The sequence below is a fragment of the Maniola jurtina genome, chromosome Z (genome assembly GCF_905333055.1).
Source record: "Maniola jurtina chromosome Z, ilManJurt1.1, whole genome shotgun sequence".
NCBI lineage: Eukaryota > Metazoa > Arthropoda > Insecta > Lepidoptera > Nymphalidae > Maniola > Maniola jurtina.
This window is the reverse complement of record NC_060058.1, coordinates 7,989,672-8,061,760: the sequence shown is the minus strand read 5'-3', so window position 1 is coordinate 8,061,760 and position 72,089 is coordinate 7,989,672. Positions and strand designations below refer to the sequence as shown.

The 72,089-nt window shown below is 35.7% G+C and overlaps 3 protein-coding genes and 1 long non-coding RNA gene across 4 annotated transcripts; 3 read left to right on the top strand and 1 right to left on the bottom strand.

Moving 5' to 3' along the window:
- The first annotated feature begins 3,307 nt into the window (after positions 1-3,307).
- On the top strand, positions 3,308-6,877 carry LOC123880746. The gene is made up of 2 exons (XM_045929046.1): positions 3,308-3,353; positions 4,799-6,877. Exons 1-2 carry the CDS (start codon positions 3,333-3,335, stop codon positions 5,720-5,722), a joined length of 945 nt encoding a protein of 314 aa, XP_045785002.1. The 5' UTR covers positions 3,308-3,332; the 3' UTR covers positions 5,723-6,877.
- Positions 6,878-18,445: 11,568 nt separating this feature from the next.
- On the top strand, positions 18,446-38,086 carry LOC123880480. The gene is made up of 6 exons (XM_045928620.1): positions 18,446-18,458; positions 22,004-22,009; positions 28,374-28,381; positions 34,883-36,244; positions 37,563-37,702; positions 38,081-38,086. Exons 3-6 carry the CDS (start codon positions 28,378-28,380, stop codon positions 38,084-38,086), a joined length of 1,512 nt encoding a protein of 503 aa, XP_045784576.1. The 5' UTR covers positions 18,446-18,458; positions 22,004-22,009; positions 28,374-28,377.
- LOC123880743 (alpha-1,3-mannosyl-glycoprotein 4-beta-N-acetylglucosaminyltransferase A-like) lies at positions 27,080-66,862 on the top strand. Its single transcript, XM_045929042.1, has 12 exons — positions 27,080-27,260; positions 38,081-38,210; positions 43,565-43,677; positions 44,460-44,574; positions 47,630-47,838; positions 50,117-50,229; positions 50,934-51,162; positions 63,285-63,497; positions 63,681-63,788; positions 64,221-64,417; positions 65,265-65,484; positions 66,254-66,862. The coding sequence occupies exons 2-12, from the start codon at positions 38,096-38,098 to the stop codon at positions 66,290-66,292; spliced, it is 1,671 nt and encodes a 556-aa protein (XP_045784998.1). The 5' UTR covers positions 27,080-27,260; positions 38,081-38,095; the 3' UTR covers positions 66,293-66,862.
- LOC123880748 lies at positions 45,766-68,132 on the bottom strand. Its single transcript, XR_006799330.1, has 3 exons — positions 67,935-68,132; positions 49,909-49,911; positions 45,766-45,778 (listed from the first exon to the last, which is right to left on the bottom strand). It is a non-coding gene; the product is annotated as an uncharacterized LOC123880748 (long non-coding RNA).
- Between the last annotated feature and the right edge of the window lie 3,957 nt (positions 68,133-72,089).

The window sequence follows — 72,089 nt, the reverse complement described above, 5'->3', positions numbered from 1 at the left end:
TTCTGATTTATCGTGCAAAATGTTGGAAAAATACCCGAGTACGGAACCCTCAGTGCGCGAGTCTGACTAATAGTATGTGTAAGAAAGCTGGTAAATACTTACTGATTTTTAATATCAGTTTCTCCAAGATTTCTGGAACGATTTTTTTTATAGCCAAAAAGCTCTCAAAATCCTACTAATAATACAGATGCAAAAGTGTGTTTGTCTATTGTTTTGTCCTTCAATTGAGACTTAACATAGATCTGTAGAGTGACACACTTTCTATCCCGAAGAGTTCTATAGAGTATTTAAGAGTTCTATAAGAGTATACAGTTCCAACAGGATTTTTAAAAACCTAAATCCAGGGGTTCTCTAATCATCTCATCTAAATCCAAAAATCAAAATTTTTTTGTTCGAAGTACATATTCACGCTATTCACATTCCACTTCTGTATTTTAGACGAAAAAATAATTAGATTGGGCTCAACCATTATAAAGTGTTCAAGTAGGTATTTGCAAAATACTGCTATGCGTAAAACGTGCGCCTGAAAAATGTAGAGATAACCGTTTGTTTTTTGCGACCGTTGAAATTAGAAATGAGGGGATCCAGAGTGACTGACATAGCTCAATAAGTCACGAAGCCGACCGAGAGACATTGGGGTCTCAAGGTGATTGAATGTTGAGCCCGCACCGAAAAATGCAGGATTGAAAGACTCCTGTTGGGAGCCTCATTAATAGATAGGCGTTTTAATATTATTATAATTATTTATAATAGACCAAGCAGCTTTCGCTGATGCATCTTTTTCAGAAGTGCTTCGAGTTTTCCAAATGTTTGTCCAGTCTATTCTTGAATTGGTTAATATAGCTTGACATAACCACATCCTTGGGCAATTTGTTCCATATATGAATAATTCTGTTGGTCAGAAAGTGTATGACAATTGATATTGTAGCTTCATTTCATGTCCAACTACTATACAATACTATACAATACAATAAATACAATACTAGACTTAGTCTAGTATTGCTCTTTCTCAGAAACATGCTCTCAAAATTTGGGATATTATAATAGGTATTTGTACGTGTATGTTTCAATCAGATCGCCTTAAGCCTATGGGATCTTCTAGACAAGCAGCACAAGACCATATTCTGTGGAAATTCCTGCAAGAGACCTATGACCAGCGGACGTATACGTCGGTACTGTATCGGAAACGATGAACGATGACTACACCTTTCAATAAAGCTATTGTCATTCAGACGAAGTACATGGAGCCCAACTACGAGAGCTCTTGCGAAATTGGATGAACTATGAATCTTAAAGGGATATGTACTGGTATTCAAGGCGGTTCTTCTATTTGACTAACTGAACTTGACCTGTTTGTGTTGACTGTTTGATTTGGTATTGCACAGTGTAGGTAAGTTAAGCCCTACGATTTTTATGTGCCACACGTTTGGTGTCTCATAGTTGGGTTAACAGCTAGAGTAACCTTTCTCATAGACGTATTCAATAAAAGGTTCTCAATTCCAGGAGTATGTTTTTTTTAGCGGTGTTTTTCATAATTCCGTCAAATGTGAATTGATTTCAATAATTATTTTAACTCGATTACGGCAAAGCCAAAAGGAAGGTTTCTTTTATACTAGCTGACCGCCTGAAACTTCGTTCGCTTAGATTTAGGCTGCGGAAAACTTAGTTAATTGGAGTACATACCTAAAGGTATACTGACATGAAGAAAAAGTGAGAATGTTGTGAGTTTGTGTATGTGTGGAGATTAATCATTACCACTTCATCTCTATAGAAAATTCGTTTATATAATATAATAAATATTACTTTGTTGTGTTTTTCAGCCCAGGCAAAGTCGACGCGGACCGCTAGTTTCGTAAATTTGTAAAAGTCAAATAGCTATAGGTAGGTTGTGATTATTTGCATAAAGGATCAGCCTGGCTGTCCTGCACGGAAATCTAGTCAATATTCTTGGCACTATTCCATGCGGGCATGATTTCTACTGTAATTAGATAAGACTAGCTTTAAGTTTTGTAGAAACATTTTTAACCCCCGACCCAAAAAGAGGGATGTTATAAGTTTGTATCTGTCTGTGGCATCGTAGCTCCTAAACTTAATCGATTTTAATTTAGTTTTTTTTCGTTTGAAAGGTGGCTTGATCGAGTGTTCTTAGCTATAATCCAAGAAAATCGGTTCAGCTTTTTGAAAGTTATCAGCTCTTTTCTAGTTACTGTAACCTTCACTTGACGGGGGTGTTATAAATTTTTAATTTACACTTGTCATAAGTTATCTTATCATAAGTAAGGTGACAGCCGAGGCGATTTTTATTAGTATTCATTACAGAACAATTAATTGAATATTAATTACCTACTGGAACTTGGTCACGTTATATAATATTTTAACCCCGATAGCAAATGTGATGCTAACAAAAGCCACATTGTGAAATGTATAGAGTTGTTTAAGTTATGTGATTGCACCAATCCAATCAATTAAATCAATGAGCGTGTATCCACGGCTGGAGGTTCCTCCGGCTTTCTCATCCTACCGCTTCTTGCCTTCTTTTTCAGGTCATCGTTCGAGCTAGCAGAAGGTCATCCGACACTGACGCTTCCAGTTCAGAATACGTCTGCCCCACTGGCCATCAGCTCTGTGACGAACATGACACAACCTCTTTAGCTTGATCCTTTGAGATGTGTTGGGCCTTTTTATTTCTTCCGAGCCTCGAAGAGCACGTTAAGCCTAAAATAGACTTGAGAACCCACCGAGAGAGAGAAAATGCAACTCTACTTTTTTCGATTTGATCTTTAGAGTTATTATCAGATGTTATGACTGGGATCAGGTGTGATTGTGGCCAAGCGCTTGCTTATAGTGAATAAAAAAAGGATCGACGGCTTAAAGTACTCTCCGTAGCACGGACAAAACAGTCTTTGTACCTCCAAAGCTGGTCACCCATTTAGTTACCATTTTAGTCATCCTGTTGCTTAACAATCGAAATAGATTGATAATATGCACACCTCAGCCAGAGTGAAAGCCTGCATCTTAATTATCACAACAAACAATAATCCGTTCGGGGCTGGTTACACGTAATGAGCATTGTCAACATTTTTATTATTTTAATGATTGGATATAAGTTATAACTAACACGATCTAACATGCAACCGGGTGGTATCGATTTCTACCTCATCGGCTCGTTAATAATACCTTTGAACTGTTGGTCCTACCTCTGGTCACGATTGAGAAAACGTCATAAACGATCCTGAGCAAAGGAATACACACATGAGAGAGGGGCTGGTTGATAAATACAATCGCGCGGGCGTTCCGAAGACAGTCGTGGCAGCGTGCACCTCGCTTTCAAAATGAGGACGCTGGCGATCACGGTGGGTGACATACTAGTGCTGTGTTGTTGTTTTGTCTATAAGCTAAAAACAGTGATTTAAAAACAAAAGTATAAACAATCATAGGTTCAATTTTATTAGAAAAGTGAAGTATAAGCTAGGGATAAGCTACACTTATACGTTTTAAAATAATTAATAGTGAATTGATGTTCATCTCTAATTAACACGGAATAATTCATGTTTGAAACACTAGTGAAAGTTTTTGAATCAAAAAGGATCTCAAAAGTTTTGCTGACCAAATAATAGCTTAGATTCAATTAAGAGGGGTCTCTCCGTCACTCGCTCCATGCAAACGTAGTTCCAATTTCATTTGAATATTAAGCAACCAAAGTCCATGAAATTTTGCAGACATACTCTAGAATCTATGCCTGTGGTTTTCCAGATTTCTGTTAAAATATTCGGTTTCAAAGTTACGCGGTCTTAAAAATTCACATACAAATCTTTGAACCCCCTGTAATTTTAAAACTACATATTTTAGAAAAATCTAAAACACCACAGGTACAGATTCAGAGGTTTCTAGAATATGTCTCCAAAATTTCATGGACTTCAGTTGCTTAGTATTCAAATGAAATTGGAACTACGATTGTATGGAGTAAGTGACGGAGAGAGCCCTGTTAAGATATGCTTTAGCCGCAGCTACATTTATTTATACTTGTACTGGAACGCAAAGTGCACTTATACAGTGTAAGCTAAAGCTCCTTAGTAGTAAACATTATAGACGGCTTATACAGGGCTTACAGATATCAAAATTTACCGAAGAAATGTTTATAATACATGTGTAGTTGGTGGATAAGTTTTAATAAAATTAGTAAAGGCCAAATTATAAATATTTTGTTTTAGGAACCTCAACAATTGATTAATTAACAGTTTTGTGAATGAAATGAAATGAAATGATATTTTATTTGCTGAATATCAGTTGAAGTCAAAACTTTAAAATAAAATTGTTCATGTATTCATTTCTATCATAAATGAATATTATTTAAATTAAATGAAAAAAATAGAAGTAAAAAGCGATTATAACACAGTTTTAAATATCTTAATATTTTTATAATCGCAACTACAATAACTAGCAGTGGTCGGTGTAGTTGATACTAAAAAAAAATTAATACGAGCAGTAATAATAATAATTTATAAATATAATTGTATATGAGTTATATCACTTACAACTTTATGGTTAAGTGTGAAAAAAATATAAAACTTAAGCAAATATTGAATTAGGCAGTGTTCAGATAAGTAGGTGTTTTAATACAAAATGAGTAGATATTACGATTATGTGCGAAGAATCGTACTTCCGTTTTAAATGTTAACATTAGTTTCAATCTTTATTATTAATTAGTTACAGTACTTATTTTATCTTAGTTTAATTTCTTTTAGGGAATAGTTTCTGATACAGAACTGTTTTTAATTATTACTTTTTTATTTCTCAGTTATGGTTGGCGCTTGCCGTAGTGGCTTCAATAGCCATTCCACTTAAAGATAATGAAGAAAATGTTGAAGTTTCAAGAGATAAGCGATCACCCACTGACTGGCACTCGCCTCCAGAAGGAGTTTGGGAGAAAAAACTAGTCTGGAAGGAAGAGTACAAAAAAATTTGGGTCAGTAAAAAGCATCTAATTTGGAAGCAGGAGTGGAAAAAAGAAAAAGTTGCGAAATGGGTAACAGAGAAAGTTAAAAAGTGGGAAGAGAAGCAAGTACCAGCATGGAAAATCATCAAAAAGCCTATTTGGAAGGAAATTAAAGTACCTATTTGGAGAGATATCAAGGTTCCCGATGTTAAAAAAGTATACAAGCCAGTTTGGAAGGTCATTCAAGTACCAGTAACGAAAACTATACATGTTCCCGTATGGAATAAAAAATTCGTCCCCGAATGGGTAAAGGAGGGTGTGCCAGGAGAAAAATACCTAGGCAAGGACGAGCATGGGTGGGAGTATACGAGTCACGATCTATGGAGGAAAAAATTGATCTGGAAACCTGTGTGGACGAAATCGTTCAAAACAGAGCATAAACAGGAATGGGTAGATGAGAAAAAGTTAGAATGGAAAGAAGAATGGAAAAAAATATGGCGATGGGAAAAGAAACAAGAATGGGCCATACAAAAAAAAGAGGAATGGGTTGAAGAGAAAGTGCAAATATGGAAAACTGTTAAAACGGAAGTGTGGGTGCCAGTGCAAAAGAAAATTTGGGTTGAAAAATGGCATCAAATAAACGTCCCCGTATGGAAAACTATGCAAGTCCCAGCCTGGAAAAAAGTATACAAGCCAGTATGGGTTTCTGTTCATCATGAACACCATGATCACCATGAACACCACGAACATCACGAAGATCACGAACACCATGGATGGGATAAGTAGTTTACACTCGGGCTATGTTATTTGTACATATAGAGATAATTACAGTATAGTCGTTTGTTACTTAATTGTTACCGGTGAGACCCAAGATATTGATGTTGAGTTTTTGTAAATAATGTTATGGACTGCTTTATCTACTAATAATACTGGTAAGTATTTGCCAAGCAAACACTTTAGGCGTACGCCAACGCGAATGCTCTCTTTTACGGCGATTGCGAGAAATTCCGATTTTAGCTTGCAAATGTTAATTTGGCTTTTGCGTGCGCCTTAGGCGGTTTATTTTTAATGTTGTATTTAAAAAAAAAATGTTTTACACCATTAAAAGTTAACTGTGGCATAAAATGTTACTTACCGATTATTATTTAAATTAATAGTTAAGGATAAAATTTGAAAATGTCGTTCAGTCATAATTCATTTGATTTTTACAAATGATTTATGATTGCACCATATTCAGTCGTTAAGAAGACGTTGGGATAAGTTATTTCCCATTTTTGTCCCACTGGAATGTTACCAGTAATTTTATTACATTTATACCACAAGTGAATGATCATTCAAAAGAAATTTTACCGTGGACGATACGCGATAAGATCTTGCACGCCTCGGATAAATATGGTCAGAAATAAAACAATGATTAAAGTAAATATGAGATATATTATCAAGAATTTAGATGTTAAATTGAAATTTAACTATTCTGGCTAACATCATTAGAAGCTTGAAAATATATCTGAATGATGATTGATGAACGAATTGTTCATTTGATCTAATAAATCTTCCAGATTTGAAAGTAAAGGGTTTCTATTTTGCAGTGTTGCTATAAAATTTCATTTTACTGTAAAATAGAAATAAATGAATATAAATAGAGTTTTACTGCTTTAGAAAATATTTTTAATAGAAGAGGAGTGAACAGTGGACTAACAGTTTCTAATGAAATTGAAGAAACTAAGTATAGACTTTTATTGACATGGTTGGAGGGTACTTAAATAACTTCTCATTGCCACAGTTGTTTTGAACCAAAAATAATTATTTATGTTTTTATTCGCTGTTAGTTCATATCTCCGTTAACGTGATTCATTGGTACCATTATGATATAAAGTACAATGTTGTTTTTATGTTTTCTTAAATATATACAGGTTAGAGAAAATAAAGGAGATGAGTACATACTATGCATTTTTATTTCATGTATAAATATTAAGATATTTATCGTGAATCAATATAGAGCAATCGACCCAGAAATTAACCTATTAGTAGAGATAGTACGTAGCTAGCAATAGGTCTAAAAATATTATTTTTGAAAATACATTGATAGGTACAGATAATCAGCGATGGAATGGGATTGTATATAAAAAAAACCGGCCAAGTACGAGTCAGACTCGCGCACTGAGGGTTTCGTACTCAGGTATTTTTCCGACATTTTGCACGATAAATCAAAAACTATCATGCATATAAATAAATAAAAATCTATTTTTATAGAATGTACAGGTAAAGCCCTTTCATATGATACCCCACTTGGTACAGTTATCTTACTTTGAAAATTGACAATTTAATTTTTACATTTAATTTTTTTTTATGATGTAACCACAAAGTCACGGTTTTCAGATTTTTTCCTTTACTTGTGCTATAAGAGCTACCTACCTGCCAAATTTCATGATTCTATGTCAACGGGAAGTACCCTATAGGTTTTCTTGACAGACACGACGGACGGACGGACAGAAAGACAGACAACAAAGTGATCCTGTAAGGGTTCCGTTTTTCCTTTTGAGGTACGGAACCCAAAAAACTATGAACTAGTGTGGACTTTAAAGGCTACAGATGAACAGGTAGCTGAGTCAAATATATTGAAATTGCAAAAGTAAGATTGTATGTAAACTATGTTCCGACGGCTCACCATTACACAAGATTTCTTTAGAGTCACTTTAATATCCTTATATAAGAATTTGTGATGTAATAAGGATGTAGTCTTATAATTAAACGTGCTGTTATTATTCCGAGATGGTAGAATGCTTTATTTTTATTTGTATTTGATATGGGCACTAAACGAAAGCGGCATAATACGTATATGCCGTTTCGGAGAACAGTCATCGTTCGGTGCCTTATTTCTCTCCGGTCTAATAATAAATAATCAAAAATACATATGTAAAGACCTACAAGTATTTAAAAGAGATAAACCAATAACTTATAATAATTAATAGCAATGCAAATTCTATACGGACGCTTGCGGTTGACCAACCATTTTTATATAATAGCTGACTATTATTATTTAACATGTTTTATTACGCACCAACTTTCCTGTGTGGGCTAACTTTTTAGATATATTTGTAAAAATACGGTATTGGTCAATAGGTATAGTTTGTCCTGTGTAAATAAATAAAATAAAACATAATATTATTGACGCATATTGGGTGGATGTGTGTGTGCGTGTGTGTGCCTCCCTCTCTCTCTCTGTGTGTGTGTGTATTTATTGGCATCAATAATACACATTTCGCGTTTTGATGGTACATGTATAATAATTTATAGCTATGTTACTACTGGACAAAGTAACTTGTACATCGATACAAACAAACCTTTCCTCTTTATAATATTAGTATTTATAAATATAGATATATTATTTGTACTATAGGTAATTGAGGTTGCCTTTGTTCGCGTTGGGTTTTTGAACATCTCGTGGGAACCTTACACTATCCATGCAAAACAAATACGTCGATTCATTGATCCGTTACGGCGCGTTTGAAACAAACAGAACACTCTTTATCATTTATAATATAATATGTAGTTGGATTATATACGAGAGTTTTCTCGTGTTTGTCTGCACGATGTAATTATTAGACGTACACCGAACTCTTTTCAGCACGATAACCATAGAATCGGGAATCAGCTCAGCTTTGACGATAACCAACGTTACTTACGGCTTACAGGACTACTGCAGTCTGCACGCCCATTTATTAACATCTAGAATCTAATACAATGTAACACTTACAACTTTTCATCAATATCACTAAATTCCGAAAACTGGTCCGTTGGCACGTTTCTTGTTTGCTTGAGTTTGTTTATTTGAGTACTCAGTCAACTATTATTATAAACTATTGTTATTAATCTTAAAAAGAACAGTGCCATGAACATTATTTTAATACAGGAAAATAATGGATTCCTATAACTTTAAAATAACCTAAACTATAATATTTTAATACCAACACGGCAAAACTCTTCCTTGATATCTTCGGTTGGACTGTGTGTTTACGTTTGCCATTTCAAAAGATTTCACTTAAACTTATTCCCCAAACAAGTTTCGTAACATGAAATGAGTAGTAGGTAAATGGTCACATGAAGTGAGTGTCTTATGTGAACATAATATTATTACTGATAACGTCAGATAAGCGTAGGCAGAACTACACTTGCTCGTAACGTTACGTTTGGTGTGATGTAATTATGGCGTACGCGTCGTGCAACCGTAAAGGTGCCCACGCACTTGAACTGCACTGCAGCGGAACTGCGCGTCGCGTCAGCGCCCCGCACGATATTCTCTCCAGCCGCGACGCGCGTACGTCACTGCCGCGCGGCGCGGCTGGTGAGAATATCGTGCTAGGCGCTGACGCGACGCGCAGTTCCGCTGCAGTGCAGTTCAAGTGCGTGGGCACCTTAACACACTTGTTCGTGACGTAGATGTAATGCGATCATGGCAGGTGAATAATTATGCTGATCATAGAGATATTATGCTGATGATTTATGTGTGCCGCGAATTCATCATCCTTTTATAAGTTATACGTCATTTGTAGATAGGTGTGCCTACCTGGTGGAGATGCTAGCGCTATATATACATGTATACTAATGTACACCGTGTGCCTGTCTATCTCTAGCTTGTCATGGTCCATTCATTTGACTGATTTTGATGAAAAACTCGTATGCTGGAGATGATCAGCCTTAATATTTTATGTCAAAATTAAAAAGTTTCCACGGAATTTTACTTACAAATATTGCAAATGCAAAACTGTATCTAATCTGTCTGTCTGTCTGCTAGTTTTTCAAATTCCACAAATTATTTTTAAAAACTACCAAAAGATTATTATCAGGAAAACATGGTTTAAGTACCATTATTTTTTAAATATTCATAGATTCATTTTGGAATAATTCATTTCATTATTTATATCTTGATTACTAATTAATTGCTTATTTACAAATTTTTAATCATTTATAGAATGATAGAGCTTGTACCGAATAGGGTCATTATATAAATATTGTAGTCACGTTTAGTGCATCAATAGAAACCTAAACGCATGTACATTAAGTGCCTGAATATAACCCACGCACAAGATTATGTCAGAGTTATTTGCATAACTTTCACTACTCGAATAAAACGAGTATAAATAATTAAACGTAAGTAGTTTTAAGATATTGATCTTATGAGTAGTACCTACTTACCTACTATGGAATGCATGGGTAACCTTTTGAGTAAACATGTTGGTTGTTTAAGAACAAACCTTTCGGTTTTTTCAAATTCGTTACAATTTACATTGTGTGTAATTAATTATTCTTATCTAAATAATGTATCTGAAAAGAACAATGCACAGTTAAGAGACTAATTTGATAGACGGAATTTTAGCAGCAGGTACCTAACTAACTTTTCGGCCAAGGCAAAAATAATCTTGGATCAAAAAGACAGGAAGCCAAAGTAATTTGCATTGTTTCCTCGATTCTGTGTACACGAAATACACACTTATGCATGAATGTGTTAGACTTGAAATCTTGTAACTGAAAGGAGATAAGTGATAAGTTACCTTGAGGCTAGCTCGTCTTGGTATCGAAAATTTTCGCGTCATGGTGTTAGTGCCACCAGTTTTCATTACGGTGTTTTCGAAGATGACAGCCACTGGTGTACGCCTTTTGTTAGCATCAAAGTAGACTTAAACTGCTTTTCCCAGAGAGATATTGTGCTATGAAGCAATGCTGTGAGGATGTCAAAGCAACGCAACTACGGGACAGTTTCTACTAATTTAAACGGTGTAGCGGAGCGGGTATAGATTTAGATTAGATGTGGAGTTAGATGTGCGACTCGATAAGTAAGGCTTCACCACCGTAGCGTAGCGCCCATCAATAGCCCCCATCCGCAGCTCACATCCATAGCACGTATCCCTCAATATAAAAACATAGCTTTGCTGAATCCGTTTCTAGAGCGTTATGTAGAGGAAAATAATTGGTGAATATCACACACATCCAATACTTTTGGTTCCGGAAAATCAAATAGTTTCCACGGGCTTTTTAAAAACCTAAGTCCACGCGGAAGAATCTGCAGAAAACATCTAGTTATGTGATTAATGGAAAGAGGTTATGATTCTCAGCAATGAGGAATATGACGCGGAAAGAGCTAAATAAAACGGTTTAAAAACTTGGAACTTAGTCCGACGGTTAAAACTATTAGCTATACAAAAGTATAGATACACTGTAGAGTTCAAGTAAAAACAAATAGGATTAGTTCAAAATGCCACAAAGGAACAATGGTAGACAACGAGGTCGCTGCTAACGAGTAGATCATGCAAATGGTTGGAGTATTGCGTCAGGTCTTGCTGGATATTTGTATTTTAAGAGATTTTTGCCGAATGCTGGATAGACTACAGGCCCATGTTCAAAATGGATGGGTCATATGAACCACCAGGTGACGTATACAGGACGATATAAGAGCATAAAATAATAAGATTCAGCACTATGCCGTCACTTGTAAGCTGTCCAACAGAGTGCTGGTGAGAATTCAAAAGTGCAGGTAGAGTGAGTACATTTTGGTCATATATTTTTGTACGGCATTTTTACCATCGATAGATCCATGAAAAATAATAAGAAAGCGGGCAGTGCCGTAAAAAAATGGTGCGCCACAAAGTCAGTAAATTTTTTGATTTTCTGACAATTTCCAGGATAAATTTGGTCATTTGACTCTGTACGGCATTAGTTTCATACTGTTTCAATGCAGCCTCTAATCCATTATTCCGCAACGCCGTACAAAAATCATGCGACAAGGGGAAAAAATTGAGGGTAGCAACCCCCTCTCTTTCCGTGGTCCGGGGGGTGATTTAAAAAGTACGGCTTTGGTTCCAAAACATTATCTAGCACTCAAAAGTACTATTAAAACTAATGCCGTCAAAAATTAGTGTTCATTTGAATGTGTATCAATAATTATCTTAATTTCATGGTATACTTGATTTTTAAAGCTGTAAAATCATTTGACTCTGTACGGCACCTTTTTTTTTAACATGATAGTGTAAAATACTATTGTTATATAGTATTGCCGTTCAAAAGAAACTGTTCTAAAAAAAATTATAGAGAAATACAAAAACTGAAATTTTTCAAATTATTGCAAAAGTTTAAATATTCATAGATTAATAAAATATAGCAATTATCTACGCTTTTCCCTTGTTTTAAATAGTATTAAGATACATAAATTAGGAAAAAATTATGCCGTACATTTTAATGCAGACCATATCTTTTAGGCTGATGAAAATGACGCTACCATTTTAAGGGTGTAATACTTTATGGCCATCTGATACTGTACGGCATTAACATATTTTTGAAGAGAACAATTGGTAATATGATAAAATCACTATGCCGTCTAACTGAAGTGAACGGGTGTGTATATAATATCCACATCCCCTACAAACCTTTGGACCAACGAAAATGTACGGCATGTAAAAAAATATTATCTATGCATAAAACACTTTCAAAATAAATTAATTTTATGTTGTTTCAAATCATCCCCCGGACCACGGAAAGAGAGGGGGTTGCTACCCTCAATTTTTTCCCCTTGTCGCATGATTTTTGTACGGCGTTGCGGAATAATGGATTAGAGGCTGTATTGAAACAGTATGAAACTAATGCCGTACAGAATTAAATGACCAAATTTATCCCGAAAATTGTCAGAAAATCAAAAAATTTACTGACTTTGTGGCGTACCATTTTTTTACGGCACTGCGCGCTTTCTTATTATTTTTCATGGATCTATCGATGGTAAAATCGCCGTACAAAAATATATGACCAAAATGTACTCACTCTACCTGCACTTTTGAATTCTCACCAGCACTCTGTTGGACAGCTTACAAGTGACGGCATAGTGCTGAATCTTATTATTTTATGCTCTTATATCGTCCTGTATACGTCACCTGGTGGTTCATATGACCCATCCATTTTTGAACATGGGCCTGTAGTCTAGGACGAATGAGTGATTAGTTGAGATATTGATGTTTGCGAAGGGAATGTAGCTTGTGTTAGCGTTTGATAAGTTGTATATGTTATGTAATGACACACCATAGTATTTATGGGGCGTTAGCACGGTAGTTTTGACCCTCACATTCTTAGTTATCTTATTGTCACTCTTCTTTTGTCTTGTTATTCTTCTTAACGTATCAGCTCCAATTGCATAACAGGCGGTGAAGGTTACGTTACGGCTACGGTTAAACTTTTATTGTCAATAAAAGCAAAATGGGTTGTATCAGTCAGGGATTGTTATCTATAGACCAAAATTTTATTGGAGGTATAATACCGACTTATGCATGTGCTGGCGAGATCCTTTAAGGTGGCAGCGATGGGTCTGCCCGCAAAATTCAAATTTAATTTGGTTTTTCGCAATTTGTAAACTAATACAACAACGTAGGCTTATGGCATTTAGGTTAGGTTTAGGTTTAAAGATATTTATTCTCATAAAGACATAGAAAAGTCATTCACATGAGAACTTAACTCTAAGAATACACTATTCGCCATTTTATTGCATAAATAAATAGTACTCATTCAATGCATTTATCGAAGTAACTTGAATTACTCATAATGTGAGCAGCTAACTCAGTTTTAAATGCATTGAATGAGTGTACATTTTTTATCTGTGCCGGTATTTTATTGTAAAGTTTAGCTCCTTCATAGGTAAGGGTTTTTCTGCCATAATTTGTTCTGGTTTTGGGTAGGACAAGGCTCGACGAGTTTTAGTTTTAATTTTTGTAAATGTGATATTTGTGTGGATTGTTTTATTTATAGTTTTTCTAACAAAAATACATGTGTTGTATATATATAACTGATGAACGTTCATAATTTTGGTGTCAATATAAAGTTTTTTAGTTGATGTTCGAAAGGGATATTGGAAAAGAATTTTTATTAATTTGTTTTGAGCAGTTTGCAGATGAGCTAATCTTGTCTTGGCAGCACTTCCCAAGACTTCAATTAAGTGTGGTTTAATTAGGGTATTATAGATAGTGTAACGAAGCTCACGTGGTATAGATTTTGCTAATTTAATAATTTAAATTGCGACAATAACAGTATCATCCTCACAGGTTTATATAAAAATCTTTACTTGAAAGAGTCCATTTTAAGAAATTAATTCTAGTATCGACTGAGTGATCCTCTAAGGGTTCCGTTTTTCCTTTTGATGTACGGAACCCTAATAAACGCATAGTACGTGTTACAAAGTAGGATCGGGTAATGTGGTTTTCTACTAGTTTACCTATTTATGTAACACCAATAGGCATTATCTAATTCGTTAACGCCTTATGCAGCTTAATAGCTTATCGATATAGACTTGGCGAGATTGTTAGCGCATCCCCTCTCTAGCAATTAACAGGGCTCTATCCGTCACTCGTTTCATACAATCGTAGTTCCAATTTCATTTGAATATTAAGCAACCAAAGTCCATGAAATTTTGCAGACAAATTCTAGAAACAAATATCTGTGTCTGTGGTGTTTTAGATATTTCTAAAAATATGTAATTTTAAAATTACAGGGGCTTAAAGATTTGTATGAAATTTTTTAAGACCGCGTAAAATCTAAAACACCACAGACATAGATATTAGTTTCTAAAATATGTCTGCAAAATTTCATGGACTTTGGTTGCTTAATAGTCAAATGAAATTGGAACTACGGTTGTATGAAACGAGTGACGGAGAGAGCCCTCTTAACTCTTTAATCGGTTACGAGTTATGAGTGATATGTTTTCCGTAATTTCTCTTTTAATTGGCTTCTTTGGTTTTTATTGAAGTGAAAACTTCTTAAAGCGTGTCAGACAATTTGGGGATTGGTAAAATTTTCACGTCAGCGACATGCTCTATCTGTAACTAAAAGTAAGGCGTGCTGCATCTATGATAAGCGCGTGCGATAATATTTAGTTAAATTAATCTGAAATTCCAAAACCACTGCTTCTGTCGATAGTCTGCACTGACAGCCTAATTTTTTAAAATTCTAATTTAATTTACAATAATAATTGAGGTTTTAATTTATAATAACAGGTGATATGTGTTGACGGTTTAGGTAGCTTTTATATCATATTTGAACCTATATTAAAAAAGTAGTTTATATCCACCCATGGGATGTAAGCTATCTCTCTATCAAATTTCATCAAAATTGGTTGAAAGCATGGGCCATGAAAAGTTAGCCGGCAGACAGACAGAAGCACTTATGCATTTATAATATTACTATTATATGGATAATATTAGTATGGATTGTACTGAGGATAATAAATTAGTGTTTTATTTTTTGCCCAGTTAAACAACTCAATAAAAAATCGAGACTGGTCGTGACATCCGGTGCAGGTAAGATGTGAATTTAAAGGCTCGCACTCATAAGAGCGGGCTGCTTCACAATGCACTGCATTTCAAAAATCCTCCTGCATCACTTTCGTATATTTCGTATGAATCATCGCGGCGCAGGCGGGCCGCACCACATAATGTGCTTTGGCGCAATTTTGCAATACGATGTGCTGCGACCTTAAACTGTAGCTTTGAAATGGGAACATGAGTCATTGTAAGGGTTGACTACCATTGCTTTATACCTAATAATACATCTTACGTTATTTTGCTTTATTTTATTATAATCGTCTAAATTATATAAATTAATATTTGTCTGTCCGGCCGATCTTTGCATTAGTTCACGCATTGTTCACCAGATTAAGTTAAAGCACACAATACTCATACTTAAACAATTCTTGATACTTGTGTAAAGATTAATGGTATAGTATCCCTTAAATATAATAAAAACCTATTCTAAGGGCTCAGAGCTAGGCAGCTCACCTCGCTCCTGGTCTATTCAATAATAAAATTAGTTAGTTAACAATTGACACCGTTCAATAACGTGGTACCGTTTCGTTTTTATATTTCGATGTGGTTAAACTATTTTGGCGTATGTCTCATTTCACCATCTAGAAATTATTGCATTATAGACTGAACCTATCCAAATTATAATTTTCTTATATCTTTTACTGCCAGACCGTGTAGAAAATTGATACATAATATGAATGCAATAAATAAACCTACCTACATAAAAATAAATACCCACACATACACATTAAATAAATAGGTACATATTTGTAGCGGGTGGAGGGTTAGGTAAACCGGCATGCGACACTAGGCGACTGGTTTAGAAATCGGAGAACTATCCTAGCTTAGCCTAGCAACATCGCTTTTTGCATCCTGGTTACGAGTGAACTGCCACAGTATCCCAGTTGCTTCAGATGGTGACTGGGGTTAAAACCCTTCCTAGATATGACGAAAGGGGTGGTTTCAGTGGTTTTCACATGTCACATGAGGTAACCTCGTGAGATGAAGATTGAGATTTTTCTCCTTCTCAGCTCTCATCAGGTTCTTGTCGTAAGGAATTATGATTTCGACCAAAAAAGTTGGCAACCCTAGTCATTCTCCAAAACTAAGCCCACTTTCTGTCGATTTATTTTTATGGACTCTTTTCAATTCATGTTAAACAAATGTTATGCAACACAGCCGCATTTAAGAACATGTACGTATTTAAGAAAAAGGTAAGTAATTTAATTCACCTTTTTTTGCAATACCGTGGAAATTGTTATACTTGGGTACATAGTAATTGTACTTACGTCTTACATATTAAGCATATTTTTATCTGAATCTGTTTTATTCGTTCCTCCTTAAAAATAAAAAATAAATAACAAGTGTAAATTAAAAATTTGTAACACCCCCGACAACAAGTGAAGGTTTCAGTAATAACTAGAAAAGAGCTGATAACTTTCAAACGGCTGAACCGATTTTCTTGGATTATAGCTAAGAACACTCTCGATCAAGGCACCTTTCAAACAAAAAAAAGTTTATTAAAATCGGTTCATTAGTTTAGGAGCTACGATGCCACAGACAGATACACAGATACACACGCCAAACTCATAACACCCCTCTTTTTGGGTCGGGGGTTAAAAAACATAATTATGTTAAAAAAAATGGTTATAAAATTGCTTCATTGTAAATATTTTTCTTATTTCAATAAAAAATAATGACCATGTTTTCACTGATTCATTTTCAACTTAAACAAAATATACCTACAATGTTCCTACCTATAGTACGCGACGGGTCGAGTGTGCGGGGCATCAACCCGCCTCATACCCCGATTGCCATTTAAAACTGTGTGTATATATATCTATTTCCGCGACTATAAGCATACAACTTTCCGCGAAGCACGTTGGATTTACACTAATGGGATCGACTCACAGTTACGCAAATCATGGATGTTTTCCGATACTCACACATTGCATCATTATTTGTACAGCCCATGTCGGTAACCAGAAGTTGCACCTAGGTAGTGTTGATCTACATTCTAGGATTATAGAGAAAGATCATGTGAGAGCCAGACCTTCGCTATTTTATAAAAGCTGAAAATTTCTCTGCGTATTTTCCCCAACACAGGGAGGAACGGTCAGCCGCTATGAAGTTTGGATCATCGTGGCTTTGGCAGATAATAACAAAGGCGTGACGAAAGATTTTATACAAAAAAATCTTTGAAAGGAATACTAAAACAAGAACGAAATCCATACGAAAGTACGAATGTGAGACAAAAAGTACGAATGTCGTACATTTCGTACCTTACTCGCAATGCTGCCGCTGGTCTCCATTAGGTCACCAAAAGTGCTTGCTTCATCATTACCAATGGCAAGCCTTCCAGCCATCAATGCGGGTACGCCATAGTAATGGGGATTCTTCTATTCACAACGCGTTCACATAGTTTCACTACGTATACAAATTGCCGTGGCTCAAAAGGGTAATCGGTGCTACTAGTTATTATAATATTTTCAAATAATAATAACTATGTTTCTCACTTCCCGTTTAGTTTATGTAAAAATGTACTTTCACTTACAATGGTTATCATTATTGCTGGCATGGTCTTTTAATTTTTTCTCACTGGAAACGATGGGTAATTAGGTTAAATATTAGATTAAAAATAGCTAATCTGACTGAAATATTGTATAGCAGTGCCTGCGAGGAATGGCAAGAAACAAGCTGCATTTTTTGTATTCAATGACAAGTTAGTCCTTGGCTGAGATATCACCGAAGCAATAACTAATGAAGTCTAGAGTCTAGTCTATTTAGATAAACAATAACAATTTCCTGCATCTACGAATGTAAGTACTTAGTAGTTAAACAAGTGTAAATTAAAAATTTATATCACCCCCAACAAGTGAAGGTTACAGTAATAACTAGAAAAGAGCTGATAACTTTCAGACGGCTGAACCGATTTTCTTGGATTATAGCTAAGAACACTCTCGATCAAGCCACCTTTCAAACAAAAAAAAAACTAAATTAAAATTGGTTCATTAGTTTAGGAGTTACGATGCCACAGACACAAATACACACGTCAAACTTATAACACCCCTCTTTTTGGGTCGGGGGTTAATTAGTGCTGGCTTGCGATTATCACGATGCTATCCTACCGGGTCCCGACCTTACTTACATCACGCTTAACGTGACCTCTCACATGCAGTTTCCTTGTTTACGTAATTTCTTCTGTATCCTTAGCATGAGTTTGTTCATCTCGACAACGTTAATAGCCTTCGAGTATCCAAACACCAAAATGTCAGAGAAAAAATGTCCTAAGTCGTAAAATCATAATAGTAACTAATTTCCACTACGCTGACTGTAGATATCACAAGGATATAACTAATACGAACCATAAAAATAAAGCATTTAAGGTCATTTTTAGGGTACCGTATCTTCAGAGAAGTAAGGAACCCTTAAAGGATCACTTTGTTGTCTGTCTCTCTTCTGTTATGACAGAATCATGAAATTTGGCAGGTAGCAATGTTTTATTGAACAAGTAAAGGGGAAAATTTGAAAACCGTGAATTCGTAGTTACATCACAATAAATTAATAATTATTTCACAAAGACTCGCACTTGATTGGCTTTTTACTTTATCGTTTTAATATCCCAATATTTAAAACCTATCAACATTGTCTTTTATAATATGTGCTAACTAGTCTGTACATAATATTATACATAGACAACGTTGATCAAGTTAATATCGAGGTATCAAAACGGGAAGGTGGAAATAATTTTGATAATATAATATCACTCAAAAAAGCATATATATTATTTAAATATTTTTATTGGACTATTGGAATGCTCTTCCAAAACCTACGTGAAAATTACAGGTTCAGCGCGTAGAGCTATCCAAACTAATGGCAAAATAAATAATTTAGTTAGAGCGTGATTGCGACCACAATATATGATTATCGATCGAACTGACGAGTTCACGATCTAAACACCGAAAATATGCAATATCGCTACGAATCTCAGATGGAGACTGAACTCAAAACCTTCAAAACACCCGTATTTATGCAAGTTTACTCTTGTTGGCCTCCAAGCAACAGACCGTATGACATCGAATGAGCCAAATATCGATTTTATTAAACTACCTTCACTAGATAAATTAATTCAAATCAATTTTTAAACCAATCTTACAAATAATTTATTGACTATTGAGTTGTATGAATGGTTTAAACAAGTCTGGCCCTACAATGGGGTAACTGGAGCAGCCGCTCTTGATACAAAGTTACAAACCTATTTGAAAAGGCTTTGAATTTCATGAACATGAATTTACGATGATTATAGTAATCTATCTGTATATATAAAAGAAAAAGCTAACTGACTGGCTGCCTGACTGACTGACTGACTAAACCAATACAGTGACGCATTAGACTCTTTTTTAGCGTAGTAGCACACGCCGCGTATCCACTAGTACCTATACTTATAAAATACTTTTTTTCTAGCAGGTCCCGACCCTAGTTACGTCAACATACTCGTACATCGCATGCAATTTAAAAAATACCTACTTAGTAGTTATATGTAATAACTCATGTCATGATAGCTATTATAAAGGCAAAAGTGTGTCAAACACTGAATGGTATACAGATATTTCCTGGAGACAGACCATATAAGCATTAAGACACTTGACGGGACTTTCACATTCATAGACAGGTCAGAGTGAACTTCGTCAGGTAGTGAAATATACAAGGAGTAAATATGTAGGCTACTTTTTGTCCTGGAATTACACGTTTAGGTTACATATCAACAATATTTTTTTGGGCGCATAGTTTTTTTCGTTGACAAAATAAATGTTAGAGGAAATATTATAAAAACGTCATGATAAAAAATTTCGCGGGTACACGATAATTCATCTATGTATACATATAATAAAATTGTAGAAAAGTGGTGTCTGTACAATGGAAATATATAAAAAAAAAGTAGCAGGGGTTGTTATTATATCGATGCCGAACCCGAAATTGTAATTAATTTTTTTTGTCTGTTTGTCTGTTTGTCTGTGTGTTTGTGCACGCTAATATCAAAAATGGCTTATTAGATTTAGATACGGTTTTCACTAATATATTGTAATAAGTTTAGTGTTTATTTAGTTTAGTGTCATTTAGTGTTTATTTCATGTCAATCGGTTCATAAATAAAAAAGTTATGTCAATTTAAACGGTATATGTAATTCAAAATATGCTGCCCGAAAAGTCACTATTCCACGCGAACGAAGTCGCGGGCACAGCTAGTTATAAAATATATACGAGTGTCGAGTATACCTATAGTTAGCCACGTTATTTTGTAAAGTTTAATAAACGAGTGCACTTGCATAACTTTTTACAACGAAAAAGAAAGTCGTAGAACAGGAGTGGTTGAGTTAAATACCTAGTTTAAAACTGACAAGTAATAAGTAAGAGCAACATAGGTTGATACTATTATGTAGGCGGTTTTAACATACACCTTGTGCATAACGCCATTTAAGTTAAAGATATTCCTATAAGAAGTTTTCTATCTGTACCAACCTAAGTACTAGCTGGCAAGATTCTTCCGCATTCCAATTATTTTCATGGTAGAACTTATTTTTTCGTTTTACACGGAATTGCTTAGCTTAACAAGTGTAAATTAAAAATTTATAACACCCCTGACAAGTGAAGGTTACAGTAACTAGAAAAGAGCTGAAAACTTTCAAACGGCTGAACCGATTTTCTTGAATTATAGCTAAGAACACTCTCGATCAAGCCACCTTTCAAACAAAAAAAACTAAATTAAAATCGGTTCATTTGTTTAGGAGCTACGATGCCACAGACAGATGCACAGATACACAGATACACATGTTAAACTTATAACACCCCTCTTTTTGGGTCGGGGGTTAAAAACTAATGTTAGTACCTATCTACTACTATGTTCGTGGCAAAAAGACAGAACACAAGTGTGGCCTCATCAACACTTGAACAATGTGTTTAAGCATTGGTGAGTCCATCTTGCTGGCAAACATGTTCAGGATGCGGTTGCTACCTGCGCTTAGTCTTTGACTTATTCTGGATTATTGCAAAGAAGTCATCAGTCCGCTCCTCTGCAAAGATACACGCTGAACAGAACCGCGGCAAGCCCAACAACATCCTAAAACCATTATTATATTGCAACCTTTGGGTGTCTATGGCCTTTTTCGAATAGTTGACCCACCGGTTTCCCGAGTAGAAGTTTTAGCGGTATGCCTTGAAGAGCGTAATTAAAGTAAGTAACAAGAAAAGTTTCTTACAGACGAGGCTGCCGTCGCGCGTCGGTGAATGTTGTTGACACCCTAACGGCTATTGTCGCATGCTGTTGACCCATTGGCTGATGCCGTTGATGTACTGGCTTACGATGACGACGACAGCAGCAGTCGACGAAAGACAGCTCGTCTGTAAGAACATTTTATCTGTACACCTGTCAAGTTGACCAATGTACAGTACACCAACAGCAAGTTCTCAAAGCACTTAACAGGGCTCTCTCCGTCACTCGTTTCCACTCGTCTCATACAATCGTAGTTCCAATTTCATTTGAATATTAAGCAACCAAAGTCCATGAAATTTTGCAGACATATTCAAGAAACTAATATCTATGTCTGTGGTTTTCCAGATTTCTGTTAAAATATTCGGATTCAAAGTTACGCGGTCTTAAAATTTTCATACAAATCTTGGAGCTCCTGTAATTTTAAAATTACATATTTTTAGAAAAATCTAAAACACCACAGACACAGATATTAGTTTCTAGAATATGTCTGCAAAATTTCATGGACTTTGGTTGCTTAATATTCTAATGAAATTGGAACTACGATTGTATGAAACGAGTGGAAACGAGTGACGGAGAGAGCCCTCTTAAATTAAAAATAATACATAGTCTTTTTCTGTGTGACACGCCACTTATAGGTATACACAACTTTTGTAGGGCAAACTATATAATGAGAATGGTCGATCACATATTAATTCATAATAATTTTTAAGAAATATAGCGAAGAATTACTGCTCTAATAAAAATTACTCTCTGGCTAGCGCTCTTATGTAGTGACTGTGAGTACTCGGTCTATGGACCATCATGATAAGGCTTCTATTGTCTATGTTAGTTGCTTGGGAGTGGAATATTGTAGTCATCATGTAACTTAAGCACAATTTGTTTCCCGTATAGTTAAGCCCAGTTTTTGGTCATTACATATCCCTAAAAACTAACTGATGACACTAGAACAAAGAAGAGATTTGCTAGATTTAATGTTTTTCTATAAATTACTTAGAAATAACTTAGACTGCCCTAGCTTACTAAATAAAATCAATTTCAGAGCACCTAAAAGATATCCCCGCCACGCTATTACTCCTTTTGTACCTCCACGCACCCGAACTGTCTTCGGTGCCAACTCCATCATCCCTCGGTTATGTTAATTTTGTAACAAATTCAGTCAGTCACTCGATATCAACATAAATCCACCTGGTACGTTTCGAAAAATAGTTATTAGTAACTTAATCAACCAATCAAACGAATAGTGTTAAGAAACGTTCTCTGTGTACCTACTAATTAATGGCAGAAATTTCAATTTTTTCAAAAAAATTTTTTTTTTTACTATTCTTACTCCTAGGTTAACTTTACTTTATTATAGTTTTAGATTTAAGTATTCAATTACCATTGCACCTTGAATATTTTTTTTTATGTTTTCACTAATTCGGAAAGTTTTTAGCTACTTTTTGTATCATTTTACTAATATAACTGTTCCATGTTAATTGTGTGAATGTGCATGTAGTGTTTGCTTTAAAATGATTTTACATACAACGTCATGTAATTTAACTTTATTTAATTTAAGATTATTTTTGTAAAAATCGCTAGCGAACCTTATTAATAAAAATAAAAAAAATAAAAAAATAAAACTGATCGAAGAAGTGCTTTTTGCTGATTGGGTTCGCTGTTCTTTAAAAGTCGAGTGAGAAAGAGTGAAAGCCAAAAGGAAGGGTTATGATTTTAGCAGTCGGTGTATGTATGTAGGTATGTATGTTTGTGTCAGATTCTCTGTGTTCCACTATAGCGCCTAAACTACCGGTCCGATTTTGATGATTGTTGTGTCACTCAACTCGTTATATAGTCCGGGTGACATAAGCTACACTTTATACGAAAAAATCAACCTGACGGATGTTACAACCAAAAAAGTGAGGGTATTCAAAAATTTTTTTTGCTATTGTATCGAGTGGCAATTGCAATCATCAATTTTTAATTAACAACGTCGCTAAATAACTTCTGGACAAATTACGGATAGATGGATTATTTCCACATTATTTTGTCAGTTACCTACTAGTTCAGCTATTACAGGTCAGGTCGTAGGATTAAATAAAAAAAACTATTTAATAATACCTAGGTAAAAACGTTTTAATAAGTTAGGCGTATGTAGCAAAAATAATGTGGGCTCAGCTTCTTAATCTTACCAAGCCATCAGGAACACAATCGCCGGTCATTGTATTTATTTATGACGTGGGATACAATGCTTTTGAATTGCGGAGTTCGTGCTTTCCTTTCTCATGTTTACAAAGTTACGTAGTTGTTTTACGTGATACGTGATAACACGAGATAACAATTGCCTAAGTAACTGTAGTCGCCAATGTAGTCACTTAATTGGTTATAGCCGATGCCTGTGACTTCGTCCGCGCGGGTTTTAAAAGAAGAATGTCTGGAAACTGCCAGATATCACTAGAATATACGTAACAATAAGCGCTAGTAAAGTGAGTGCGATTTTTTTTATTATTGATAAGAAAAATTATCAGAAAATAAATTAGATTCTACTAGAACTAGAGGATGCCCGCGACTTCGTCCGCGTGGATTTAGATTTTTAAAGATCCGTGGGAACTGTTTGATTTTCCGGGATAAAAAGTTGCCTGTTTCAATTACAGGGGACGCAAGCTATTTCACTATCAAATTTCATACAAATCGGTAAAGTGGATGGGTCTTTGGGAATCCCGCGGGAACTCTTTGGTTATCCGAGATAAAAAGTAGCCTATGTCAGTCCCCGGGATATGAGCTAACCCTGTACCTTTCGTCAGAATCCGTTACACTGTTGGGCCGTGAAAAGGTAGCAGACAGACAGACAGACAGATAGACAGACAGACAGACACACTTTTGCATTTATAATATTAGTATGGATTATTATAGTCTACAGTAGTCTGTGTCAACTACAGTACACTAAATACTAGAACTCAACAATTAGTAAAGTGCGAGTGAAGCGAGCGCGTAGTTTTTTCGAATATCGCCCAACGGAGGTGCATATTTGTGCTCTTTTCGGCATCCTCTGAAATCAAATCTAGGTATTCGCAACTTGATAAAATCATCAGAATTTTTGCTTTCAACTCCCCACCCTCGAGGGCTGTGGGGTCCTTATGGTCGTAGCATTTTATCTGGCTTGCCACCCCATTGTTACGTCACTCCGTCTAACAAGCTTGAATTTTCCGCCCTCTGAATTTTCCGCCCGGGGCACGGGCTCCGGCTTGGCCAATGCCTTGGCTTGTAACAAATAGAGTCCGACATCTGATCGCGTCATGTAAAAAAGCTCTCAAAATATTGATTGTCGGATGTTAGCGCCATCTTGAGCCTTTATGTTGTATCTCACATTAAATGCAATGGTCAGGTTGAATGTGAATGTGTACTAAACTAGTATATATGTAGAGTGGGCTTTGAATTTGAAAGCGATACTCGCCTCTCAACTAGATGGCGTTACAATGGGACAATACAATGTAATGTAACAGTAAATAATATATGTAAACAGTACGGAAATAGTTTTCGGAGATCGGATAGTCAAGCGATGTTATTTACATAAAAATATAGGAATGACGAGGCTCACACTCCTGTGCGGTCAATGCATACCTTGCTTAGAACTTCTCAAACATTCGAGCACTTTTAAGTTGAATATTATGTTCGTGCATTTTCTCAATATTTATGTTATAAATCAAAGCCGAAATGTCGGCACATCGCGTTAGGCAATCCTCAGCAATGCTCAGTGCGCTAATTCTAAAGGTAAACTGGGTTTCTAAATATCGAGTTTTCAGGCCAATCTGGAAGAACCTGAATTTCTAGTTCAAAGCTGATTTGGTAAATAGAGATAATAGGAAATAGAGCTTCGGCTTCCTGAGTTATTTATTTAAATGATCGTGTGACAGATTTTGATAAGACATAAATATAATATTCGAGATTTTTAAAATAATATTACAACCAAGCAGTATTTGTTTGTTTGTTTTCAGAAGTATGCTCTTCTAGTTAACCTCTTGGTGAGGAAGTGTGAAGAGGCATTAGACTGTGCTTATACATGAATGAACCGGCTGTAGACTGCTATAGATAATGACCGATTTTAATTCTTCTTATTTCATAAGGTCGTAACGTAATCATACGGACAGACAAACACTCTTTTGATAAATATAGAAATCATAAGCCGTGAAATGCAGTCTGATTACGTCAACATATCTTTCGCCTGTAGGCGCCGCGTTGCCGGTATTATTTATATCGAAGGTCGGTGTGAGTTTGATTGAAAAAAAGCTTTGAGATTCCTAAGTAGGTATACCAGAGCTTATTAGTTATATTCTCAGGCCGTAAATACCACATCTATTACACATTAGGGGGTAACAAAATATATATAGACTTTCATTGTAAAATTATTCAACAGACGTTAATATAGTTTTAAAATTTTTGACTTTGGAATTGGAATTGTGAAGTGTCTACATCCCCTGAGGATGCTATGGTGGTAGAGTGAAATATACGAGTTTTAAAAGATTTGTGTGGCAGTGGTACGTACGGTCTATTGGTTGCGTAGATTATTGCTTGCTTTTCCTGCATGTTTAATAACAGGAAGATGGGTGGTGCACATTGTATGTCGCATGTTGTACTATACAGATTATTTTGGAGACTTAGTAGGTATAGTGAAAATAAATAAGCTTTCTCCTATTTTTCGAGGTCTAAACTCTACACCGTCTGGAATTCTTGGCGGAATTTGAATTTTGCAATAAAGACTATTTGAAACCCTACATGTGATCTTAACTATTCTTTTACTCATTCCCATCAATAGGAAATTATAAAATCTAAGAATGAGACGTTTGAGCTTTATTATTCTGCTTTTAGTAAATGAATCAATTCCCTAATAGTGGATACCATCTGTAAGACTTACACTTTTTACGGCGTGTAATGAACAAACGTTGTTCTTTGGGAAGGTTGGTTTTTAGAACCCAAGGATTGATTTAAGAGGTAGAGTCATCAAGATTATTGATGTAAGTTTTGGGTGAGAGAGAACCCTCAGTCTGTTCTTGATAGGCCAAGTTTGTCATTTTTAGAATCAATCAAGGATGCTTAATTCATTTATGAAATCATATTATTGTACCATTCAGAAGAAAAACCAGTAGAATGATAATGTTTTTACAAGCCAATTTTCTGAATATTCAAATTCCAAAAAGTTTGAATTCTACAAGTATTTGGTACAAGTGGGTACAATAATTGCGTCTAGTCTATCTGTAAGTGAATTTTATAGATTTCGTCGTTGTGAGCAACAGACAAGTAGAGATTCAACGGGTCCAAGATTCTTGAACGCCCGGCACTCGATTTAAATTGGTTACGATAACGATATGGTCACGACACGACATTCTATAACAGCTGCGAGCTAGAGGAAAAACAGTCACTCTGTTGTACATTTACGAGGATTTTCAGGCGAATTCAGTCGCCATATGTAAAAGCGGCTTTTCAGTTAGCTCGAAAGACTCCGTCAAACTCTATCGGTAGGTAAAGCAGTACCGCTTTACTTTCGTTAGGGGAACGTTGTTAGACTGAAGAGCTCACAAAAGTGTCAAAATTTTAACCTTTTATAAAAAAAAACAGTAGAAGATAAATATAGGGTATTCTTGCAACTTTATCGATATGTGTTTTCTATTTATGGATTCCTGTAGAACTTTATGTTGTTAATGTTATTAGGGATTTTGAAGAAAATGGAATGAAAATTATTTATTCGAAAGGTAAGTTTTTCTTACATCTTCTATTATATAAATACTAATTAACTAATTCATTAATTAACAAATTTATTTTTATTATTATGCTCGGAGAATATTTTATAAAGCCTAGAGTAATACACTTTTGCAATGATAAGTTCATTTGACCACTAATAAACTTTCTTTTGTTTACACACATTGCCCTTTAGGTAATCATTGTGATAAAATTATTATCGTCTGCTAAATAATCTGCGATTTTAATATTTTTAGCTAAGCAATAAATTACATGACGTGATTTAACAAAGTTGGAATTTGTACAAGATTAAACATACACACGGGCAATAATCCATATTAGTTAATACCTATTATAAATGCGAAAGTGTGTGGATAAATTTCTGAGTGTCGTGGATTATTTCCTAAAAAAACCACAGACTTAAAAGAGATGAGTAATGTACCTTAATACAAGAGCAATGCAGATATCGTGTCATCTGCACCCCATACCGCTGAAATTAGAAAGCCAGTGATCAGCAGAAATTATATGGTCGTTCTAATTCTTTTTAAATGACCAAGCTGACCCACTCCTGCTTCGCTCGTCCGAAATTCCTAAAAACATCATGTGCGTGAAATTTCCAAAAATCATGAAAAGCGTATTTCTTTACTTTCAATTGCAGGCCAAAGTACCAATCCTCATGGATTTCGCTTGAAAAATAACGATCTTTCATGAAAACTTTCCAAAATCCTGAAACACTAGGCACGTGTTTCAGGATTTTGGAAAGTTTCTTCATTTTTAATCGAAATCCCAAGTATCTATTGTCACGGATGCGACTTGAAAAATAACGGATTTTCTTGCAATTTTTTATCCTCTATTAACCTCTGCAAGACTTATGTTTGAAATAAACTAGAAGCTTACTTATCAAGTTTCATGGATATAACTAAAATGATGGACTTTCATGCAATTTTTCATCATTATTTAACCTTCTTGGGGGTGGATTAAAGAAAATCATAAACAAATAGGTATTTTTTTCATTTTTATGCAACAGTCCAAATATCAATTTTAATAGATATAAGCTAGGTACTTAAAAAATGCCGAAACACCATACAAGCCCATACCCCTTAGGGATAAAATTTCTAAAAATAGAGATTAATGAGTGCGTCAACATAAAAAGAACCTAACAATTTTCAATTTTCTAAGCCTAGCAGTTTTGATTGTGTGTCGGTAGATCAGTCATTCAGTCAGGACAAATCTTTTATATGTGTAAACGAGTCTTCTTAAGTAGATATAATATACATAGTACAAGTGTAAATTAAAAATTTTCAACACCTCCAGTGAAGGTTACAGTAACTAGAAAAGAGCTGATAACTTTCAAACGGCTGAACCGATTTTCTTGGACTATTCCGCGCCTGCGGTCCAAAGTATCTGAGTTTTCCAAAACATCATTTTCAAATAAATAATTATGTATATCTAGGCAACGTCCATCTTGACAGCTTGACATTTGTCAATTGACACTTGAATATTATGAACCTAAGGGTTATCTAACCTTCTTTTCTACAAGAAAACTAGAAAAGAGCTGATAACTTTTAAACGGCTGAACCAATTTTTTTGGATTATAGCTAAGAACACTCTCGATCGAGCCACCTTTCAAACAAAAAAAAACTAAATTAAAATCGGTTCATTCGTTTAGGCGCTACGATGCCACAGACAGATACACAGATACACGGATACACAGATACACAGACACACAGATACACACGTCAAACTTATAACACCCCTCTTTTTGGGTCGGGGGTTAAAAATGAATCTACATGCCAAATTTCAGCCCGATCCGTCCAGTAGTTTGAGCTGTGCGTTGATAGATCAGTTAGTCAGTCAGTTTTTTTTATATATTTAGAAATGCGAAGATGTATCTGTTTATTCGCTAGATTTTCGTAGCCCATCTGTCAAACCATTTTAGCGTTTGGTGCAGAAATAGTTTGCATGCCAGAGAAGGACAAAGGTTACTTTTGGTTCCAAAAGTCAAAAACATCCCGTGGGATTTTTGAAAACCTAAAACGTAAGTGAAGTCACGGGTGCCATCTAGTACCTACACAATAAATGCCTAGATCGATAATGCCATTTATATTGTTTTCATGGTTTAACGACATTAGCGCAAAGTGACCTTCTAAAATGTTTAAAATATGTTTATTACAAGTGTAAATTAAAAATTTATAACACCCCCGACAAGTGAAGGTTACAGTAAGAACTAGAAAAGAGCTGATAACTTTCAAACGGCTGAACCGATTTTCTTGGATTATAGCTAAGAACATTCTCGATCAAGCCACCTTTCAAACAAAAAAAATTAAATTAAAATCGGTTCATTAGTTTAGGAGCTACGATGCCACAGACAGATACACAGATACACAGATACGCACGTCAAACTTATAACACCCCTCTTTTTGGGTCGGGGGTTAAAAATATACAGCAACACGCATTTCGTAATGTGAATGCTAATTCTGTTACGCACTAAGTCGTAGATACACACTTATAGATGTATACTTGTCTCATCGCCACTTGCCAGAGGCTTCCTTGCGTCAAACAGTTCAATGCCTATACTATACGGTCATTATACGGTTCAATGGAATTATTATCGATGAAGAGTGAAATGACTCCTCTATTTTTAACCCCCGACCCAAAAAGAGGGGTGTTATAAGTTTGACGTGTGTATCTGTGTATCTGTCTGTGGCATCGTAGCGCCTAAACGAATGAACCAATTTTAATTTAGTTTTTTGTTTGAAAGGTCGCTTGATCGAGAGTGTTCTTAGCTATAATCCAAGAAAATCGGTTCAGCCGTTTGAAAGTTATCAGCTATTTTCTAGTTACTGTAACCTTCACTTGTCGGGGGTGTTATAAATTTTTGATTTTCACTTGTATATAACTAAAGTGAAATAAATCCTTAAATAAAAAACTATTTACAGTTCATATAACTAGGTCTAGAAACCTGAGAATTTGCATGTTTACATTTTTGTTAACATAGACTTCCTTATGAAAAGATTTCGAGAAATTCCGCCCAAGCAAACCCATGGCCTGATGGCAGATCAGATGGTACACAATATAAGGTTAGTAAGCAGATGAATTCCCATTTACCCCAAGGCACTTGTGTAACAAGACAGTAAAGTTCGTCTTTTTTACGAGTGTTAGTGTTAAGTACCTACTATTAACTGCTATTAACTGCTATTTATGCAAGCTTTTGTAAACTATGACAGCCTTGGACAATGTCTTCTGTTTAGCTAAACCAAAAATTGGCAGATATCCAGCATTTCATACTGATAGCTATTGTACTGGCATCTGGCTTAAATTACAGTAAATACTTAAGTAATGTTAATGGTAATAAAATTGTGTGTGATTCACGCTTCATAGTTAACCCGTCTAACTTTTACTAGGTAATTTACCAGTTGGCATCTGACTGGCAAATTACTAAAAGTGACGTACCTTTATTTCAGGGTATTTTCAGGGTATAAGATAAGATCTTCAGATCACTGAGTGAAAGCCATTAAGAGTATTTGGCATTTGTTTTTAATCCGTTGAAGGTTTTCTCTAAAGCATTATTTTTATGTCACCAGTGGAGCATTAATGTTGAACCAACCAATGTCAAATGAGTTTGATGGCTTTTGTTTACTGATGATCAGTGAATAACCGAAACGGGTCCTATAAGTAGTCTTTGCCGAATTGAGCACCGGTACGGAGTGTAGTAACATGACGCATGCGTGAACTTTTCCCAACGCGCTTTTCATTTACTTCAAATAAAGCTGAAGCTAGTAGCTCCCGCCCTCAGTCTGTTGCTGTCGGCTAGCATCGTTTCGCGATATAAGGCTAATCTCGAAATTGTAAGGGATTTCCGAATAAAACATGAAGTTTTCTAAGTGAACTTTTCGTTTAGAACTGCTGGCATTATGATTGAGGTACGTATGAAAATTTACCAATCGAGTTACCTTTAATATTGTTAGAAAAAACCGGTTAAGTGCGAGTTGAACACGCGTGGAGAGGGTTCCGTACGATGAATATGAAAGATTGTACGCACATTAGTGAGAGATTTACCATACTATAGACTTCGTATAAGTTTCCTGTAATCTATAAGTAAAGATTTATTGTATGTAATTTTTTCAAAATTTTAGGCTAAGTAGTTTCGGAGATAGCGTGAAAGGGGAAATTTGATTCCATTTTTAAATTATTTTGAGACTAAGAATATACTCTTTTATTTGATATGTCACTCGTTATAGGTAAAGTTCGAAAACTTTTTGTAATTTTCTAATTTGCTTCCAGTTTGCTAACTTTTGGAGGGAAAAATTCATCCTATTTACGTCACACGTCCGTGTTTGGATCACAGAAATTCATATGTATACCAATATTCAGCCTAACTGGTCCAGCAAACGAACAGATAGACATATAGACACACCATTAGTCCTATAAAGGTTCCGTTTTTTCATACGGACGTACGGAATCCAAAAAAGGTTTAAAAGTTTTTTAATATAAAGAAATTTGTGGTAAAATACTAATAATAATATGCTATCATCATATTTTATCACATCTAATTATTATTATTAAGTAGGTACATTTTAGTAGAGTTGGCTAATGTACCTACCTTTAAATAAAATATCAGGAACTATATATATAATACTTTAGAATAGCTTTGTAGTAGGTAGATATATATATATATATCATCGGTGAAGTGTATTCCAGATATTGAATACTTGGTATTTTATTAACCAACTAGCTGGCTGCTTTCTGGAATGTTAAGCATTGTACAAGCACAAGAATGGTATCTCAAGCAAAATTCTTTCGTCCAGCCTCTCTCGAGGTACGGTGCGAGGGAAGGGTTAAACGTACAGCCCAGCTAGCATGGGCAGTAGATAAAATTATATCCCCGATTATATTCACTGATTTCTATGACGTCAGTGGATGTAATCGGGGGATATAATTTTTATCTACTGCCCATGCTAGCCGGGCTGATTACGTTTTTCATGTTATGTATGGAAACAACATTATTTTAGGCTCCACCCACCAACAAGCTATTGCTTCGAATAAGCGAACTCTTAATTTAACCGAGCCTTCGTGGGCGAACTAACGATACTCACTCTCGCGCTAAAAAAAGCATGAACTAACTACCCTCAATAATTATTTATTATTACGTGAAAATCACCGTGACTAAATAGACTTAGTCTACCCTACCTAGATTGCCTACAACCACCCCTTATTGTGACTCCTGGACCAACCATCTAACCTAGCTATTACAACCTCAACTAGTCACCACGCCTCACTGGCCACTGGTTCACTGGGCACTTGTTCACCGGCTAAACAAGTCTGAACTTTTCGGTTTTTAGAGATCAGTGGTCACTTACTAAAATATTCAATTCGTGCGATAGCGGAGCGCTAGGTACAAGCTATCCAGTTTCATACAGAGGCTACGCTAAGAAGTTTTATAAAAAAAAATTATTGGTAGTTCTGTAGGTCTGATAAAACTGCGCCAGAATACTCCATGGAGTCAGAATCAGATTAGATTAAATTAGAAGTAGAAAATCTTTTTTAGTGAAACTCAGTACGGCCTGGTAGAGCACAATAAATTGAAATCTTGACCCCTAAACTAGGAAACCTGTATCTTAGGTGCCAGTTCCCCCAAAACATTGATAAAATTATTGTCTTTTTGTTTTTGTAGAGCTCATCCATACTAATATTAAAAATGCGAAAGTGTGTCTGTCTGTCTGTCTGCTACGTTTTCACGGCCCAACCGCTGAACCGATTTTAATGAAATTTTGTACAGACTTGGGGTGCATCCCGGGGAAGGACATAGGCTACTTTTTATCCCGGAAAATCAAAGAGTTCCTACAGGATTTAAATAAAACCGAAATCCACGCGGGCGAAGCCGCGGGCATCCTCTAGTAACAAATAAAAATAATTCAGTAATGTGTTGAGTTTTCTAATAATTACTTTGCAGTGTTTTTGTTTTTAACAAATTAAAATATTGCCTTCTCAAGTTTAGTAACTACATGTGTGTGTGTGTAGGTATGTGTGGTGATATGTGAGTGAGCACGCACTTAGAGTACATACTTTTTATTTTACTAATGTTTACTTTCTTAGCTCGTACCTATATAATATTAACTAAATAGGTCAACTACGAAACATAATTTATTTTATACAATGCCTGAATGTTTCTTGCTGGTAAGTTGGCAACTGGCCACGGCGCATGGCTCCCACCATAACAGACCTGAACCAATTTGAAAATTATTAAGTCAGAAGTGACCCAGTCGGGAATTTAACCTAGAACCTCCCACTTAAGGTCACAGTATACACCATTGTACCGCTTAAGATATTTGTGTTGAAACTTCGCGTTTTCATACAATTTTTCGCCAATCGCTGTGGTGTGATTGTGGTAGGTATGTTGCCTGAAAAGTTTCCGAGTCCTATCAGTAGCAAGATCCATTTTTTTGGAGATACTAGACTGACTAGACCTGTGTGTATAGAATATAAAATAATTGTAATATTAGTTAATACCCACATAAACTATGTTAATATTTACCTTGCAATGCCTCGGAGGGAGCGTCATATATCTTTGATAGAACTTTAACTGACGAAGTCAAAACAAATGGAATGAACGGGTTTCTTTTTGTACTTACAAATCAATGTGTATCATATTTACATTAATTAACTCCGTTGTAAAGAATTAATCTATCAAAAAAGGTATCATAGGAAACCCCTTTCAGTTCTTCCACTTTAACAGGGCTCTCTCCGTCACTCGTTTCATACAATCGTAGTTCCAATTTCATTTGAATATTAAGCAACCAAAGTCCATGAAATTTTGCAGACATATTCTAGAAACTAATATCTGTGTCTGTGGTGTTTTAGATTTTTCTAAAAATATGTAGTTTAAAAATTACAGGGGCTCAAAGATTTGTATGAAAATTTTTAAGACCGCGTAACTTTGAAACCGAATATTTTAACAGAAATCTGGAAAACCACAGACATAGATATTAGTTTCTAGAATATGTCTGCAAAATTTCATGGACATCGACTAATAAGTCGATACTAGAACTAGATCCGTCGCATCCAACTTAATGAAAAATATAGCTGATACTTCAGTGGCGGAAATACGGTCGAAGTGAGTTCGAGTATGTATAGGTATGGTATAGGTACTAAGAACTTCATTGTAGTGTTCCTTCACTCAGACAATGCACAAGTTTCAATTAAATTACGGAAGCATTCAATAGCCTTAGCCGTGGCCTTAGCACGGAGGTTTTAGGTTGCGACAGATAATGGAATAGGATTTATATTTGCGGAAGTGTTCTGCTTATGTAGTTTGATGTTCCAGGGAAAACGTAAGATAGAATAATAATTACAGAGCTACTGAGCGACATTACCAGACTTTGTAATCTCATGTTATCTGGCGAGGTAAATTCATCCTTTTTACCATTCCTTTATGGTGCGAGGCTTTGTGCTTTTAATAAGAAAGATGGCGGCATCCGTCCCATCGCTGTTGGTTGTACGTTTCGCCGTTTGGCGTCAAAATTAGCGTGTAAACACATAGTCTCTACCCTAAAGGATAAATTCCAACCTATTCAAGTTGGATTCGGCAGTAAAGGAGGTTGTGAAGCAGCAGTTCATTCGGCTCGTACATTCTTAGCGAATGGCGAGGTTGAAGTACTGCTGAAAGTAGATGTAAAGAATGCCTTTAATTCTTTGGACAGGGCAACTTTGCTGACCGAAGTCTCAACGCAACTTCCTGAAATTTATCCATATGTCTGGCAATGTTACAGCTCAGCTTCAAAATTATTTTTTGGAGATAGCGATATTAAGTCTTCTGTAGGCGTTCAGCAGGGGGATCCTTTAGGTCCGGCCCTGTTCAGCTTAGGGATCCATAACCATATTTCAAATTTAACATCTAAATTTAACATATGGTATCTTGATGATGGAACCATTGGGGGCAACGTGGATGACGTTCTAAAAGATCTTAACCATATTAAGCAACAGTTTGGCAAAATTGGTTTAGAACTAAATTTTTCGAAATGCGAATTGTTTTTCACAGAAAAACTGTCGCAAGATAGAATACGATTGGCCTCTGATTTATTTAATGAAATTACCCCTAGCATTAAGATACTCGATAAACATTCACTTTGCCTTCTTGGTGCTCCTCTTTATAATGAATCCATACAACCACTTTTGGATCAAAAAATTAGAACATTTTCGACTAATACCGACAAATTGGGCGCTCTAAATTCTCACATTGCATTTTCGATCCTAAAATATTGCCTTTTCGTACCTAAATTAATTTATATCCTTCGCGCGAGCCCAATTTGGAAATTTCCTGGACTACTCGATAATATGGATGCCACCCTTAAAAGTACACTAGAACAAATTCTAAATTTAACTTTTGATGAGCACTCCTGGAACCAAGCTACTTTACCGGTCAAGTACGGTGGCATCGGCGTGAGGAAAATTTCCAGTGTAGCTCTTCCAGCTTTTCTGTCCTCTGTGCATAGTATAAGAGAGCTTAGCTCTCAAATTCTCAAATCAAATTCAATATCATTGACCTATGCCACAGAGGCCCTAGAGAGTTGGAAGGTCAGATGTCCCAATGTCGATATTCCAAAGGAACGTTCTACACAAAAACTTTGGGATTTGCCATTGGTTCAGCTGACACATTCAAATTTGCTGCAAAATCTTACAAGTGACAGAGATCAAGCCAGGCTCCTAGCATTATCGGAAAAGGAATCTGGGTATTGGCTTCATGCCTTGCCATCCAAAAATCTCGGCACCCTTTTAGATAATGAAAGTTTTCGTGTGGCTCTAGGTCTCAGATTGGGAACACCGCTGTGCCATCAGCACAGATGTCCGTGTGGAAAAGAGGTTGATAAATTTGGAATCCACGGACTCTCTTGCCAAAGGAGCGCTGGTAGGCTATTTAGGCATGGCTCTCTTAACGACACGATCAAAAGGGCTCTTGCCACCATAGACGTTCCTGCGCTCATTGAGCCGTCAGGGATTAGTCGGGATGATGGCAAGAGACCTGATGGATTGACGCTGGTTCCCTGGGAACGGGGACGGGCGCTAATGTGGGACGCAACGTGCGTTGACACATTGGCCCCGTGTCATATCAGGGAGACAGTATCAAGACCGGGAGCCGCAGCAGAAATGGCTGAAAACGGCAAGCGGCGCAAGTATGCCTCTCTTATTGAGAGTTACATTTTTGTTCCGTTTGCCGTGGAGACCCTGGGGCCATGGAGTCTTAGTGCAAAGAAATTTTTACGAGACATTTCACCGCGTTTAATAGCCTCATCGGGTGACAGAAGGGCTGGCTCATTTTTTGCGCAACGGATCAGCCTGGCTGTCCAACGCGGAAATGCAGCCAGTATTCTTGGCACCATTCCACGCGGGCATGATTTGTATAGTAATTAGATAAGGCTAGCTTTAAGTTTTATTGTAATATTTTCAATTACAGAGCATTTTAGGACAACATTGAAAATCTCTGATTAAGTACCGAGAGCCTCAGCTGATATGTCTGAAACCGAAGATCGGCGCAAGTTAGCCTTTTATATCGAGAATAATTATATTTTTGTTCTAGCCTATGTCCATTGTCTATTCTCGGGACGTCAACTATCTCTGCACCTTTCGTTGAAATCGGTTACACAGATGCCGTGAAAAGCTTGCAGACAGACAGACACTGTTTCGCATTTAGAATATACTTAAAGATAGCTTACAATATGTACCTATGTGTATGCATATAATTTTAAATATCTAAATTCAATGGAAATATATAATAATATTCACAAGTAAGATAAGCTTGCTTCACAAATGATAATCAACTACCGGTACATTGCAACCATGGACCTACAAAACTACAACATTAATAATACCAAAAAAACGGCTAACTGCGAGTCGGATTCGCGCACTGAGGGTTCCGTACTCGGGTATTTTTTCCAACGTTTTGCATGATGAAAAACTATCATACATAAAAATAAATAAAAATCTGTTTTAGAATGTATACGTAAAGCCCTTTTATATGATACCCCACTATAAGAACTACCTACCTGCCGAATTTCATGATTCTAAGTCAACGGAAAGTACCCTATAGATTTTCTTGACAGACACGACGGACGGACGGACGGACGGACGAACAGACAGACAGACAGACAACAAAGTGATCCTATAAGGGTTCCGTTTTTCCTTTTGAGGTACGGAACCCTAAAAACGCAATTATCCGCTAATTTCGTTTCTAAATACCCGTGAGTATTCATGAAGATATATTTTTATACTGATATAAAATACACTGAAATATTATATTATTACATAAAAATCTCTTCTAGGACCTATAGAACGTACGAATATTATTTATAGCACTTCTAAAGCTTCTAAATCTAAATCTGCTTCAAATGGTGTGCCGGTGCGGTCGAGGGCCAGAGTCCTGAGCATGATAGCCAGCCGAATCAACTGGTGCTATGTAATGGTATGCTGGAAGGTTTCAGCCTAGCTCTTACAAACTACGAGTATTTTTAGTATAATATTCTAAATAACGAATTTTCTAAATAGCTTTTTGACGCGGTGGTCAGTGCTTATAAGTGACATGTTTGATTTCTGATAGGGGCAATTTGGGAGTTTTTATCATCTCTGGTCTGGTCTGGACTCTGGAGTTCAGCAGTTTCGTGTTTAGGTTTCGATGGATAGACGTCCATGGCTGGGCATAGATAGATCTTTTGCAGAGACTTCCTGCACATGCCAGAACCTTGAGACGCTTGAATCCAGCGGCTCCCTAGCCGAAGCTGCGCTTTCACCAAGTAGCTTTGGATAATTTCAAGTGTTTAACAATATATTGTTTTTGTTTCAGAAATAATATCATAACATGGCGCGAGTATTCAGAATGTGCGGCTATACCCCTCGACGTCGATTCACCGCGTGTCTTATATTCCTAGTCTCTAGCGTCTCGTTGACCATTTTCGTCTCCATTCTACGAATTTGTGAGTACCTATTTTTAATTTAAAATTAAATAACATTGAAATATGTACTGCGAAATTCATTAAAATGAAATAGCTGAAGCTACATCCCAAAACATGTTCAATACAATAAGAATTAATTGGAAATTATATTCCTCTATCGAACAACATTCAAATCAAAGGTTAGTCTAGCTTAATTGATATATGCTTTTGATATCCATAATGTTTTCAATCGGAATGCATTGCAAACATTTTTAGTGTTTGAGATTTTGTCATTTTTATTTTTTTTGTGAAAATATGTTCTAGTAATGTTATGTGAAAGGTTTGGAAGTTTTAAGCAAACACACAGACGAACGAGAGCTGCGGTTGTTTTATTCTATTTAGAGAAGAAAAGAAATGTTTATGTTTTTGACGTTCTAAATGAATACCTAACTGTTTAGACGGGAAAATAACTAGCGCTGCTATAAAATATGTATTGAGTTAGAGCTAAAATTTTACCGCAGAATACTGAAGCTTGCGAAACTTAGCGAAATTCATACGCCATCCTCTTTATCAAATAATAAAAGCGACTTGTTTGCTAAAGAGTATGTCATACGTAAAATCATATTAACATCAACATAATATTATTTTAAAATAAGTACAGTGGAGTTATCATATAGACTAAGAGCCCGCGAACGCCTGACCATCGTTATTTTATAAAAGCTGAATGTTTCTGTACGTATTGCACCTAATACAGGGAAGAACGATCAGCGACTAAAAAATAACGAAGGTCTGGTCCTGGCTGCCTCTCTCTATATTATCATAAGCATAAATAACCTAATTCTTTGTTTATTCTTTGTAAATTATTGCTTTTATCATGAATTTAAAGTTTTTAACTAACAATTCGTCCCTCTCAAATATTAATTATTATTGGTATACAAGATATATCAACGCTGATATATCTGGCTGGGCCTTGAAACTTGAACTTTAGTACGAATGTTCTTTCATAATGTAAACCCCCACTAAGAATTATTACAAAATGTAGGAATGTTTTAGATTAATTCTTTTTCCATTTATTTTATCATTGCGAGTTGCAGAAAATGCAATGAATTTAAGCTTCTTATAGATACTCAGGTATTCTTGCAAAAACAATATATTACTTATTGCTTGAAAGGTCTTGCCCGAGTAAAGTGAAGGTAATCTCTAAGTACTAGGTATATACATCTTCTTGCGTATAAAAACTAGCCTATATCCACGACTTTGTCCGCGTGGACTACGCAGATTTCATACTCCTGTTTTACCCCCTCAGGGGTTGAATTTTCAAAAATCCTTTCCTAGCGGATGTCTAAGTCAAATTTCATGCCAAATTTCAGCGCGCTCCGTCCAGTAGCTTAAGCCGTGTGTCAGTTATCACCTTCAGTTCAGTTATAATCAGTCAGTTAGTCACCTTTTCTTTAAGTTTGTATACAATATTAAATCTAGTGTTCGTCTTCTTTGCGTTCGTGCATTGTTCATTGGCACTTATAGAAGGTTTCTGACATACCTACCTATAACTACTATGGTGGTGCGTGAGTCGAAATTTTTTTGAATTTGCACTGCAGAGTCTGACTGGGCATTACGTAGTTGTTCTTTCTTTCTTTATAGTCCTATTCTGTGAATATTATCAGATGTTAGTAATGATAAACAAGACCGTGCTTAAAAACGTGCTCTGCGAGATACGGAGGAAACGAAAAGGTCAAATTTAGACCTCAAAAGTCGGTCACCTATCCAATTACCGATTGGATCAATGTTATTTAACAATCGCAATCGATTGATAAATATTCGTCATCAAAACTAGGCAACATGTCCCCCTAGCTGGTTAGCTAGTTCTCCTGATAAATAAAACACAAAAAATGGTCCTATCTATGGCCGTTATAGACTTTGCAACCATCCATCCAATGTGTCTCAAAACGGTCTCATTAGAAAGGCAATAATGCGAAGACTGGTTTAGACCACTAAAGCAATTTATTAGGTACGTTTTTAGTGTAGTTGCGCACGCCAGGTATCTGCTAGTTTATTATAAACGTTATTTCCCCGCACTTGTCCATCTATGCGCACTACGCGCTTATCTCAAAAAATACTGTAGGGGTTTTCTTTGGTTTTCACTAAATTGACTTGTCACTAGACTGGTTTTTCTTAAAGGTTTAGATACAGAATTTGTGAAGATTTTCTGTAAATTTACCGGACTATAAAAAAATTGAGCCGTTAAAGAGAGTGAGCCGTTAAGAGAGCGCCAAAATGGCGAAAATCAAGATTCTTCAAAAACATGTCGGTAATTGCAGGTCCAGTGTACCTATTTGAATTAATAGAGGTCAATGCTTCAGACCGATATATCTATGTAGAGTGTAGACCTACAGTATGATTATTGAAAATGGCTCATGTGCGTTGACCCGTTTCCGTTCACGTAGGGAGCTTGCGTAGCGGGTACTATAATATACAAGTATAATTATGTATATGATTGTATACGGAAATACATATTCTGTGCCAACTTTTGCAATATTTTCAACATCAAAATAAGTTCCTATTTAATATACTCAAGCCTTAATAGCTCAACGGGTATAGGAGGGGACTGAAATCCGATAGGTCGGCGGTTCAAACCCCACCCGTTGCACTATTGTCGTACCCACTCCTAGCACAAGCTTACTTAACGCTTAGTTGGAGGGGAAAAGGGGAATGTTAGTCATGATTAAAAATGACTAATACTCTTTTATAAAAAAAATCTTTATATTACCATTATTTTGATGAATGAAAAATCGGACCGAGAATTCAATTATTCTTTCCTTCAAGGTTTCTGTTAGGCCATGCTAGGCCCGAAACCACCCATGCCGCGACCACATGAGTGTGTATCGGGGCGGCGATCGAGTACATAATTATTATTATTAATAGTCTTGTGCCCATACAAAGCACAGACGTGGCGTGGTTAAAATGAGGAAGCACGGTCAACTTTGCAAGGATCAAAACAAACCCTAATTATTATTATAACGTATCGGTTGAAATATCAAACTATTTCTAATCGTTCGATCGGTCGATAAGTTTCTAGCAACATAATATAACATTGGTATTTTTAAAAAAGGCTATACAATTTTAGCAAATGATATAACGTTGCTAAGATTGCTAAGTGACTTATCTACGGATTAGGTACAGATAGATTATTCATTTCAGCTGTATACTAAAAATTAATAATCTAAGTAGGTAACTTGTCTACAAAATACAAATAGATTGATTAAGATAGAATATAGAACAATATACAGTAGATAACTTTCTGATTAATAGACAAAATTTTGAAAAATATGTTTGGCGAATTTCTTTCTCGCAAATCTAACTAGCAAAATGAAAAGGGTTCAAATGCGGATGCATGGGTATGTAGGTACATAACTTCGTCAGTGCATCGCTATTGAGTTTTCCCTTTGACATGCAGACGTAAAGGAAATGGGAATAGGTATTCCTATTTCAAACGTATACATTTGCTTCATAATATCCACCTTGTTTGCTACCTAATTTTATTTTTAGTGTTGCGGTTCCGTAGGCAGGTATTGAAAAAAAAAGGAAACGCTTTTGGAATCATCTGTTAAAACTACGTTTTCCAGTCACGGGCATATTTTGAAGCCAAAATGCTGTAAATATAATATAGCGCTTGCGTATGCGTAGCATATTCTGAAAATGATGGCAATTTCAAAAAAAATCAGCTCTACTTACCTACAGCACAAATTAATATTACATAAAAACGTTAATTCGTGTGCCTATGCATAAAAATCTTGTTGTTAGTGTTCCGTACCCAAGGGGTAAAAACAGCACCCTCTTAATGTCACTCTGCTGTCTGTTTGTCTGTCTGTCTGTCCATCCGTCTGTCTGTCCGTCTGTTTGTCCGTCTGTCTGTCCGTCTGATTGTCCGTCTGTCTATCCGTGTACCTGTCCATCTGTCTGTCAGTCCGCGTGTCACAGGTCCGTGGCTCGTAGACTATGAGTTACAAACCTGAAAATTTTCAAACGTTGACCCAAAACCAAATATGAATTAAAAATTGAATTAAAATACGTTTCAGGGGGCTTCCACGCATAAAAAAGGGGCCCATATTTTTTTAATCTAGCATGTGGGGTATCATTGTTTAGAACTCATTGGTTAGAGAATGGGGTAGAGCAAGAATATACTCGTTTTTATTAATTCGTTTTATCTGAAAAATAAGAAAATGGGTGTTCAAAGTTGTCAGTTGTAGACCATTTTTGTGACGGGGGCTATCTCAAAAACTAACCTAGTTAGGAATATGAAATTTCGGTATAATTATTATGTACGATCTATAAAATAGTTTTTAAAACGTGACGAAAACAAACGAACATTTTTTAGGTTTTTCCATTACGGTCTAGCAATGTAGCTCGGAAAAAAATATTTCATACACCCAAAATATGATGTTCATAATTATGTACGGAACCTTAAAAGAGCGAGGCCCAACTCGCACTTTACCGGTTTGTACTAATTATATTTTTTTATTTTGATAAACATTAACCGGAACATTGATCGACCGATATACTCGGCGGGGTGCTTCGAATACGCACAAAAGATAATAATTGTATGGCATACGTCTTCCAGCGTGCTTGTATTATATCCATATCTGTGGCGCCTATGAATAAGGCCTAGATAGGAACATTAAATGAATGATTTCATTTTTCTTTGAATCTTAAATAAAGATAAATAACTAAGTACCTACCTATATAAAATGTTGCATGAAATGACGACCTAGTTTTTGTTGTGACTTGGTTCACACCGAGTCAATATCCATTCAACATTCGTGCGTCAGCCACTGTTTTCAATTTACGAGTAGAAGTTATAAAACTAAAAATAGATGAAAGTGTTGATAATATAAGAAGTATTTACAACAGCACCTTTTTTTATTTACAGCAAAGTCTAGGCAATTGTTTTAACATGAATAGAATATTCATTTTGCGTTATTTAAAATTGAATAATTACTGTCAGTGGAATTTACCTCTATGGGGGTAGAATTTCATAAGCAATCCATAAAAGTGGCTGCCTACGTCGCTTGAGGGAACTCCGTGGAAAAAGTTTCTAGTTGTTTGCGCTATGATTCGTTACTCCAATTAAACTTGTTATAGTACTCAGTCAGTTTGCAATACTAACGATGGTAGAACACGCCTTCCACTTTATTGCATGAAAAGACTTGAAAACGCAACAGGTAGGTCAGTGTTATAGTTTCTACGGATACAACCACGTCTATGTGCAACTGCCACTAGTTAAGGAACTAATTATGTCACCGAGCGTTTATCTGACTTTAACAAATATTTTTGTGTTCAAGTCCCACTAACTTCAAAGCTTACAATTAGCATTAATTTCGCCATACCTTTTCTTACAGCACACTTTCCCCAAGAAGATTTAATGGAAAAAACTATTGCTGATATGCATTCCCGTATGCGATTCATAGAATCCCTCTACAGGGCTCGTCAAGAAGATATCATAGCCCTACAAGTAAGATTTTTTCTTCAAATCTGAAGTGATAAAAACAAAAATAAATTATTTATTAATATTAATAATAATATTTATTAAAGAAATTAATAAAGAAATACACTCTTAAAAGTAGGTACACAAAAACTGCGAAAGTCTCTACTTATTAACCCCCGACCCAAAAAGAGGGGTGTTATAAGTTTGACGTGTGTATCTGTGTATCTGTCTGTGGCATCGTAGCTCCTAAACTAATGAGCCGATTTGAATTTAGTTTTTTTTTTTGTTTTAAAGGTGGCTTGATTGAGAGTGTTCTTAGCTATAATCCAAAAAAATCGCAGCTATAAGCCGTTTGAAAGTTATCAGCTCTTTTCTAGTTACTGTAACCTTCACTTGTCGGGGGTGTTATACATTTTTAATTTACACTTGTATACTTAAATAGTTGAAGCATGCTCCCTAACGAGATGGACAGAGACATACAAACGTAGTTTGGTTCTCATTTGAATAATGACGGTTAGAAACAAACGCAATAAAACTTGATAGATACGTTCTAGAAACAAATATCTGTGTTTGTAGTTTTCCAGATTTCCATAAAAATGAGTAGTTACAAAGTTGCAAACAAGGCTGGAAAATTTCATGTAGTTTGATTGGTTAAATTCAAATGAGGCAACCAATGTTTGTTTGGAGCGAGCTACGAATAAGCTTTAATAATTTGACGATGAGTTTTTTTTTTAATATTAGGTATTCTCCTTTCATAATTTGTTAAATCTTTAATAATATTGTCCTTATGTTGGTTTCATTATTTTCAGAATAAAATCTACAGCACGAGAAGCAATACAACGTATAAACATGCCGTTGTCAGGAGCAATTCACATCATTTCACCGTTCCACCAGAAGTTGTAGCAATGATGAGAAATCTTACTGGTACGAATAACTATACTACCTACTTTTTCATATTAGTACCTAAATCATAGATATATAATAATACTATTAACATAGTACGGTAGATATGGCATGCCATACAAAATGATAGTTACTTTTTGTGCCGATTCGAAGCACCTCACTGAGGAATCAAAATTGATATTTTGGTCAACTGGTCCTCGTGTTAACAGATGTCTCATCACTAATATATTTAGTTCCAGTACGCTCGCAATACGCTCACTGCTGCTATCAGCACCAAAATGGCGATAATCAAGTTTCTTCAAAACACCCAATAGCATATCTAGCGTACTACGTAAACACTATTATTATTTTTATTTATTCTATATCTATGAACTGAGTACTATAAAACATACAACATCCCACATACACACAGCCACGTCCACACCACAGCGCACCAATCAAATTATATTCTTCTTTATTCGATCTATAAAAATAGCAACGGTGCACACGTGTTTCATTTTGTATCTTATTTTCAGTGAAAATTTACTGAATTGCTTTTTGATGAAAATTGACAGTTTTAATTTAATTTTTCATCACTGTTAATATTAACCTAATTATTTTAGAAAAAATCTTTGCTTTTTATAATATTTATGATAGTGTTTTACCTGCACTTAAAATAATTTTAAATATCAAAAATTGCGGAATCTGCGTCCCCTTGCAATTGCGCCCGGAGTGCCTGTATCCACTAGGCCAGAAACCAGGTACACTCAGGTTTGTATCCTGCCGGTTCCGAATTTTTGATAATATGTAAAATAATAATTATTAAATTATTTTTATGTAATGAAACTGTTATTATTATTTAGAAATTATTTAGAAATCTCAACTTTTCCCTTAAACACGCTTCGGTAACATTGCTTGCGATTTAAAAACATAGGTTGCGAATATCTGCCACGATCATGTTTCCACTAGCAATGAAAAATTCTTCATTGTTTAAATTATAAAATTTTCAAAAGAAAAATAAAACCGACTTCAAAAACGACAAACACTAAAAAGTAAAAAATAACTTTTGTTTAGCTACACGTGTAATGCACCTAGGTATGAAGTCGAGCGAGCATATTAAAACAAAATTAGAAATCCAAGAGTGAAGCTCGCCCGACTTCATACCTAGGTGCATTACACGTGTAGCTAAACAAAAGTTATTTTTTACTTTTTAGTGTTTGTCGTTTTTGAAGTCGGTTTTATTTTTCTTTTGAAAATTTTTTATTTCACAATTTTTAGTGGCCCCACTGTACTATAATATGCTGTGCCCAGTTAAAACCCTACTGTTTACTAAGCTATTACACTGATCGCGAGCAATTTGCTCCTATCCATTGAGGAGTTCTGTTCTCCATCTCCGAAGATATTCATCAGATCTTCACCAAATTTATATGGGACCACCTGCACAGTATACCCTTTCAAACAAAAAAAAAATTTTCCAAATCGGTCCAGGGGTCTTTGAGTAATCGGGGAACATACATAAAAAATAAAAAAAAAAATAAAAAAAAAAGATCCCGACGAATTGAGAACCTCCTCCTTTTTTGGAAGTCGGTTAAAAATGTGCAGAACTTGACTTGCTGCCAGTGTTGCTGCAAGTGACGTGCAAACAACTTGCCAGACCTATTTGCTGCAATTTTTTTACTAGTGGACACTTCGTTTTACGTTTGTATAAGTATATATTTTCAAAGGGGATGTTTAAAAATATTCAGTTTCATATTTTTTATTAAAACGAAGCGTGTTTTCTTGAGCGTAAGCGTCCGTGGCTAATTCAATTAACTTGTGGCGCGCTGCCACACCCTATATTTAATCATTACAGTACGTAGGTATGTGTGCAAAACTTCAAAAGCTTACAAAATCGATTGAATGTATTGTGAACACTATGTACCTATAGCATTAAGCTGGTGTTCCGTAAAAAGGAACTCGTGTTACGTTAATGCTATTATCACTTACTGGTATAATAGCTTCAACAAAGTTAATATTAATTAAAAAAGTTTTGTTCTATCCACTAAGGGATAGTAGATGTTTGCATTTCCTATGGGCAATGTAGGTATTGAAATATGTTTCCTGTGAACTTTATACATTCATATTGTTATATTATATTACCTACCATTCGTCTTATTGATATAACAGCTTGGATGCCTATTAATATTACAGTTGCTTTTATGCGAAATTACGATTTAATATTTGCTCAAGGTAGTCAAAAATTGCGAAATATTTCTGTTTGAATATTTTTCCAGGTTCATATTTAACCACAAACCTCTTCAAACAATATCATTTCATTATCTCATTCGTTTATGACCCGAAACTTTGATCTATTCGTGTTACTTATGTATTTCTGTTATAGCAACGCCATTTAGTGATCATTTACCTTATAAAAATTTACACATAATATTAGTTATGTCTGAAAATATCATGTTAAGAGAAGTAACCCTAATGCGATCGCCAACGCTTTTCATACAAACGTACTTTAACTCTTATTTGGCTATCAACCGATCAAACTCAATGCTTTGTAGACGCGTTCTATAAACAGATATCTGGTCTGTGGTTTTAGAATATATAAATCTGAGCCCATATAACTTTAAAACTACACATTTTACAAATATCTAGAAAACTACAGACATTTGTTTCAAGAATGTGTCAACATAATTTTATTGGTTAATTTAAAGGACAAACCAAACTACGATTCTATAGAAACTGCTAGGGTAGCGTGCTAAGGTTACTTCTCTTAACAGCCAACGCAACGGTGCCTGTATTCATTTACAAAATACCACAAGTATCCCCCGCGACGCTCTGTGACTCTTTGCACGTTTCACTCAGACAGCAGAACCAGATAATTTATATGTACAATCGTTCATAATGAACATTGAAGACATAAACATAAATGCATAAACGTGAGGAACCGGCATGCCTTAGAGTTCTCCATAATGTTCTCAAAGGTGTCTGAAGTTTGCGTTTGCCAGCGTGGTGGACTATGGCCAAACCCTTCTTATTATGAGAGGAGACCCGTGCTCAGTAGTGAGCCGGCGATTGGTTAGTGACGATTATAAATTATTTCGAACAGGCATGAAAGCAGCTTCGGGTTTGCAAACGGAAACTTTAAGCTTGATGCAGACATCATTTGTGTATCAGCTCCTTCCTCATCTGATGGCTACCCCGACTAGTCTACAGCCTGCTTATCACTTGAAGGGAGGAAGGCTGTTCTCCGAAGTGGTTATCGGTATACCTACCGTAAGAAGAGATAAAGAGAGTTATTTAATGATAACTCTATCGGTAAGTAACTGTACATCCCATAGATTTTATTAAAAGCTGGCTCTATCTACCAATATGGCAGTTCAACCCCCTCGAGGCGTAATCAAAATAAAATTAAAAATTGGTCAAGTATGTGTCAGAAATATAAAGTAGGATTTCATAGGATTTTTTAAGAAAAAAAATCTTACCCTAAACCAAAAACAAGAATAATAAACACAAAGTGTTTTTAGTAGTTTTTCTTTCTTCTCTCACTAAGTATAATTGGTGTTCGATATTTACACCAAATTATTAACAAGGCTAACCATGTTACTAAGGTGCACTGGCCGAGCACCCCAAGTGTTCATCCCCCGTACCGAAAGGGATCCCCAGGTTGAGGGATTTAACTCCAAACTACTTAGGTGTGCTTTAAAACGAAATTTTGTAATAGCTGTATTCTAGTTTCACCAAACCATTTATTCTGTATTAAAACTTTACCTGGTTGGCATCGCATGTTCATTGCATTTGTCTACGCCAATGTTACAAATATAAGCTTTGATGCTAAATGTTATTCTATCTCCTCTACCATAACAAAACGGGTGATACGGGATACTGTATATTGCTAATTCAAGCAAAGCCCTTCAAAAATTACAAAATATTTGTTTCGAATCACGTCTGATGATCATTGATGGAAATTGGACTTGCTGAAATCCTATATGAAATAATAGAAACGTCAAAAAAATAAACTTAGAAAAATTATAAATTCCGAACAATACGTTTGAAAAGTAATAAATAAGATTTTTGCCAATATTATATTTTCCAACTCCGTCAATCGTCATATCGTTTCACGATATTGGAAAACCTTTCAACCACAGGTGTATTGTTTGCTCTATAGCAAATTGTAAACTGATCCATGCGATTCATGCTATTGTCGATAGACAAAACATATTTTAGCGTTGCGAGGACCATAGCAGACACGATGCTTTTAGCGTCAGCGGTTGGTGATTTATTTGCTTTTTGGTACTTAACTACATATAAAATATCCTATGAGTTTTACTATGACGAACATCATACCTCCATAAGTCAATAACCACAAAATTAAAAATAAAATAATCAGATAAATTAATTGACAGAAATGTAATTCGATGTCTTTCGATAATATCTATCAGGACAGTTTGTCGCCGATTCTCAAAGAAGCTCACAAAAACCTAAATTCGCACGGATTAAGTCTTGGAAATAAGCTAGTTTATTTTTAAATTTGTATATCTAATCCCGTTGAATGAAATAAAGCTCCAAATCCGTCTAAGCCTGTGAGTTAGCGCGAGTTATTATTTTACTAACGCTCATATACCTGTAAAAATTGTTTTAAGGAGTTTTAAGTTTAATCATGTTTTAATTAAAACAGTACCTATTGCAAAACAAATTAAAGAAATGTAATTTATACTAATAAAAGCTTAGGCCAAAAGGGGCGTTATAATTTAACTATTTTTATAAGTTATTAAAATGTTCTTTCATATTAAGCTTGCACGAGGACATAAGCCGCAACGCGTAGAGGCTTATCAAGAGTTTTAATCTTCAAATAACCTAACTGCAATATTAATTTGATCGGGGCGCAATTGCTATTGCAACCACTAAATCAAAATAGCGACCTAAACACAAAAGTATTTAATAGTCGTTGAGTCTCGAGTCCGAACGAGACTGGCTTAAAAACCGTCAAGCAGCCGTATTTATACAAATCGATTCAAGATGGCTGCTCGGAAGAGATTGTGTGACGTCGAATGAGTCAAATATCTGTTTTATTATTTTAAATTTTAAATAGTTTTTTTTGAAAAAGCTAACACTAAGTAAATAATATTTGACTGCAATTATAGTTGTTGGTATATTAGGTTGTGGGAACCCCAACGATGATGAATAGAAACCTGACTTCATAAGTGCTAGTCCTATCTGTAGGGAATTTATGCGGCGTTTCATGAACAAAAGATTTTCTTTAGCCTTTAGAACCGTTGGATGGAAATTTTGGTGGTTGAGGTCGTGAGAAGGAGGGGAGGGACATTAGAGAGATCCTTATTTTTGTACATTCGTATTGTAAAAGAAAATCGTTCATAGCTCGAGTACTATCTAAAAGATTTGAAACTAAACTATTGATTAAACTCCAGAAACTTCAGAAAAATCGGTGTACATTCCTACATATATAGAAAAAAATAACGCTCCGAATTGAAGACCTACTCGTTTTTGAAAATCGGTTAGAAATTAAGTATTCAGACTACCCTAAGCTACTGTACTTGCCTGTTTCAGTTTTGTCTAGTAATTATTTTACTTTTAGCATTTAATCAGTGGCTTGACTGCGGCGGACTTGAATAACACACTTATCGTTATTTTTGTCGGCGAAACTGACTTGGAATATGTCCTCAACATCGCCAGGCAAGTTGAAATAAAGTAAGTGTGCTTCCTATATACTCATACATGATCATATTATTAAAAAAAGAAGAAGAATAAGAAAGTGTGTCATTCGTAATATGTATAATAATAATATCAATCAAAATAATATGCATAATACATGCATATTATTTAGATTGATATCTACGTGTCTCTGCTTCGATAATATTCGTTAGTTTTTAGGGACCCATACCTCATAATGGATGAAAGGAAACCTCATATGATCACTTTGTTGTTTGTTGGTCTGTCCGTGTGTCAAGGCCCTTTTTAGGGTTTTTTTTAGATGTGCCTTGCGGTGTTGTGATAAATGATTTAAAGGTAACTTATAAAACAATGCAACTAAAACTTATCTTTGAAATAAACTTAATTGTAATTTAAAACTAAAATAAATATAATTTAATCTAAAATCTCCTAGAAACCACCGCAACGAGGCAGATGCTGGCAGTATTGATTTATTTATAATAGATCTATTTAGTTTTACTATAGCTAACTTTGTTTGGAAATGAAATGGTAGAACATAGAAAATAAGGTAGACCAAAGAAACCTAAGAAAAACTGTGAAACGCTCTGTCAAGGGAACGATGGAAACATAATATATTAATTAAACTTGTATTCGGGGCAAATATTTCTAGCCAGCAAGAAAACAAGCTTTGTAACAACCAGATCAAATCTGCTTTCATTCCATACCAACTCATTTTCCTCTAGGTTTCCAAAGCATGTGGCTAACGGTCTAGTTGAAGTAATATCTCCATCCGCTTCATACTACCCTAACCTTGAGAGCTTGCCACTGACTCTGGGTGACTCCTTCAAGAGGGTTAAATGGCGAACTAAGCAAAACCTTGATACAATATACTTAATGGCTTACGCGCAGACGAAGGGCACCTTTTATCTTATGCTAGAAGACGATGTCATCGCAAAAAATAAGTACATGCAGGTAAGAAAACTTAATAATAATAATTTAATTTAATAAACTTATTCCAAGTTACCACTACCATATTATAAATGCGAATGTTTGTTTGTTTATTAGTTTGTCCTTCAATCACGCTGCAATGAAGCAACGGATCGGTATGATTTTTTTTGCGATAATTTAGTTACAGACCCGGAGAGTGACAGAGTACTTTTTATTCCGGAAAATCAAAGAGTTGCAACGTGACTTTAAAAACCCAAATCCACGCGGACAAAGTCACGGGTGTGATTTAGCTTTGAAAAGTGGCTTCAATAAATGTTATTATCTCTCTTTAAAATTAAGAGTGAATATGTACATTCTAGGTAATCGCGTCCCATCTTAGACCACATCACTTTCCATCAAGTGTGATTGTGGTCAAGCACTTGCCTATAATGAATAAAAAAATTAAAAATGTAGGTAGCTGTAATTTTGTCAGGTAAACGTAAATATTAAAGTATTAAAGACTTGAAAATCAAATAAAGCACCTACTGTATTATTTAGTAACAGTAATAACCCTACAGTATGTAACGCCACGCCGCCTCAGCCAATCGCAACGCGCCAACGCCAACCAGACTATCCGAGTCAAGACAAGCTGGCCAATCACCGCCTGTTACAGCCGATAACCGCCAAGACGGCCAATCATAGCCTACTGCCGCCATGACAGCCAATCAACGTCAGCGCCATTGACAGCCGAACGCAACTCCGCCACCACTGCCGAATCCCTTCGGTGGGGATAACGCCATATAAAGCTATGCGAGCTCATTTTTAGGATGATTGTTCTATCGTACGCATTGTAAGCTGAAACTATGTCCATTTGTGTAAACAAGTGTAAGTTATATAAATAGTAACAAAGTAACAATAGTAATAAAGCAATGAGCGATTTGTATTAGTGTGTTTAGTGAAGTGATATAATAAATTTGGGCGATTATACTGATTTGCTCTTTTTATTTAAACCCACTGTTTCATCTCAGAAGTGGGATTAATAAAGAAAGTTATGATGCATAATCGCGCCAATTAACGAGTCGGCAAAGACATGCCATCTACTTTGTTCATCCGCAAGGATGAAACGAATCATCGTGTAAAAATCAAGCGACAATGAAGATCGTCCACTTCTGGGGCCCGGAAGGTCCTTAGAAGAGTTTTGAACCGGAGGTACATTCATCTGCAGCGTGCATGGTTTCTACGCCCGATGGCAACCTACCCTCAACTTCTACGCGTAATAACTGAGGTATGATCCGTTATTCCATTTCAAATTTCAATCCCGTTTTTAATGATATTGATGCATAGTGTAATGAGGTTGATCGTGTTTGTAACCTCTACTGATGAGATGACCGTGAAAGGTTAATATTACTAACACCCTGTTTGAGGTTATGAAATTAGTATTAGGGCACGCGGGTTATGATAGGTGGTCATCATACGCTCGCGGATAGTGAATGGTTTGAGTGATAGCTAAAGATAAATATAACTGTAATTTGTGGCATATCTGACCGTCAAAAAAAAAAAAAAAAAGTTTAGGTTTAAAGACGTTTAATTCTCATAAAGACAAAAAAAAAGTCATTTACATGAGAACTTAATTCTGAGAAAATAAAGTTTACAATATTCGCCATTTAATTAAGTACTCATTCAGCGCACTTGTTGAAGTAATTCGCATTACTCATAATGTGAGCAGCTAATTATTCAGTTTTAAATGGATTGAAGGAGTGTATATTTTTTTATGTGTGCAGGTATTTTGATGTACAGTTTAGCTCCTTCATAGGTAAGGGTTTTTCTGCCATAAATTGTTCTAGTTTTGGGTAAGGCAAGGTAACTAGCTCGACGAGTTTTAGTTTTAATTTTTGTAAATGTGATATTTGTGTGTATTGTTTTATTTATAGTTTTCCTAACAAAAATACACGTATTGTATATATATAACTGATAAAATAATGGCGGTGAATACTAATGCTAAAATTGCAACCGATTGATTTAGTCAACTTTTTATCGAATCAGGTAAAAACCCGCTCAACCATCCACTTTTCACGTTGCATCTCGCCGAGATACCCGCAATTTGAATTCGCAGTTTAATTCTAGAAAACATACTTAGTGGGTTAGTAGTAGTGCTTTCCAGTATGTGGAAATTATGACCAAGTGCTACCGGTACGAAAAAGTTAACAAGTAATTCAATAAGTTAAATAATAAAAAATAAAAACTCCCGACTGCAGTTTGCGCTGCATATTTTTCGGCTCTTACATTAAATCGTATAAAATCCACCACATTGATTGTTTAAAGAATTTTATATATCCATTGACACACACGCCATCAAGACGAATGACGTATCATTTATCAAAATCGGTTGATGAACACTTTCAGTGTGCTCAAACCCAGTTTTGCATATAGCATGGCGATCGCAATTTGAATGTAAAATCGAATTGTTTTATGATGTTCACTTTTGAGTTTCTTGTGAAATTGATTTTCATGTGGTTATATGATTGTTATGTAATATGAATATAGATCTTCATAATTGGGGCAGACGTACTTTATAAATCGACTGGGAGCTACTTGTAGTCAAACAATAATATTGTGTTTATCTTTCTTTTCTCGGAATTTTTGGTGAGTTCGTGAAGTGCAAACGTCATCGCCTACGATGGTCACCACTGATGCTTTGCTGTGTGCTGTGTGCCTGATGCCGAGCGCGTCACTGCGAGGCACCACATCGTGGCGCGCTAACGATGCAGGGTTGCAGCCAATGGGTATCTATAAGCCGCCGCATTGTTGCCTATTTGGGGTGACATAAGCGCTGTTAAGCGTTTATGCTGTATGGTATGACTGTTCTTTTATTTTTACTAAAAGTTAGTGTTTATGAAGTCTGTACGTGTTGTAACTTGTAGTTTAAATCACATTCTTTGAATGATTGAGAGCATAGTAAGTAGATCTTACTCACGGCTTTGGAACTGTCTCGTATAATATACAAGCCAGTGGCACAGCGTATGAGTAAATACAAATAGGTAGTGTAATGTAGGCAGAATTGGGCACTTGGAGGAAACGTAATAGTAACTATTACCAGTTAGATATCCTTATGATTTTGATAATGCTTTTGTCATTTTAGATTAAAAAGTTGTGCTTGTAGGCAGCATGTATGTTACGTACTTTTGCCAACAAGCTTTCAATCGAGTCAATTTCATCATTCTACCTTAAGATTGTCGGTCCAATCGTAATGTAAGTAGAAAGTTCAAGTGGCACTTTTAATTATAACCATGATATAGCTTTGTGCCGTTCATTGTTAGTCAGGTGGACCGGACGTACCGTAAGAATTTTCACTAAGCCGACTAGACTGACGTTTTACATAATATCTTGAGTTCAGTTGGTGTTAGTATGCCTGCCTGGTTATGTAGCTTACATAGTAGGGAATAGGAATGGAATAGAAAACTGTTATTTGACTGATGATCCTGTATTACCTAAATTCAATCGTGAACTGTTTTCGGAATTACATAGATGCCGAAGTGAAGACAGTAGCCAAGTCTTACTTTCTGCAGCCAAGTCTTACTTTCTGCAGCCAAGTCTTACTTTCTGCAGCCAAGTCTTACTTTCTGCAGCCAAGTCTTACTTTCTGCAGCCAAGTCTTACTTTCTGCAGCCAAGTCTTACTTTCTGCAGCCAAGTCTTACTTTCTGCAGCCAAGTCTTACTTTCTGCAGCCAAGTCTTACTTTCTGCAGCCAGGTCTTACTTTCTGCAGCCAGGTCTTACTTTCTGCAGCCAGGTCTTACTTTCTGCAGCCAGGTCTTGCTTTCTGCAGCCAGGTCTTACTTTCGGTAGCCAAGTTTTACTTTCGGTAGCCAAGTTTTACTTTCGGTAGCCAAGTTTTACTTTCGGTAGCCAAGTTTTACTTTCGGTAGCCAAGTTTTACTTTCGGTAGCCAAGTTTTACTTTCGGTAGCCAAGTTTTACTTTCGATAGGAGTACTTTCATCTCGTTGCTCGTTGAGAGATCTCCCTGCAAGGATTAAAGTGAGATTCCTTTTCAAGTCAGAGTAATAGCATTCACAGCTTCACAAGAAGCTATTTACTTCTTTTCTACAAGCCAGTCTGTTGACGGTTTTTCTTTCAAAAATGTCTCTAAAGTAAAACGTGGAAAAATAGTACAACTGAAAACGATAATAATTTATAAATTAAATAATGTTCTTTTATTTCGTCGTGGTTTTAAAGTAGAAAAGATTGCAGTTTAGATCACAAACCAATAGCATTGGATTAGAATTTTGAAGAGTTCATACTGACCACATTTTCTAAAACCATTTTGTAAGACAGCGAAAGGGTATCGCTCATCAGTAGTGTAGGTACAATTTGATTATTACAGATGCTTTTGCAAAATTTGTTATTAGCCGAAAACGATCAGTTTCGTAGAATATTATACATAATTTGCCTTATTTGGACATCCTAGTAAACTTATAAAGTGACCATAAGAATGCTTTTACTAGTAGACATTTTGAGTTTCCGAGTGTCGACTGATTAATAGGTATGTTTTGATCTCCATGATACTACCACGAGCCAAGTGCCTAGTCAAGCCAAGCCAAGCACTAACCAGACTATGTTAAACGCGTTGTGCCACAGGTCCTAGCGAAACTGCGAATAAAATGATTGGACAAACTGTTAACTGATATTATTCAGACTACTGACAATACTCTCAATGAATGTGATATCCATAATTTGGTATTTACCTAGATCACGATGCCATGTTACTATAAATGTAAAATTAGCGAACTCGGGATGGTTATGCGTAACAAGGCAAATGCTCGGTAAAGGATAGCAAGCGATAGGATAAAGCTAACTAGATAAATGTAACGCCACGCCGCCTCAGCCAATCGCAACGCGCCAACGCCAACCAGACTATCCGAGTCAAGCCAAGCTGGCCAATCACCGCCTGTTACAGCCGATAACCGCCAAGACGGCCAATCATAGCCTACTGCCGCCATGACAGCCAATCAACGCCAGCGCCATTGACAGCCGAACGCAACTCCGCCACCACTGCCGAATGCCTTCGGTGGGGATAACGCCATATAAAGCTATGCGAGCTCACTTTTAGGATTATTGTTCTATCGTACGCATTGTAAGCTGAAACTATGTCCATTTGTGTAAACAAGTGTAAATTATATAAATAGTAACAAAGTAACAATAGTAATAAAGCAATGAGTGATTTGTATTAGTGTGTTTAGTGAAGTGACATAATAAATTTGGGCGATTATACTGATTTGCTCTTTTTATTTAAACCCACTGTTTCATCTCAGAAGTGGGATTAATAAAGAAAGTTATGATGCATAATCGCGCCAATTAACGAGTCGGCAAAGACATGCCATCTACTTTGTTCATCCGCAAGGATGAAACGAATCATCGTGTAAAAATCAAGCGACAATGAAGATCGTCCACTTCTGGGGCCCGGAAGGTCCTTAGAAGAGTTTTGAACCGGAGGTACATTCATCTGCAGCGTGCATGGTTTCTACGCCCGATGGCAACCTACCCTCAACTTCTACGCGTAATAACTGAGGTATGATCCATCCATTATTCCATTTCTAATCCCGTTTTTAATGATATTGATGCATAGTGTAATGAGGTTGATTGTGTTTGTAACCTCTACTGATGAGATGACCGTGAAAGGTTAATATTGCTAACACCCTGTTTGAGGTTATGAAATTAGTATTAGAGCACGCGGGTTATGATAGGTGGTCATTATACGCTCGCGGATAGTGAATGGTTTGAGTGATAGCTGAAGATAAATATAACTATAATTTGTGGCATATCTGACCGTCAAATAAAGGTTTAGGTTTAAAGATGTTTAATTCTCATAAAAACAAAAAAGTCATTTACATAAGAACTTAATTCTAAGAAAATAAAGTTTACAATATTCGCCATTTAATTAAGTACTCATTCAGCGCATTTGTTGAAGTAATTCGCATTACTCATAGTGTGAGCAGCTAATTCAGTTTTAAATGGATTGAATGAGTGTACATTTTTTTTATGTGTGCAGGTATTTTGATGTACAGTTTAGCTCCTTCATAGGTAAGGGTTTTTCTGCCATAAATTGTTCTAGTTTTGGGTAAGGCAAGGTAACTAGCTCGACGAGTTTTAGTTTTAATTTTTGTAAACGTGATATTTGTGTGTATTGTTTTATTTACAGTTTTCCTAACAAAAATACACGTGTTGTATATATATAACTGATGAAATAATGGCGGTGAATACTAATGCTAAAATTGCAACCGATTGATTTAGTCAACTTTTTATCGAATCAGGTAAAAACCCGTTCAACCATCCACTTTTCACGTTGCATCTCGCCGAGATACCCGCAATTTGAATTCGCAGTTTAATTCTAGAAAACGTACTTAGTGGGTTAGTAGTAGTGCTTTCCAGTATGTGGAAATTATGACCAAGTGCTACCGGTACGAAAAAGTTAACAAGTAATTCAATAAGTTAAATAATAAAAAATAAAAACTCCCGACTGCAGTTTGCGCTGCATATTTTTCGGCTCTTACATTAAATCGTATAAAATCCACCACATTGATTGTTTAAAGAATTTTATATATCCATTGACACACACGCCATCAAGACGAATGACGTATCATTTATCAAAATCGGTTAAAATTGTTGAGTGGTTATGAACTGACATAAATACATACTGATCAGGAATTAATTAAAAAAAAAAGATCTAGTATATCGGATGGTAACAATAGTTCTCAGACTACCCGCAAATTTCAACCAGAAGTTTTCAAGAAACAAGCTTTGACGCTATTAGTGTTTTTATTTGCACAAGGCTCAGTTATAGTATAAGGTTCTATAAACCTTTAAGGTTATTTTTTTCGCGTCGTCGGTGATATTCCCGCTGCAGTCGTACAGACAACACGGGGTACGTGTGGGGTACCTGTAAATTATTTTTAAGGGTACAATAATATCATTTACTTCAGAATCGGTTGATGAACACTTTCAGTGTGCTCAAATCCAGTTTTGCATATAGCATGGCGATCGCAATTTGAATGTAAAATCGAATTGTTTTATGATGTTCACTTTTGAGTTTCTTGTGAAATTGATTTTCATGTGGTTATATGATTGTTATGTAATATGAATATAGATCTTCATAATTGGGGCAGACGTACTTTATGAATCGACTGGGAGCTACTTGTAGTCAAACAATAATATTGTGTTTATCTTTCTTTTCTCGGAATTTTTGGTGAGTTCGTGAAGTGCAAACGTCATCGCCTACGATGGTCACCACTGATGCTTTGCTGTGTGCTGTGTGCCTGATGCCGAGCGCGTCACTGCGAGGCACCACATCGTGGCGCGCTAACGATGCAGGGTTGCAGCCAATGGGTATCTATAAGCCGCCGCATTGTTGCCTATTTGGGGTGACATAAGCGCTGTTAAGCGTTTATGCTGTATGGTATGACTGTTCTTTTATTTTTACTAAAAGTTAGTGTTTATGAAGTCTGTACGTGTTGTAACTTGTAGTTTAAATCACATTCTTTGAATGATTGAGAGCATAGTAAGTAGATCTTACTCACGGCTTTGGAACTGTCTCGTATACTATACAAGCCAGTGGCACAGCGTATAAAAGAGTAAATACAAATAGGTAGTGTAATGTAGGCAGAATTGGGCACTTGGAGGAAACGTAATAATAACTATTACCAGTTAGATATCCTTATGATTTTGATAATGCTTGTGTCATTTTAGAAAAAAAGTAGTGCTTGTAGGCAGCATGTATGTTACGTACTTTTGCCAACTTTCAATCGAGTCAATTTCATCATTCTACCTTAAGATTGTCGGTCCAATCATAATGTAAGTAGAAAGTTCAAGTGGCACTTTTAATTATAACCATGATATAGCTTTGTGCCGTTCATTGTTAGTCAGGTGGACCGGACGTACCGTAAGAATTTTCACTAAGCCGACTAGACTGACGTTTTACATAATATCTTGAGTTCAGTTGGTGTTAGTATGCCTGCCTGGTTATGTAGCTTACATAGTAGGGAATAGGAATGGAATAGAAAACTGTTATTTGACTGATGATCCTGTATTACCTAAATTCAATCGTGAACTGTTTTCGGAATTACATAGATGCCGAAGTGAAGACAGTAGCCAAGTCTTACTTTCTGCAGCCAAGTCTTACTTTCTGCAGCCAAGTCTTACTTTCTGCAGCCAAGTCTTACTTTCTGCAGCCAAGTCTTACTTTCTGCAGCCAAGTCTTACTTTCTGCAGCCAAGTCTTACTTTCTGCAGCCAAGTCTTACTTTCTGCAGCCAAGTCTTACTTTCTGCAGCCAAGTCTTACTTTCTGCAGCCAAGTCTTACTTTCTGCAGCCAAGTCTTACTTTCTGCAGCCAAGTCTTACTTTCTGCTGCCAGGTCTTACTTTCAGCTGCCAGGTCTTACTTTCTGCAGCCAGGTCTTACTTTCTGCAGCCAGGTCTTACTTTCTGCAGCCAGGTTTTACTTTCGGCAGCCAGGTTTTACTTTCGGTAGCCAAGTTTTACTTTCGGTAGCCAAGTTTTACTTTCGGTAGCCAAGTTTTACTTTCGGTAGCCAAGTTTTACTTTCGGTAGCCAAGTTTTACTTTCGGTAGCCAAGTTTTACTTTCGGTAGCCAAGTTTTACTTTCGGTAGCCAAGTTTTACTTTCGGTAGCCAAGTTTTACTTTCGGTAGCCAAGTTTTACTTTCGGTAGCCAAGTTTTACTTTCAATAGCCAAGTTTTACTTTCGGTAGCCAAGTTTTACTTTCGATAGGAGTACTTTCATCTCGTTGCTCGTTGAGAGATCTCCCTGCAAGGATTTAAGTGAGATTCCTTTTCAAGTTAGAGTAATAGCATTCACAGCTTCACGAGAAGCTATTTACAAGCTATTTTCCTTTCTACAAGCCAGTCTGTTGACGGTTTTTCTTTCAAAAATGTCTCTAAAGTAAAACGTGGAAAAATAGTACAACTGAAAACGATAATAATTTATAAATTAAATAATGTTCTTTTGTTTCGTCTTGGTTTTAAAGTAGATAAGATTGCAGTTTAGATCACAGACCAATGGCATTGGATTAGAATTTTGTAGAGTTCATACTGACCACATTTTGTAAAACCATTTTGTAAGACAGCGAAAGGATATCGCTCATCAGTAGTGTAGGTACAATTTGATTATTACAGATGCTTTTGCAAAATTTGTTATTAGCCGAAAACGATCAGTTTCGTAGAATATTATACATAATTTGCCTTATTTGGACATCCTAGTAAACTTATAAAGTGAGCATAAGAATGCTTTTACTAGTAGACATTTTAGAGTTTCCGAGTGTCGACTGATTAATAGTTAGGTATGTTTTGACCTCCATGATACTACCACGAGCCAAGTGCCTAGTCAAGCCAAGCCAAGCACTAACCAGACCATGTTAAACGCGTTGTGCCACAGGTCCTAGCGAAACTGCGAATAAAATGATTGGACAAACTGTTAACTGATATTATTTGGACTACTGACAATACTCTCAATGAATGTGATATCCATAATTTGGTATTTACCTAGGTCACGATGCCATGTTACTATTAATGTAAAATTAGCGAACTCGGGATGGTTATGCGTAACAAGGCAAATGCTCGGTAAAGAATAGCAAGCGATAGGATAAAGCTAACTAGATAATGTAACTGGCAAAATTAATATTTCATTTAATTATAACAAAGGAATTTAGTTATTTAGTGGCAAGTTCCCACAAGCATTGCGATAGAAGTAAACACTGATAGCATTTACTCAGGTTCATTTTCGTAACCAAGCTGGTAGGCATTAAGAGAACTCGAAGTGTTAAGGGGTTTCGAGGCTACGAAGCTTGTACATGCCTGAGCAGACTCTTTAAAGCCATATCACAGCGCCTACGGCTCTTATATCCAACAGTGCTAACTGTTCCGATAAATAACTTGAAACCGAAGACCTTGTTGAGCTATTGTCTACCAGAAAGCTAACCAAGCATTTTCCCATTGCGGGAGCAATTCATTGTTTCAGGACGGCCGAATGTAACGCCACGCCGCCTCAGCCAATCGCAACGCGCCAACGCCAACCAGACTATCCGAGTCAAGCCAAGCTGGCCAATCACCGCCTGTTACAGCCGATAACCGCCAAGACGGCCAATCATAGCCTACTGCCGCCATGACAGCCAATCAACGCCAGCGCCATTGACAGCCGAACGCAACTCCGCCACCACTGCCGAATGCCTTCGGTGGGGATAACGCCATATAAAGCTATGCGAGCTCACTTTTAGGATTATTGTTCTATCGTACGCATTGTAAGCTGAAACTATGTCCATTTGTGTAAACAAGTGTAAATTATATAAATAGTAACAAAGTAACAATAGTAATAAAGCAATGAGTGATTTGTATTAGTGTGTTTAGTGAAGTGACATAATAAATTTGGGCGATTATACTGATTTGCTCTTTTTATTTAAACCCACTGTTTCATAATGTAACTGACAAAATTAATATTTCATTTAATTATAACAAAGGAATTTAGTTATTTAGTGGCAAGCTCCCACAAGCATTGCGATAGAAGTAAACACTGATAGCATTTACTCAGGTTCATTTTCGTAACCAAGCTGGTAGGCATTAAGAGAACTCGAGGGGGTTAAGGGGTTTCGAGGCTACGAAGCTTGTACATGCCTGAGCAGACTCTTTAAAGCCATATCACAGCGCCTACGGCTCTTATATCCAACAGTGCTAACTGTTCCGATAAATAACTTGAAACCGAAGACCTTGCTGAGCTATCGTCTACCAGAAAGCTAACCAAGCATTTTCCCATTGCGGGAGCAATTCATTGTTTCAGGACGGCCGAATGTAACGCCACGCCGCCTCAGCCAATCGCAACGCGCCAACGCCAACCAGACTATCCGAGTCAAGACAAGCTGGCCAATCACCGCCTGTTACAGCCGATAACCGCCAAGACGGCCAATCATAGCCTACTGCCGCCATGACAGCCAATCAACGTCAGCGCCATTGACAGCCGAACGCAACTCCGCCACCACTGCCGAATCCCTTCGGTGGGGATAACGCCATATAAAGCTATGCGAGCTCATTTTTAGGATGATTGTTCTATCGTACGCATTGTAAGCTGAAACTATGTCCATTTGTGTAAACAAGTGTAAGTTATATAAATAGTAACAAAGTAACAATAGTAATAAAGCAATGAGCGATTTGTATTAGTGTGTTTAGTGAAGTGATATAATAAATTTGGGCGATTATACTGATTTGCTCTTTTTATTTAAACCCACTGTTTCATGTAGTTTCTTAAATAAAATATGTTAAATAACCTAATGTTTACTTTTATCCCAATAGATAAAGATAAAAGAGGGTAGGTAGTAAATAAAGAAGTAAAACCAAGCAAGCCGAATAATGAATAATTAATCGTTTATTGAAAGCTCTTTCATACTTTCACCTTTATAAATCCATCTGTATTTTGTAGATTGTTTAGCATAGATCTATTTATTTTAAATTGAACCGTCCAAGTTTATATTATACGCGTGGTAGGTACTATATTGGGTATCATGCCCGTGAAATAATGCTTCGTTGGAGGCAAGGCGCCCTTGGCTAAAATAAGCGACAACTCTTCCATCACCAGATGCGACGCATGGATGAATTTTTGAAACAAGACGTTTTATTATTAAATAAATTTAAATTAAAAAGGCTTTTTAAGGTAAATTTTTTTTAATGTACTAAAGAGGTATGAAGGTACCTATTAGTCCATATACTACTATCCTTTCATATGCCATTAGAGACTTCCAGTCATAATACAATATCCTACTCTATGGTTCCAGTGCTCACCTTTCATTTCCAAAGTCTTCATTCAAGTTCTTTTCATTGTATTATTTGAAAAGTGCTCATGAATACAAAAACAACTGAGTGCAAAATTTATTGTACTGCCATAAGCCATCAGAGTTCCATGTTCACTTCCCACCTCCATATATCAAAGAGTATGTAATCACTACGTTATAATATAATCATCTGTTGTCATTTAAACCACACGTGTCTGCTAAATTAAGTCAATCGGAAAATGAAGTAACCAAAAAATCAGTTACCAATTTCGATGGAAAGACAACATACAAACAAAGAAACCTTATAAAAAGATCCTAAAAACCACATGATTTTGTTTCAGGAAATTAAACACTTCACAGCTGCTACCTCTGTTTCAACACCAAACTGGTATTTCTTAGAGTTTTGCCACGTAGGCGGAATAGGGAAACTATTTCGGTCTGCAGACCTCATACATTTTATCACCTACGTTCAGTTGTTTTACAAAAACATGCCGATTGACTGGCTCCTGGAAAGTTTTCTTGCCGATCGAGTTTGTACTATCGACAAGTCCGTCGTAAGTAATGTCTATCTATTTGTAATCTATTTGTTTTTACTACGTAGATATATAAAGATTTTGTCATCGAGTCAGTTTTTGTATTAGGTCTCTAAAGTTTATCATCAGCTCTTCACAGTTCACATGGTTCCCATAACGTATTTAAAAATTAATATATAATTCAACATGTATGGTACATTTCAGAACAACTGTGGAAAAAATAAGCTGCAAATACGCCCCAAGTATAAGTCATCACTGTTTCAACACATTGGTGTATATTCTTCCTTGAAAGGAAAAATACAGAAAGTAAAGGTACCTATTATTATAATGCAAAGACTAGGCTAAGGAATATGACGTAACATTCAGCTTTCACATTTTTTTAATTAACAAAAGTTCACTGTCTAGAATACAGATTATAATATCTTGAAGTTTGTCAATCCATGGCTGAATGTTGGCTGAAGAAGGATATAACGTCTTTGTAAAAAGTCATTATAACCCATAAGCCTTGCTATAGTGTACGCTGTACTAGAACTAAAGTGGAATTATAGGAATAACAAAAACTGCAAAGAAAATGTACTAGCGTGGTAAAAACTTTACTGCTATTGTAAGTATGCTTATAGACGAGCAGCTGCCGTCACGACTCACGTGACGCCAGCAGTAGTCGACGAAGTGCGCTCGTCTGAAAACTAAGTGCATCTTCCGAGCAACTGTGTTGAAAAATATAAAACAGGATTTCTTTTTTAGGACCCTCAATTTGGCGCGCTAGCAACTTATTATCCCCATGACAACCCGCCGCTTAAACGTATAAACACTGATATAAAGGAGCATTCGGACCATACTGTCAAAAGGGCTTATGAAGGAAAAACCTACTTCTGGGGCATTAAACCGAAAGAAGGTGACGTCATAGAGTTTTGGTTTGCAAAACCGACTGCTATTGCGAGGTACTTCAGTACATAAATATATTTTGGAATGGTATTTCAACTGAAACTGTTTCCAATATTGTAGATGTACATAAGTGATGACATAAAGCTTTCATTGTCATAAAACGGTGCGTTGGAAGAGAACTTCCCATCTGATTGCGAGTGACATAGTTTTTCTCTTCTCGCTTCGATCTAATGCCCAACGATAACGATCGCCCAAACCTAACGGAATTATGATCGACAATTATTGAAGAATTTGTGATCACCACCCAATTCATTCACCATCATTTACGTCTATGGTGCTTGTCACGACAATTCCAACGAGCCCAAATGCAACAAAGATTGAGAAGTTGAGGAACTTCTATGGCTACCTCCCAGCTCAATCGTGAGACCAGCTCTATGATACTTAGCATTGATCGATGTTACAATTTATTTATTCATTTGTTCCAAATTTCAGCTCAATCAGTTAAGAGGAACTGCCCCCCGATTGTGTAAGAAAAATGTATGATGGTAATCGTTATCATCAAGAAATTCTGCCTTTTGATTGCTTCATTCGCTGTTTACCTTTTTTTAAAGCCTGATCAGTTACAAAAGACGACACATTAGCAACACAGTTCACGACAGGAAACGAGCGACAAAATGTCGAGGTTTCACCTAACCTAGCAGGCGTCAAATGTTACCTACACTTACCTACATTTACCCAAATGACTAGGTATCTTTGATTTCACATTACTAGCCTATTATTTGACAGATTGTCGAATCAGGTTCAATGGGAGTTTCCTCACTCTTGTTTACTCTGCTAGCACTAAAAGTAAAAGTTTGTTATTTAAGCGTCACCTTGTGTCTAAGTTCTTTGACTTACTTTCAGTTACATATTCCGAAGTGGAAACGTCGAGCATGTATCCGACAAGTTTTACAACACTGCGGTCGAAGTATTGCCGGTGAACGCAAGCAAGCATTTTATTTTTGTGGACGAATTTGACGAATTTGGCTTAGCTGAAGGCGATCTGAAGCGCAGTTTCGGACCGCTGTTGGCCATTCGTATACGCGTTACCAAGGATAGCTACTATTGGACTGTTTTAAGTGAGGTTAGTCCAAACCCCTAATCATTTATTACTCAGAGAGACGCATGTACGAATCCTGCCGGTTCCACGGTTTTTGATATGTATTTGAAATTATATAGAAATCACCTAATTATTACTTTAATATATTCTGGCGTAATATTATTGTGATGAAGCCCGCGACTTCGTCCGCGTGGTTAAGGTTTTTCGAAAATCCGTGGGAACTTTTTCATTTTCCGTAGTGTAAGAACTAGTCTATATCTTGTTGTCTTGCAATAATACAAGCTATTTCCGTATCAAGTAGATGACCAAAGTCATCCACGTAAGTTTAGGTTTTCTATAAATCCCGTGAGGACTCTTTAATTTTCCGAGATAAAATGTTCTTCCTAGGAATGCAAGGTATCTTGTACCGAATTTCGTCAAAATCAGTTGAATGGTCAAGCCGTGTTAAGTTAGCAGACAGACACACTTTCGCATTTATAATATTAATAGTATGGATGGATTGAATCTTTGAAAAGAGAAACCGCTGAATTTCTGGCTGGTTCTTTAGGGTAGGGAAGGCCCTCTGAACCAGTAGTAGATGCATTTGACGATCCAAAAGTACTTGTAAAAGGTTATTTCAATAAAAAAATTCTTCTACTTATTTATTTCTAGCTTTTATTTTCTATTTATTATATCAGCTCCGGATTTTACTGTGGGAATCTAATATTAGTATTCCCAGACCGCATCTTTTACAATTTCTGTGGCTTCTTTATACCTAACTTATGTATATCTTACATTTTAAATGTATTTTCAGATTGGGTTGAAGACATTTGATAAAGCAAAGAAGAGTTGACGGTCGCAGAAAATAAGTTGGGGTCTTTTTACAAAAAAATCTACGGATCCGCCACTGCACAAACCTTTTAAAAAGGTTGTAGTCAAAGGGCATTGAACATTCCATTTAAATCTATAGGCAGATATTATATGCTTTGATGATTGGTGTTTTAATAAGAGAAAACATAATAAATAACTACGATATAATTTACAACTCATTACTATATCGATTCTCTTGGTTCGGATGATTTAGCGAACTTTAGCCAACGATGTTATGTACCTACTATACGTGTTACATTTATATTAACATGGCGTATAAAACTGCTCGATAGTGAGTAAGACAGAAGTTACGAAACGCTCGAGAGTAGAAGAGATAGGGCTCTACAAAGTCTACCAAGTGCCGTTGCTTTAAGTCTTCAGTTTAGGTAATCTACTTCTTTTTGCATATATATTATCACTGACAATAGCGTATGTTTTTTGATTAATTTGAATAAAAAAACATTACTTGCTTAATATTCTCGATGTAATGAGTGATGTGTGATGTGAGTATAAGTTCATGATTATAAGACAAGTAAATTATTTTGTTCAAACTTTTAACTGGCATTTGATCAATTCTCAGAATTAAAAGGATAAATTAATTAATCTCATAATAAGTAAAAAAAAAAATTATAAATAATAAGAATTAATCAATTAACTCTAAAAGAGAGAAGAAGGAAGTTCTTCAACGTATGGGTACATTTTTAAATCATGAAAATCGTGGGTATGATCGATGGATTAATAGAACAAATAAGTTGTAATGTATAACATTATCAGGTCATGGAGGTAGAATTTATATAGTGAAAAATAAATTAAAATAATAATAATCGTTCTAAAATGTGTCAATGGGGGGAACATAAAATTCGTATAAATAGATGGGTAGATAACACCCGTTTACTGATATTTAAATTAGATTAATAAGAAATTAATTCTAGTTAAATAAAAGGAGGGTTATTCAAACTTAATTAAATAAATGACATACTAAAATATAAGTATTTACTCGTAAATGACGATTTAGTATGTCTAAAAATATAAAAAGCTAAAATATTCATTGATTTTGGTAGTTGTAATGATCATTTTTCATTTCATCATCATCACCCTCGTCATTAGCCTGTGGACCTCCACTGTTGGACATGGGCCTTCCCTAAAGAGCGCCACCACACCCGGTCCTCAGCCTTCCTCATCCAGCCACAACGCCAGCCGCTTTTTATCGTCAGTCCATCGTGCTGGAGGGCATCCCACACTACGCTTAAACGCGGTCTCCACTCAAGGACTTTCCCGCATCAACGACCATTATCGTTTAATTAATTGCAATTAATATACATATAATGTATAGGTATAATATAATCAATTATACAAATGCATTCGTTTAAAATACTCGTTCCAACGGTGTGTATAAAATATAGAATTATTATTTATTGTATAACAATGCATACGATTCATTTTAAAGATGGACAGTTCCATGTTCCTACATAATCTAGTCCCAATTTCGCAGTACTTAAGCGTTATAATAAGTATAAGTACATCAAATTTTATATTCAGTAAGTTTAAATTATAAATTATTATTCTTTGTAAGAAATCATATTTTTTAACTATCCTTAAAAATTTTAAAATGTACTTGCATTTACTAAAGGAGATGAACAAAAATTGTATGGACGTGTGCCCCAGAATGTACAGAGATGAAATCTGTGCCATTTAATAGTAAAAATCTTCTATTTTAAGAAGAAAAAAGTCGCATGTTATTTTGCAGTCGTGGCTTAAAGTTATGAAGATTTTAAAAAGTTGATTGAGGTTAGGTTATGTTACAGTTATTTTTATGTTTTATAATTTTTCCATATAGCTTAGCATTTTCATGAACTAAAACTACACACACACAGCTTGTAACAATAAATAATAATAATTAGTGGAGCAATCGTGTGGGACTAGGACACTATATTAATATTATAGGTAAACAAAAATAAGTACAGATATTGTATAAACGAAAGTAAGCGATGACAACACAGGATGACGGAATGTCAAGCAAACGTCATTTTTCAAGCATAGAGACACAGCTTTAACGGCTCTGGGCCCTAGCACTTTTGAGCTTGACTACAGCATAGGACGTAAGACACAGACTAACAATCGCCACATGACAGTGAACATCGAATTTGACCACCGACTAGGAAACAAGAAAATAACCCTTTTTTGTGAATATTGTAATGCTATATTATTAATTTTATATACGCGTCTATGTATTTATTTTAAAATAAGAGTTGAATGGCAACATTATAATATAGCTTAAACAATTTTTACGCTTCTGTGACCTTGTGACATTAAGTTTGTGATAGGCGTAAAAAGACTTCCATCCAGAGCCGTAAAGTAAAAAAAAAGGGAAATCTTAGACAAAATCGATTTGAATTCTTATTTTTTTCAAATATTTTCAGCGACTGCTTTTAAATGTAAATAGTTATTCAAAATTAATGGTATATTTTATCTGAATTTATTATAATACCTTTGTATTTGTACAGCCTGGGGCAAATTTTGTCCATCTCCTTTAGAAGTTAGCTTGATAAATATATTTTCATTAATACTTAAATAGGTATATAAATTGTAAAAAATATACATCCATGTATAAAATATTATTATAAACAATAATGTGTGCGCAGATGTTTATATTTTGAGCCTAATTTAAAAAAATCAGGTAAGTATTAAAATTTAAAATACGTTTTTGTTTACTATCCCGTATAAAGTAAGTTTAGAAAATAATAACCTGCGCACACAGCGTTTCCACGATAAAAGAGTAAGAAAGTAATTGTAACTATTGTAAATCACGTATAAATTATTTATCTATGTACATATTTAATTATAATCATAAATTATTATTTAAAGAATGGATACGTCATATATTATATATAAATGAATTAAATTTTGTTTAATAAATGTGTAATTGTGTAATAAATCTTAATTGTGTAATAAATATTTTAGATATTTGAAGTAAAATAAAATGGTCATTAAAATATTGTACGCCATTATTGCAATCTGTGTAAATATTTGACCAATCAAAACGAGGATCTAAGTTCCCCTGGCCAGTATGCGCCATGATAGAATCTTAGCTTTTTCAGCCACTCGTTAGCATTCGTGTGTTGTTCGGGCCAGCCGAGTAAACAGTACCTACTCGGCAGAAAATATGGCACATCGAACATTAGAATGAGATAATGGTTTTGTATAGCGTCGTCTCTGGCGTTGAGACCGACAAAACGTCACACAGGTATGAGTGATAGAGACGACGCTCTATGAAGCCGAAATCGCTTTCTAAAGTTCGATGTGCAATATTTCCCGCCGCGTACTGTAAGATCGTGTGAATTCTACATCTTGTAAGCACTTCGGAGAATGTAAAGAATTCATTAGGACCGATGTATACGGACAGAGTGGAGTGTACTCAGTGTGTGTATCCCCGCGGCAGAACAATATGCTCTCTGTAATAACCCAAACATAAAATAAAAATGTTTTGAATTTTTTTTTAAAGTATATTAGCCATTTTAATCATGACTATCATTTCCCTTTCAGCGTAAAGCTTGTGCTAGGAGTAGGTACGACAATAGTGCAACGGGTGGGGTTTGAACCGCCGACCTTCCGGATGTCAGTCCGCTCCTATAGCCGTTGAGCTATTGAGGCTTAAAAAAATTTTCATAAACACAAAAGTGTGAGAAATAATAGTTTCACTAAACAACTTCAACTCAAATGCAATTTGACGCTGCCGACAAACTGAAAATTCTCTCGTGCGTGCCTAATAATACGGCATAAACTAGCCGGATATTACTCCATTTGTTCGAGGTTGCTTTCGATCTTTATTTTTCACAATTGTAAATCTGCCATTTTTGATTCTAATAATTTTTTCCCATGAAAATGATTGTTGTACCTATTAAAAATCATTTTGTTGCAGGAAAAAAACCGTAAAAATTTCACCGCGTATTTTTTTTAATTGGTTAACTGAAAACAAAACATGGAGGAGGCCGTTGCAGTTAGGTAGGAATGCCAAAAAAATACTTAAAGCTTAGTTTATGTTACTATTACAAAAACCAATGGGCCTCGGCTAAGCTCGACTTTGCGCGTGTGCCTTGCGCCTTAGTTTTAGTTGTAAATAACATGTATTTTTATCGGTCTATAATAGGTATAATAGTAATAGTATTATTTGTCTGTCCTAGCCTTCACGAATTCAGAGCCCCTCATAACATTACGTTTAAATCCCTCGAGTCTTCCAAAGTTTTGGGGTCGTGAACAAAGGCACTTATACATATATGCACACTAGTGTTGATAATAATATGTATATATTGTGTACACACAGATACTACTTATTAACATTCAAGTGTTTGCCTTTATTGTAATGTTTCAATTTGCCCTTGCCTAATTTTTCATTCAACTAGCCTACAGGAGCCTATCGGGAATTAAAATTGGCACTTTGAGTCAACCGTCTTCGTGTGGACTAAGGGGTGGACATTGACAGATGTCTCATCACTAACATTTAGTACCGAGTCCGCTGAAAAGTGAATTCAAAAGTGAAATTCATTATGTTAAAAATTAATATTATTAAAAAAAATTAAGAATTTTATCGGTTTAAAGAAGGGGCTGGCTAAAAAAACTTAAGCTAGTTCTAAGGGCCTTTTCACAATACTTGCGGTGCGACCTCATATCGTAAAATTCTACGACAACGCACAATACATCATGGGAATTAGCATGGGAAGCACACTGAGGTGCGATATCGTTCTTGCGATGCAGCGTCGCACCGCATGTATTGTGGAAAGGCCCTAAAAGTCTACAGGGATGTATGTGATGGATAGACGAGTGTGGTAGCTACCAAATTTGTACAAAGTAATATTTCATTAATTAAAATTAGCAACCTTAAAAAAATTATATCTGAAAATTATGCATCTATCGCTTAAATATGTTTTAATTAAATAAATATTTAATTTCTATATTTTATTTTTGTTCCGATTGTGTATTTTCTATTTTTGTATTACCTATGTAAAGAATATTATAAAATACATACTTAAAAGAAAAAATCCTTAAAATATGAATGAGTGGATCCCACTGGTAGCAAGATAGGATCCAAGCCGCCCCTGGTGAATGAAGAACCTACTCATAAATCATAATGCATACCAGCTCAAGATGTGTCTCCTTCTGTTTCTTGACCTTGATCCAACAGACAAGCGGAAGAATCTTGAGGTGTTTGTCGAAACTTTTCGCTAATACCATTAACTGAAACGACCATCGTAACAAAAAGCGTTGAATCAATACTTCATACTATAACGGCAATTTTGTGGGCAAGGTTAAATTTTTTATTATTTTTTCTTCTCTGTCTTCACTTGATTTTTATCATGCGGAATGGTGATGTTTTGACATATTATTGTGCCCCAAGCATTGACTTATATATTTATATCAATGACCCCAGGTAAATTTACCTAAAATGTTCAATATAATAAAATAAAATAATCATAAAGGAAAGTAACTTCTTTAAAATGCTAAATGATATTATAATAATTTAATTTTAAATATAGTCTATGATCTTATAATCTAAAAGAAAATGAACATGACGTAAAAAACTTAAGCGATTCGATTTTTTGTAGGTATACCTAAATATTTAAGCGTGAAGATCTTGGAAATAGAAAAATAAAAATGTATTTTTCTGCTATTTATTAGATAATATGAACTTAAAAGTATGTAGTTGTTAAAAATGAGTTCACCTTAAACTTTCATGGTGTATCTAGAAAAAAATCTCAAAACTCAATCCAGACGTTCAAATTAAT

Excerpts from the sequence above, each read along its gene's own strand:
- LOC123880480 (XM_045928620.1), top strand. Across the intron at positions 36,245-37,562 it reads CATTGAGCCGTCAGGGATTA|GACCTATAGAACGTACGAAT; the intron begins GTCGGGATGATG and ends AATCTCTTCTAG.
- LOC123880743 (XM_045929042.1), top strand. The coding sequence starts at position 38,096 with ATGGCGCGAGTATTCAGAATGTGCGGCTATACCCCTCGACGTCGATTC. Across the intron at positions 43,678-44,459 it reads AAGATATCATAGCCCTACAA|AATAAAATCTACAGCACGAG; the intron begins GTAAGATTTTTT and ends CATTATTTTCAG. Across the intron at positions 51,163-63,284 it reads CAAAAAATAAGTACATGCAG|GAAATTAAACACTTCACAGC; the intron begins GTAAGAAAACTT and ends ATTTTGTTTCAG.
- LOC123880746 (XM_045929046.1), top strand. The coding sequence starts at position 3,333 with ATGAGGACGCTGGCGATCACG. Across the intron at positions 3,354-4,798 it reads TGAGGACGCTGGCGATCACG|TTATGGTTGGCGCTTGCCGT; the intron begins GTGGGTGACATA and ends TTTATTTCTCAG.